The 68,827-nt window shown below is 54.5% G+C and overlaps 1 protein-coding gene across 5 annotated transcripts; it reads left to right on the top strand.

Annotated features, from left to right (window-relative positions):
• The first annotated feature begins 14,030 nt into the window (after window positions 1-14,030).
• Window positions 14,031-41,192, top strand: FAM53A (family with sequence similarity 53 member A). 5 transcript variants are annotated; one of them, XM_055326257.1, is made up of 5 exons: window positions 14,031-14,109; window positions 24,513-24,752; window positions 31,347-31,401; window positions 33,076-33,749; window positions 40,162-41,192. In XM_055326257.1, exons 2-5 carry the CDS (start codon window positions 24,675-24,677, stop codon window positions 40,465-40,467), a joined length of 1,113 nt encoding a protein of 370 aa, XP_055182232.1. In that variant the 5' UTR covers window positions 14,031-14,109; window positions 24,513-24,674; the 3' UTR covers window positions 40,468-41,192. The 5 variants fall into 5 exon arrangements, with proteins under 5 accessions (XP_055182232.1, XP_055182235.1, XP_055182233.1 ...); XM_055326260.1 differs by lacking the exon at window positions 14,031-14,109 and adding an exon at window positions 14,117-14,592; XM_055326258.1 differs by lacking the exon at window positions 14,031-14,109 and adding an exon at window positions 14,117-14,798.
• The last annotated feature ends 27,635 nt before the right edge of the window (window positions 41,193-68,827 follow it).

Below are 68,827 nucleotides of genomic sequence, written 5' to 3'. Positions count from 1 at the left end.
TCACTGCAGAGCCTGGTCACGTTCTGCGTGGGCCCAGACTCATGGAGGAAGTAGGTGGGCCTCAGTTTGATGCTTATTTGGCAGCTGGGGTGGCAGGGCCTTCCCCTGTTTGCTGAGATGGACCAGGGCTGTGCAGTCTGCCCTGGAGCAGGGTGAGCTTCAGACCTGGGTCTCGAGGGGCAGCCCTGACCACTGCTTGTTTTCTCTAGCCATGCTCTCGAACCCTGGAAATTCTGCTGACAGACTTGGCCATGTGCCCGAGGACGGTCCTTCAGAAGTGATGCTGAAGTTGCCTCAAGCAAAGGATGAGTTTTGGCAGCTTTGTTCAAGGTCCTTCAAAAGGGCAGGAACCCTTCCTTGTTCACTTTGTTGAGTCCATGCTGTGTGTCAGGCACAGGTCTAGTAGACATCAGACTTGCAGGAGACTGGGTGCTCCGAAGTCTGTGCCTATGCTCTAATGGGGACAAGACTAAATACAGTGTCAGGTTAAGGGGTAGGAGCGGGGATGGGCAGGGGGGTTTGGGAGGTGGAAAGTTGCCATTTTTTATAGGCTAGTTGATAGATGCTTGATGAGTTGGCATCTGGACAGACATGCTCTCAGAGGAACATCCGCCTCAGAAGACAGCAAGTGCAAAGGCCCTGAGAGTAGGAGTTTGGTGTATAGACTACTGGCAAAATCCTCACATGTGGGAGAGACTCTGTAGCTGGGCCGGAGCTGGTGGGGCTGTGAGGAGGAAAGTGCTGGTGGGTGCCTCTGGGGCTTTGAGGAGACCTGGGAAGGTGTGTGATTATTAGGAACTAGAGCAGAATGGGTCCTGGCCATGTAGCGACAGAGTTCAGCACCATGTGGGGTGGATGTGCAGGATGACAGCCTGGATGGTCTGGGCAGGAATCCCAGGTGGCACTGCAGGCCCCTCTGCGTCCCCCCAAAGCTCAGGCTGAAGGGTAAGGGGAACGAGGGGAACCCCAGGGAGGGCTGGGTGCGAGGGGGTTGCACTCAGGGGGCTCCATTGCCTTCAGCTTTCTGGGGCCTCACAAGGCTCCTGTTTAGATGTGTGCTCGCCAAGGCTGGCCCTATGGGACGGCCGGGGAGGTGTCCTCTGTGATGAAACTGTGGCTCGGGGGACGGGCTTAGCTCAGGGAGGCCTGTGCTGTCAGCTTTTGTTAAAGGAACCGAGCCTGAGGAGGCCTCGTGGGCAGCTCAGAAAACTTTGGAAAGAATTATGTTGTCAGCTGCTGGTGTGTGCTGATGGGGACAGGTAGGGAGTGAACTGGGGCCTCGACCCTCCTGTTCCACCAGGAGGACGAGGCACACATGGCCTGCTTTTCTCTCTTCCCTTGGGAGGGCGGGGAGGGGCAGGGGAAGAATCTCCAGTGGGCTCCATGCTCAGTGCCCAACTGGCCTGTGGCTCCAGTGGGTTGAGATTGTGAGTCCGGCTGCCTAACTGGCTGAGCTATGCAGGCTGCCTTTTGTGGAAAAAGTGACTCAGAGGGTGGACCCAGGAGCCCAGAAGCAGAGCCTGAAGCATGGAGCCCCCTGATGGGGCAGGACCAGGCCCAGTCTAGGGGCTGCATTGCCAGAGGCCCCCATGTGCCTCTACCCACTCTGAACAGCGGGTCCAGACCTGACCCATTGCTGTGACCTGTCTGTGTGTGTGTGTGCATGGTATGTGCATGTGTGCCTCTGTGCACGTACATGCATGTATGCATGTCTATGTGCATGAGTGCACGTGTATGTGTACGTACATGCATGTGTATGTGCATGAGTGCACATGTGTGCGTGTCTGTTGTATGAGTGCATGTGTACCTGTCTGCATGTATGTGCATGTGTGTGCATGTATGTAGGGGGGGCTGGGAACAGCAGATAAGGAAGGTATCGCTCATGCAGAGGTCTTTAGACTGAGGAACTCCAGGCCAGGAGAGCCCCTCTTGAAAAGGAGATTCTGGCCTTCCAGCTGGTATTGAGAAGAGAGACTTGGGGATCTTGGGGCACTTGTCCCTAATTCATGGTCAGAGGGTGGACTGGGGTGGTCTTTGACAAGGGTGAGGCAGCTGGGAGGTCTGAGGCAAGGGTGAGGCAGCTGGAGTCTGGGGGAGAGGGGTGTTGCCCATGTAGACTTGGGCTTTATTGAGTGAGGCGGGCAGGGCAGCAGGGGACATGACATCTGATTTAGGTTCTAGAAGAATCATTCTGGCTACCAGTTTTGCTTCACATTTAAATTCTTGGAATGCTCTTAAGCAACAAGGAAATCAATCTTCAGGCTTTAGTTCTTGCCTTTTAATGCTGTTAACATAATCTAGTATTTTCTATATGAGTTACAAATAACCAATAGGCTAGGATTGAGTCGTCTTTATTCTTGACTCTTGTACATCGAACCAAGAAGTGTCAGAACTAAATTAAGTTTGTCGGGCATGATTAATTCTTCACAATTGCAGGCTGATTGCTATCTTGTTTCCATTGGTGATTCATTTTCCTATCTCCCCGTGCATAGACGTGGTCAGCTTATCAGGGTTGTCATCCTATGTGCCCCAGCTTACCTTTTTTTGTGCACTGGAAAACCATTCTTGTTTCTGGTTGGTCTCTCAGGATCCTTTCCCTTGAGTGGGAAGAGGTCGATGGAGCCTCTAAGGTCTCTGCCTGAACCAAAAGGCTGCACTTTTTGGCTTTCTGGACCCATATGAGTGGTTCTTCGGATCAACAGAGGACTTTTTATTCCATGCAGGTCAATTTGGAAAGCCTGCTAGGAACGTCCTATCACAGTACTTAGCAACTAAAAATGCCTTGCACGTTAACAGCTGGGCTGTTGTCTTTGAAGCTGGGCTGGTGGATTTGATCAGCAGGTCTGCATGTTTTATTTAAAGATGGTTTTAGGGCAGCCCTGGTGGCGCAGTGGTTTAGCGCCGCCTGCAGCCCAGGGCGTGATCCTGGAGACCCTGGATCGAGTCCCACGTCAGGCTCTCTGCATGGAGACTGCTTCTCCCTCTGCCTGTGTCTCTGCCTCTCTCTCTCTCTCTCTCTCTCTCTCTCTGTGTGTCTCCATGAATAAATAAATAAAATTCTTTTAAAAAAAAGATGGTTTTAGCATGTTTTTTCTGTGTGTGTGCACACACGCCTGTGCAGGTGCATGTATGTGTGCGCACATGTGGGTTTTTTGCATTCCAATGTGCAGGCTTTACTTGGATGTAAAGTTTTCCCTCAGTGCAAAAACCAAGTCCCCAGATGTTGGCACTAAGGGTTCTGGTGACTAGTGTTCCAACAAAGGTACCGCTGTGTACGTGTCCTGGACTCTCCGCCGGACCTCGCATGCCAGGGCCGCTCAGAGTGTGCAGAGTGTGGGATGTAGATCTGCTGCGCGGTCTAGCTTCTCCATGGGATGGGGCCTTCATGTTTCCGTCTATAAAACTAGGATGGTAGCGTCTACCTCGTGGGACGTCTGTGAGGGTTCAGGGAGAGAAGGAAGGTCATATAAGCAGCTGTGGTGGCCGAGAGACATACTTGATGCATCACTGCAGCCCTGCAGTGGAGGGGCACGTGGCATATCCCCCAGTGGTCCTGTGTGTGACTGAGCATGCTGTCCAGTGTGAAGCTATCTGCCCCCAGGTCTGCTCGTCAGGGAAAAGGCAAACTGAGTTTCCAGAGAGACTCCTTCCTCTCCTTGGGCAGAATTGCCATGACAGGGGCCTGCAGTTGACATAGGCAGGTGGTGCGAGGCCGTGTGAGTTCTCTCTTGCTGCATAGCAGGTTCCCCAAAGCTTAGTGGCTCACAGGAATGACCTTGTCTCAGTTTCTGTGGCTTCTTGGGTCATCTGATTCAGGCTCTCATGGGACAGTTGAGAAGTTGGCTAGGGCTGGAGTCTTATTGGAAGTCTCACCCACATGGCTGTTGGCCAGAGATGGCCTCTGTTCCTTGGCACATGGGTTTCTCCATCGTCAGGGCACACAGGCGGGAGACTGAGCCGGAGCCAGCCAGACAGAAGGCACAGGCTTGTGTAACTTGATCTTGGCAGTGAGAGTTTGTCACTTATTGATTAGAGATGAGTTACTGGCCAGCCGGTGCCCAAGGAGGGGGGATCACTGGCATCGCCTTAGAAGTCATCCTATGGTAGAGGCACTTGCTGGGCAGGTGGACATCCACAGCTGAGCCATGAGGTAAACCTTACATTTTAGGTGATGTGGACCACAGACTTCAGTGTAAACTATAAAACTCGTAGAAAATCATTAGCCCCTGGGGCTGGGGAGAGTTCCTAGTCTTGACCCCAAAAACGACCCATGAAATGAAGCCTTACTGACATGGACCTCATCACAGTTAAAAGCTTTTGTTCTGTGAGAGAGCCTGTTAGGATGGAAAGACACACCGCAGATGAGAAAACCACACATCTGACGATGGACCTATATCCAGAATGTGCAGAAGCCTAAGACTCTAAAGTAACTCCAATTAGAAAGTGAGTGAAAGGGGGGCACCTGGGGGTCTCAGTGGGTGAAGTGTCTGCCTTTGACTTAGGTCATGATCTTGGGGTCTTCGGGCTCCCTGCTTAGTGGGAAGCCTGCTTCTCCCTTTCCCTCTGCCCCTTCCCCTGCTCATGCTCTCTCTGTCAAATAAATAAAATCTTATAAAAAGTAAAGTGAATGAAAGGGTGTGTGGGGAGTTTTTGTCGGAGTGGCACAGATGGCAGAGAAGCCTGTGGAGGGGACTCTCCACATCGCTGTCCTCAGGAACGTGTGTCTGAAAACTACCTGCTGGAGCGGCTAACCTAGTAGTGTCGACACTAATGCTGCTGAGGACAGGGCGGGGGGCATGGGGGGCAAGGGCCCCCTCCCATGGTGCTGGTGGGATGTGGGAAGGTCAGCTACTCTAGAAGCGAGTTTGACCATTTCTTAAAAAACTGAACATATAGCCACCATGAAAGCCCAGTACTTGTGACCCTGGGTATTAATCGCAGAGGTAAAACCACATGTTCACACAAAAATGTGTATGTGAATGTTCACTGTGCTTGTAATTGTAGCACCCCCAAACAAGACAGCCCAGGTGCCCTTGAGCAGGTGAACAGTGAAACTACGAGTGCTCGGGGCAGCACACAGCATCCCAGCATGGGCCTACATCAGTGCCTGTGTTCCCAGGTCAGAGCGTACTCTGAACTTTCCAGATATGACCCTGGGGGCAAATAACCATCCACGAAGACTTTTCCAAGGTACAAAAGATTCAAAACCATACACTGAAAGCATACCACATTCCTGAAAATATTGGCCCAGAATGACCAACACTAAGACAGAGTCTAGCAAAATTACTGGACTTTATAAACAAACAAACAAAAAAATCCTTTGGACATTTTGGAGAAAAAAGCACGTTATTTATAAGGGAAAGCATTGTTAGGTTGTTAGACTTCTTGACAAAAAGACCTTATGCTAGGACATGATAGAGTAGTAGCGTGTTTTAAGAGATTTGAAGAAAGAAAATGTGCACCAAGGATTTTATATCCAGAAAACTCAACTTATTTTTTTTAAAGATTTTATTTATTTGATAGCACACAAGTAGGGGGAGGGGCAGAGGGAGAGAGTGCCCAATGTGGACTCAGTCTCAGGACCCTGGGATCATGACCTGAGCTGAAGAGCCAAAGGCAGACGTTTGACTGGCTGAGCCATCCAGGCGCCCCCAGAAAAGTCAACTTTACAATATAGATGGTACAGGGCCTTGTTATCCACATGGGAGAACCCCAAATGCTGAGAACCTGCTCTCGGGAGCCCTTCTTGAGGAATCTACTGGAAAACGAGCTCTGACGGCTAGCGTGATCACAACACAATTTTCCTAGCGATCATTGTGCAACACGTGCTATTGGCTGTAGCGCCAAGACACAGTGAGGCTCCGGTGGAGATGGCACGGCACTTGGGTGTTTGCTCTGGCGGCTGTTGGAAAGGGCAGGGGAGGGTAGCAGATGTGAGGATCATGTTTGTAGTGATAACGCTCTGACACTGTTGGGAAAACCCAGGGAGTCGTTACAGGATCTCCCATGTCCTCCATGTAGGGGAAAGGACACACATGCACCCAGCGGACAGGTGCTTCCAGAAGAGCACTGTGATCTTGGATCCTCGTGGAAAGTACCAGGAGGTACCATGGATGTTTAATAGCCAAACCGGGAATGACAATGCAGACACCCTTCAGCAAGTGAGCGCTTGGCCTGGGGTGGTGTCAGCCGGCCTTGGATCCTGCTCAGCCACAGGAAAGGGTGAGCTGTCCACGCATGCAGCCCCAGGGAGTCCCTAGAGGGTCCTGCTGAGCAAAGAAGCCAGTCCAAAGTGATTCCTTTGATATAATGGTAAAAAGGCAAAATTAGAGAAATGGAGAAGAGATGAATGACTACCAGGGATTGTGTGTGTGATGTGTATCTGTGTCTCATTTACATGTAACTGTATCTAGTCTATGGATCGTATCTACATCTGATCTGAATCTTACCTATAATCTATAACTAGCTTATCGTTATCCATATCTAATCTGTGTCATCTTTATCTCCCCTCCCACTCTTTGTGCTGAGAAGCTCTAGAAACAGTGACTAGTCCAGTGTGATGACCATCCTTTGCCCCATCTTGTGGTCTTGAAATACGGTTAATCACTACAAGGGACTCTTGGAAACACAGCTGACCCCAGGCGTGGGGTGTCTGTGATGAACCTGGGCATTGCATCATGGCAATCACCCCTGTGTTGAAAGTCCAGTAGGTCGCACCCCAAGACTCAGCAGTGACCTGAAGAGACCCACCCTCACACTGGCCCAAACTGGGACAGTTTGATCTTCGATGGGGACAAGGATTGCAACGGATTAAAACCCATCAAAATGTTTCAAATTCATAAGTTTCTAACGATACTTTGGAAAAAGCAAGGAATGGACCACTTTTGGAAGATGAGGAGAGCCAGTTCTCTGTTGAAAGCCGGTGAGTGGAGGGCACGTCAGTCTCTGGTCTGACCTGGATGAACCGTGCCACAGGGTCTGCAGGGTTGTTGACAACACTGGCTCCATCTCTGGCCCTTTGTCCTGTTCACTGGTTGAGTGCTCTTGGAGTGAGTGACGTATCTGGGCCCCTTGGAGATGGATAGACATCCTGAGAAATGCCCGCCAAGGCCAGAATGCAAGGAGGCTGGCTGTGCCCCCGGGAATCTGTTAGAGATGACAACCTTCCCCTCCTGGGGTACAGGTCGTGCCCAAAGTCTCCTTACAGTTAGCTGTCAGGCACGTGCAGTTACCCCGACTGCACTGCAGTACCCTTCTGTGTGTCCCCATGCTCTCTGAGGTCCAGGACTAAGGTGTAGATTTTCTTTTTTTATTAAAGATATTTATTTATTTATTTATTTATTTATTTATTTATTTATTTATTTATTTATTCATTCATTCATTCATTTATTCATTCATTCATTTATTCATTCATTCATTCATTCATGAGAGATACAGCAAGAGAGAGAGGCAGAGACATAGGCTGAGGGAGAAGCAGGCTCCCTGCAAGGAGCCTGCTGTGGGACTTGATCCTGGATCCCAGGATCACATCCTGTGCCAAAGGCAGATGCTCAACCGCTGAGCCACCCACGCATACCAGGTGTGGATTTTCTTTTTTTTTTTCTTTTTTTCTTTTTTTATTATTATTTATTTATGATAGTCATACAGAGAGAGAGAGAGAGAGAGGCAGAGACATAGGCAGAGGGAGAAGCAGGCTCCATGCACTGGGAGCCTGACGTGGGATTCGATCCCGGGTCTCCAGGATCGCGCCCTGGGCCAAAGGCAGGTGCCAAACCGCTGCGCCACCCAGGGATCCCTCAGGTGTGGATTTTCAGAGAAAAACTGCAGCTGCCATGGATCATCCTCTGCCCGATGTCCTGTCAGCCAGTTCTCCTGAATAAAACTGGAGACGGTCTGGAGTGGCCTGCGTCATCTGGTCTTAAAGCACCTTCTCAGTGTGGGGGATGCTTTACTTCTCATGGGGGCACCATGTGGGATGGTGTTTATATCAGGATTCTAGCTGATAAGCGCAGAAGGAGGAATTGGAATGTCTGCGCAGCATGTGCAGCCTGACAGGCACCAGGTGCCAGTGGCTGCTCAGATCTCGTGGCACCAGTGGCACTGCCTGGCATCTGAGCCGCCTCGGCCTGGCCCGCCAGCACCGTAGTGTGACCTGTAGAGTCAGAGTGGAGTCCAACCCAGGCCCTGGGAATGACTGCCGGTGGGCAGGAAATGAGACGAAGGAGACTGTGCCAGGCTTGGCCCAGAGAACACAGCCGTGTCCAGGCCGTGGGCCTCTGCAGGGACAGGCCCCTCGGCCCTGTGCTTTCAGCAGTATAGACCAGACAGAGGGCACCTCTGTGGTCCGAGATGCCAAAGGGACATAACGTACGGACACAGGCAGTGTCTGGGTGGTTGCCTCAGGCCATGGAAGCAAGGATTTAAAGTCAGGCTAAGGGCGAGTTCACAAGCTGGGGGCCCTGCCCACACGCTGTGCAGTTTGCTTGTTTAAAGGGCACCGTTCATGGGCAGCCCTGGTGGCTCAGCGGTTTAGCACCGCCTTCAGCCCAGGGCATGATCCCAGAGACCTGGGATCATGTCCCGCGTCAGGCTTCCTGCATGGAGCCTGCTTCTCCCTCTGCCTCTGTTTCTGCCTCTCTCTCTCTGTGTGTGTCTCTCATGAATAAATAAATAAAATCTTAAAAAAAAAATAAAGGGCACTGTTCAGTGGCTTGAGAACCCTCGCCTGCACAGTCTGGCCCCTGCTTGGGCCTGTGTGGCTGGGGTCTCCCATCCCTGCTGCCCAGGATGGCGCAGGCTGCTGGCGGACCTCTCTGGCTGGCCTGCATAGCTCGTTCACCAGGCACAGGGCAACCGGCCAAAATGTCGGGTGCAAAGGAGAGTAGAGATGATGGTGGCGGCTGCCCCACATGAAGGGGCCATGTGCAGGGGTGGGGGGGTGCACAGGGACAGGGCTAGCCCACCCACCCCTGGGGGGCATGGCTGGCCCTAGGTAGCCTTGGATATGTTACGGATTTAAATGTAAACAAGATATCAGAAGAGGATTTTGGAAAAGGTTTGTCACCTTTGGGACAGGGAGAGGAGACTGACCAAAGCCTAACCAGCACCAGGGAAGGCAGGCAGAGGGAGTGGGTTGATTTGAGGACCCTGGAACCCCGAGCCCTGAGGCTGACTAGGGGGAGCTGGTGGATCCAGACCCCAGCTGATGCTCCACAATGCTGGGCGTAACCCAGGCCTTCTGCCCAGGGGCCTGATACACCTTTGTCCCTGAGGCTGATGCCCTAGTACCTTTTGTTTATGATTCGGTAATCATAAGGTGAACAAATAGAGCTAGAAAAAAGAAGCCACATAATTTCTTTATCACATAAATATAAAAAATGAGTGAGTCCAGCTGTGAGGCCTTCTGGAACAGGCAGACCTCCAGGGACAGTGACTGGGTTAGCAGTGGTCGGGGTTGGTGGGAGGGGGTGAACAGGTGGAAGATGGTGGCTTTGGGGGCCGTGACACCACGCTGTGGGATACTGTGGGAGTGGGCACATGTCATGATGCGTTCACCCAAACCCACAGAGGGTGCACCCCCAGGAGGTGACCCTGACGCTGTCTGTGACCTCAGGGTGATGACACGTCTCCATCACAGATGCCCCACTCTGGTGTGGGTGTGGGTTGGGGGGGATGGTGGCACATGGGAGACCTCTGCACCTCCCTCTCAGTGTTACTCTAATCCTAAAACTGCTCTAAAAATAGTCTTAAGGCACCTGGATGGCTCAATGGTTGAGCAACTGCCTTTGGCTCAGGTTGCGGTCCTGGGGTCCTGGGGTCAAGTCCTGCATTGGGCTCCCTGCCCAGTGAGGAACCTGCTTCTCCCTCTCTGTCTCTCCCTTCCCCCACTTGCACCTGCTCTCTCTCAAATGAATAAATAAAATCTTTACACATAGATGTTTTTGCTACTAACTTCCTGTTTACGTCTGTTGTGGTCAGAGGATGGACTCTGAGGGATTTCTTTCTTTCTTTTTTTTTTTTTTTCCTCTGTGGGATTTCTATCCTTCAAGGTGTGTTAAAGAGGTGGTGACCCAGGTTCCCAGTGGGAGGGCAAAGCACTCTGATGAAACTGCTGGCTGGCGGTGGTGGTGAGCAGGGCATCCTTCCTGTTTTATGTCCACTGCTCTATAATTGCTGCCCACAGTCCAGGAGGATGTTGAAATCCCCCTCATGGGACAGGGTCTGCCTCTTCCTTGCTTCACTTCTGCGTGTTTCTGAGCCCCGTGGTTAGGGTCCTTCTATCCCTCTGAAGACCCTCCTCCCCTTAGAGTCTTGCTGCCTGGCAGCTCCCCAGCTCTGCAGCCTCTCAGTCCTGATGGCCCCAGTCCAGCTCCCGCAGGTAAGCAATTTATTTTCCTACCTCTGTTGCTCACAGGGGGAGAGGATGAAAAGTCATTAGGGAGCACAGGCAGCCTCGTGTCAGCGATGGAGATGGCTTCACCCCTGCCACCTGGGCCCCCAGCATCACCTGCTTCAGGGCCTTTGCCTGGCCCTTGTCCAAGGGCTCCCTGTGGGCCTCCAGACAAATCAAGACTACTGCCATTCCCTGGGTGCTCCTGCTCTGGAGGGTGTCCTTATCCCAGAGGGTCACCCCACAGCCCAGCCCCTAAGCTCCTATGTCCACTCCCTGCCAGGACCACAGCTCTAGGGCTGGCAGGTGTGGGAGGGAGGCCCCAGGGTCTGCATGTGGCACAGGTGTGTGCTCGGTGCCCTGGACTTGTGGCCAAGCCCTCTCGTAGCCCAGACAACAGCACACTTCCCTCCCCACTCTGGTGGCCATCCAGCCGGGTGCTGGTTTCCGCATCCTCCTCTGGCACAACTGTTACAACCTCTCTGGGCTTCAGTTTTCTCATCTGTAAAGTGGGAAATGAGCACACGCAGGATTGACTGGATGCAAGGACACTCTGCAAAGGGGTAGCGTCAGTGGCGTCAATGCTGACGGGCACCCAGCCTTGCATCAGCATCGCAGGTTGCTCCATGAATGTTGGGGACAGCAAAGGAGCGAGGGCAGGCCGGGGCATCCCAGGTTCCTCTCTCTCCTGGAGCTTAGCTCCTGAGTCAGGTGAGTTGTTTCTGCTCTCTCTCCTCTATCCCTGTGGCATTTCTAAAACGATTCCCTCAAAGTCAGCATGAGAGATGCTCTGGGATCAGAAATTCACTTAATTCTGGCAAAGCTGCATTCCACATCTCCTTACAGCAGTCCACTGACTGCAGATTGAAGGCTCTGATAAGTCCCGCAACAAGGGAGCCAGTATAACATGGAGTTGCCAAGTGTCCCCCACACTAATGGATGGTAAGACTTCTTTTGTGAACACCTATGGCAGCACAGTGAATGAATGGCTGAAAATACTATATTGTGGCTCCTTTTGGGATAAGATGGGGCAAGTCACTTGAAAGGCACTCTGCCTTCATGTCCCCATTTGCAGCTCCCTCTCTCTGGGTCCCTCCCATACTTGCCAGTTGGAAGCAAGGTGCTCAAAACTAAGTGACCTGACTCTTGCTTGTTTGGTGCTTGGCAGTTTTGGCAGGTGGTGGTCAGGTGATGGCCACCGGCAAGCTGGGACATCTCTCCCTTTGCCTGGCAAGGCCTCAGTGGGCCCACTATGTCCCCCAGTGAAGGGGTAAGGGCTGGTGAGTGGTGGGGGGAGCTGGCAGCTGAATGCCTGGGAGCACTGAGGCCTGAGCAGAGGAAGCAGCAGCGGCAGCAGCAGGGGGTGTGGGGTTTGGGGGCAGCTACAACAAGGCCCCTGGCCCCTCGCCCCCACACTGGGGGTTATGACCCTGACCTGCAGGGCCCTGGCTTCCTCTTTGCAAATGCGGTTTTCATTCCTGTGTCAAAGGTCACATGAGAGGACTGAGCATGGAGAGAGCTAGGAAACCATGTCCCCAGAGAGAGTGGACAGCCTCTCCTTGGAGGGAGGGGTCTATCAAGGACAACTTGGCTTCTCCCTGCCAGGGGCAGAGGCAGGTGGCAAGGAGCCAGGGTGCCTTCCCAGGGGGCCTCAGCCTCAGAGCGCCTATGGTCCAGGTTCAGTCCACTCTGCCAAGCTGTCAAGGCTGTTTTGTTTGTCCCCGGCTGTCCTGGGGAATCCAGGCCCCAAGGTCCAGCCCCATAGGGGTGAGAAGCGGTGCAGCACCTCTGCATTTACCCCTTCAGGGATACATTATTCAAGGTCCCTTCCTCCAAAAACACAACAAAAAATAAAAATTGCATTTTAGCTGGCATTGGTCTAAAGGCAAATAGATTAAATTATGTATTAACACATTTCCTTTGACCTAAGGTCTCATTTTTTTTTTTCTGGCTTCCCTCTGCTCTAAGCTCAGCTGGCTCTCTTGTAATGGGGGGCGGGGCTGGACCCTTCCCATGGCTCTCGCATAGCAGGGGCCTGACACCCAGCCAGGGGTGGGTCCCCTCAACAAAACCATGGCAGGTGGTTTTGCTGAGTCCCCTCAACAAAACCATGGCAGGTGGAACTCGCATCCATCCATTGGGCGGAGCAAGAAACCTGGCCCTGAACCTGAGGCTCCCACTGTGACCTCTGCTCTACTGCTCTGTCCCCACAACATGGGCCCTGGCTGCAGGAGGGCTCTGAAACGCTTCTCAGGTTTATGTGAGATCAAGCCCGATGAAAGAAGTTACTCAAAAGAAAGAAGTTACTCAGCACAGGCTGTCTCTCTTCTTCCACAGTGATCCCAGTAAAAGCTGAGAGGGGCAGGTGGATTGAACCTGATTCATCTCAGGCTTTGGTGACTTGAGGTGTCACTGGTCCAGCTCCCCTGTCCTGGCACAGGTGCTCTCAGGTATGAGTCCTGCTCTGGCCGGGGTCACAGACCCATGCATCCTTGGCTAACCTGGCCAGTACCCATCCACTCTTGGAAGGCCTAGGACAGCAGTGAAGACCTCTGTGGCTTTGCAGGCCTGCCTATGGGAATGGCCGGAGCACCTGCGTCCCAGCAGTTGCCCCCAGGCCCTGAGGTGCTGCTGGCTCTGCCCCTGCACCAGCCCCGCGGGGCCTCCTGCTCTTCCAGAGAACACCAGGCCACATCTTTCCCGCCAGGTCGGGGAGCTGCATCCCTGACACTCTCTAACCCAACCCCAGGATGCTGGGTGCTTCATGCTCGCTCCTCCTCTGGGTCCCTTCCCGAGTGCCACTCCCTTTTCTCCCTAAACATGGCCCTCTGCCTCCAGGTGTCCCGGCGGAGGGGAGCGCAGAGCGGACAGGCAGGGAGCTCTGTCTCCTATCTGGCCCCTCTCTACACCCCCATGCAGAGCTTGGGGCCTCCCCGGAGGAGCCCCGGACCGACCGCACCGTCCCAAAAGGCCCCTCCCGGCCCAGGAAGGTCTGCAGCCCGCCAGGAACGCGCGTGCGCCGTGGAGGGAGACGACCCCCCCACACCGAGACCGGGAGGGGCCCGGGACCACGGCCGGCTCCCACTGCTCTGCCGGTCACTCCAGGCGGATCTGGGGGGAGACCCGAGAGGGCGAGTGCCTTGCCCCAGGTCACACAGCGGGTCGCAGGCAGCTCACCGGCTGCGCGCCGAGCCGCCCCAGCGTACGGTCAGGGGTGGGGAACCCTAAACAACCCTTCGCGCCGGCCGTGGCCGCGCGCCCCCTCCCCGCCGCAGGCCACTGCCGCCAGCCTCCGCCGCCCGGTACCGCAACGTCACTTCCAGCGCAGGCACAGCGCACGGCGGGCGGGGCTTCGGCCCGGGGGTGGGGCCTGGTGGCGCACGCGCAGTCCTGTCGCCCGACGCGGATGCGCGATCCCGAGCTGGCCGACGGCGGGCGGAGCTGCGGGCGGGACGTCGAGAGGCCGCTCCCACGCCCCCGCGCAGGCCCCGCCCCCGTGCGCGGCGCTGAGGGCACGGCCGGGCGCAGGCCGGCTGACGGGCGCGCGGCGGCAGCGGCGGGGGCCAATGAGCGAGGCCCCTGGGGGCGGGGCGCCGGCCCGGTGGCGTTCCGCGCAGCGGAGGCGCTTGGCTTCTCGCCCGGGGAACGCGGCCTCTGGGGCTGGCGCCTCCCGCGCTCCCCGCGTCCGGCCGTGGCCGCCGCCGCTCGGCCGCCCTCAGGTACGCGGCCCGGCCTTGGCCCCGACCGGCGCGCGCCCCCGAGCCCTGCGTGCGCGCCCCCGAGTCCGTGCGCCCGCGCGAGGCCGCGCGTGAGTTTGGGCCGCCGGTTCCCGCGGCTGTCAGGCGCGGAGCGCTTTCGGCCCGGTACCCGGCGTTGGGGCTGCAGGCCGCGCGGGGGCTCCGGTGCCGGGACGCGCGGCCGTAACGCGCCGTAACGAGCGCGGGCGGTACTGCTGGACCGGACAGCCGGCGGCGCCCGGGGCGCGGCCTTCGGTGCCCGCCGGGAGGTGTGCGCCTTTCCTCTGAGGACCGGGCGGGGCCAAGGCCTCGCCGTCCCGGAGCCCCCGCCGCCTGAAGGGACGTGTCCCTCCCCCACCCGGAAGCCCGGGTTTGGAGCGGCGTCCGGCTTCCCGAGCCCGTGGTGGAGACGATCTGGACTCTGCGGCTTCCAGCAGCCGCCCGGCCCCGTCCCTGGTGGAGCAGGTGCAGAGGGAAGTGACCTCCCCGGAGACCGCCGTCAGCCGGAATGCACTAGACGCCCTGGCTGTTCCTCAAGCCGCGCTAGTTTGCAGGAAGTCTAAACAGGGCGCTTTGACACAGTCCTCCCACCTGCGGTCTTCTGTAACCGTCCCTCCGGGGATCCCCTCCTAAGGCTCCCTGAGCTGTGGGCAGTGGCCGTGGCTTCACAGGTGCTTCCCGCGCCCCGCCACGGCCCCAGAGCGCCTTGGTTCGGGGGCGCTGCCCGCCCGAGGGTCACCCTGCTAGGGCGGCAGGGGGCGCTGGTGAAAGGGGGCCTTCAGGACGGCTCTGCCCACTGCGCGGGCTGTATGCTTTCTTGACCTATGTTGGATTGGAAGCCATAGAAGAGATTCTTACTGCTCCTGGAAATAGAGATCAGAGGAAACACCAGAGTTATTGTCACTGTCCCTAGTTACACGCACTGCTTGGGCACACTCACTGCTGGAGCCAAGCGGACACTTAGATGTTTTCACAGGTGCCTTGCAAACATTCCAGACCAACTTTTTTTTTTTTTTTTAAAAAGCAAATGGAGAGTTTTATAGAAAGCCCTTTGGCTTTTTCTGCAGTAATATTTCTTTTTTTTTTTTAATGTTATATATTCATGAGAGACATACAGAGAAAGGCAGAGACAGGCAGAGAGAGAAGCAGGCTCCCTGTGGGGAGCCCATTGCAAGACTCAATCCTGGGACCCTGGGATCACAGCCTGAGCCAAAGGCAGATGCTCAACCACTGAGTCACCCAGGTGTCCCTGCAGTAATCTTTCTTTCTTTCTTCCTTCCTTCCTTTCTTTCTTTCTTTCTTTCTTTCTTTCTTTCTTTCTTTCTTTCTTTTCTTTCTTTCTTTTCTTTCTTTCTTTCTTTCTTTCTTTATAAAGGTTTATTTATTTAGTCATGAGAGACAGAGAGAGAGAGAGGCAGAGACACAGGCAGAGGGAGAAGCAGGCTCCATGCAGGGAGCCTGATGTGGGACTCAATCCTGGGGCCAGGATCACACCCTGAGCCAAAGGCAGATGCTCAACCACTGAGTCACCCAGGTGTCCCTGCAGTAATATTTCTTTCTTTCTTTCTTTCTTTCTTTCTTTCTTTCTTTCTTTCTTTCTTTCTTTCTTTCTTTCTTTTTCTTTCTTTCTTTCTTTCTTTCTTTCTTCTTTCTTTCTTTCTAAAGGTTTTATTTATTTAGTCATGAGAGACAGAGAGAGAGAGAGGCAGAGACACAGGCAGAGGGAGAAGCAGGCTCCCTACAGGGAGCCTGATGTGGGACTCGATCCTGGGGCCAGGATCACGCCCTGAGCCAAAGGCAGATGCCCACCCTCTGAGCCACCCAGGCATCCCAGCAGTGATATTTCTTGAAGGAAAGTTGACTTTCACAGTCTTCTGAGCATTTGTGATGCATAGGCATAATTATAAACATGTCCAAGAGCCTGGGCATTGTCACATGTGTTCAGTCATTTGACTCCTTGTGGCCTCATGAAGTGTGTGGTTCTTTACTGTCTCAGTGGGGAAAGGCAGGCCCAGGGGTGCAGCCCCCATTCGGGAGAGCCCAGCCCGTCGGAACCCTGTTCTCCTAGCCTGCCGGGCCTTCCTTACATCATTCCTCTCAGAACAAAATTGTTGCAGTGTTTTTTCAATTCAGTATGGTCTCCACAGAGCAGTGGAGAGAGAGCAGCGATCATCTCATTTGGGATGCGAGCTTCTCCTCCTTCGTTGACTTGCAAACGAGGTTTCCGTGCCCCTTAAACTTCCATGTGTGGCTGTCCACAGCCTCCAGTTGTGGGTGTTAACGTTAGCACGATGCTGGTTCATCAGGACAGGTGACCTTTGTTTTGAGGTTTTTTCAGAACGACGTCTAGTTTGTCAGCATTACCAGCTTCATGGTAGCTGGGACTAGCATGGGACTTTGCCATAGGCTTTTCCAGGAACAGCTAAACACAGCACCCGAGTGAGCTCTATTAAGAGAAGGTGCTGAGCCACTTAGGCAGAGTTGTACCCCTGGCTCCAGCACCTGAGAATAGCTGAGTGATCTTAGTGGTCCACATTAGCTTCCTCTGTGGCTTATACCCCGCCATGAGTGTGAGGACACGGCCCCTTTCGCTTTACCCCCCTCCTCCATGTTAAGAGGTGGCGATACTTAGGCCTGGCTCCAGCAGTGCCAGAGGGACGTTTGGCTCCATTTGCTTTGTTAAAGTGTCGCTGCTTTAGTTGTTTTGGCAGCATTACCAAAGCCTCCAAAATTGGTGGCTTCAGACAGCAACAATCACTTATTATTGCTTATGGTCTTGGGGGCCCAGGATTCCCAAGCAGCAGACTGGGAGGTCTTGGCTTGGGGTTCTTGTGCTGGTTGGTCAGATGGCAGCTGGGGCTGGAGTGTCTCCTTGTGGGCATTCTCACTTGGCGTCTGGTACCTGGGCTGAGAAGGCTTGAGCAGCAGGGGACCCTGGGCCCTCAGTCTTTCCCAGTGCAGTGGCTTTGAGGTGTGTCCTCCGAGAGAGCCAGGTGGTTGTAGGGTTTCCCCACTTCAGTCTTGGAAGTCGCTGAGCATCTGTCCATATTCAGGGGCAGTTGAAGTCTGCCTTTACGGGAACAGTGCCAGAGGATCTGCAGTCGTGTGCTCAGACCAGCACGTTACTGATGGCTGGCTAATGTCCATGGGGTCCCTGGGGATTCATTGGTGAAGCGTCTGCCTTGGGCTCAGGTCATAATCCCAGGGTCCCAGGATCGAGCCCCACATTGGGCTCCCTGCTCAATGGGGAGCCTGCTTCTCTCTCCGCTGCTCCCCCTGCTTGTGCTCTCCTGCTCTCTGTCAAATACATAAATAAAGTCCTTCTTATTTTATTTTTAAAAATATTTTATTTATTTATTCATGAGAGAGAGAGAGGCAGAAACACAGGCAGAGAGAGAAGCAGGCTTCCTGCAGGGAGCCCAGTGCGGGACTCAATCCCAGGACCCCGGGATTACAACTGGAGCCGAAGGCAGATGCTCAACCACTGAGCCATCCAGGCATACCATAAATCTTAAAAAAAAAAATTAACGTCCAAGCAGACCATGTTGTTGCGTGAGTGCTCTTTGAGAGACGGCTCTGAAAGCTGGACTTGGTTCTAATGTGTTAGCAGTGTGTCATGAATCTGCATGGTACTCATGCAGAATGAATTTGGAAGGTACTTGGTCAGGCAGTGTTGGTGGGCTTCTTGTTGTTTTCTGTGAAAACCCACCCTTGGCACCTGATGGTTCTGGGCTGTGAAATGGGCCTGGCTCTGGCCTTTCATTACTGGGGAGGCTTTCTTTCATTACAGGGACACCTGTTGACTGTGTGCTCTGGGGCAGGCTCTGGGCACAACAGACTGAACGGGTACTTAAAGCTGTTCTCTAGTTTCGTGCTCCGGAAACCAGCATGGAGCTGCTTGGGTAGCTTTTCCAGAGCCCAGATTTCGGCCCAGGTACCTGGCCAGTGGCCAGCGGAGGGGTCCAAGAGGAGTGTAGCCAGGCCTCTGCCTGGGACTCAGGAGGCAGAAAGGCTGTGTATAGAGATGACTTGGTCCATACACCAGTCTCCTGTTATTGTGGCACCTGGCTGTCCATGCACGTTCCTTGATTTATTTATTTTATATATATTTGAAGGTTTCATTTATTTATTTATTTGAGAGAAAGGGAGAGAGTATGAACACGAGTGGCAGAGATGCAGAGAGAGAGGGAGAATCCCAGGCAGACTCCCTCCTGAGCACAGAGCCTGACACGGGGCTTGATCCCACAACCCTGAGGTCCTGCTTTGACCAGAAACCGAGAATTGGATGCTCAACCTATAGGGCTGCCCAGGTGTTCCACAAGTTCCTTTATTCTACGAGTGTTTATGTCAGCCAGTCTGCTGTAGGTGGCTCCCAAAGGGGACATGGCCCCTTGGTCCCTCTGCCAGAAGGTTCCCTCTCAGCTCATGTTAGGGGCCTGGGTGATGGCACAGAGGAAGCCTCCGGCTTGGAAGCGGAGACCACATCAGGCAGAGAGGCCGAGGGAGCAGAGATGCCCCGGGGTGATGTAGCCATAGGCCCGCATGGGCAGCACACAGACTCAGCAGGTCCTGGGCAGGGCGGGGGGGCTTTGGGATAAAGCGTCTCCCCGGAAGGCATGGAATATGATGTTGAAGGCCACTCCTGGAGGTTGATCAGCAGTAGCAGAGCGGGAGGTGGAGGTGAGGGAGGCCAGCCCAGGCGGCATGGCAGACCGGGGCCCTGGGTGGGAAGAACTCCAGAGTGATGCCAGCAGATCTGGGTGGGCACACCCTGCTGCATGTGCCCTTGCCATTTTCTGACACCTGACATGGGAGAAGGAGGACCCCGAGAGCACTGCAGGTGTCCAGGGAGGAGGGACATCTGAGTGGAGGCTGAGGGTCCCCAGTTTGTTTGTCAAGTTCTACCATTCTTGTGGGGAGGAGTTGGTAGGGGGCAGGGACTGCATGTGAGGAAAGGCGGATTGTGAACTTTGGGCAACAGACTCCTCCGTGTGGCTCAGCTGGGAGTGCTATTTATAGGGACATGATACCATCTGATGTGGCCATACAGCCATTTTGGGAAGTTTGGAGGTGGCGAGTGGGGAGGCTCTGACCCTCACTGCATGGCCCTGGTGGGGTTGCAGGACACTGCTTTGCAGGCAGGAGCTACAAGAGGTGTCACGAGGGCCTGTGAGCCCCGATACACATCCTCTGTGGTCCCTGTGGTGCTCGTGTGGGGTGGAGCCTCTGTCCCTGGGGCTGGCCAGTTCTCTCACCAGGCACCAGGCTTCTGGCCTCCATGCCCAGAGTCCTGGCTTTGCTCCCCGTTTCCTGGCACCTCCCACTCAGGCTGAGTCTTGCCTTCCTTCTCTGAGTGCCCCCTAAACAGGCCGCCCTGCTTATTGCTTCCTTGTATCTGCCGCCCGCTGGCATTGTGTTTGTGTCTTGCCTTTCCCAGGGGCAGCGCACATTCCCTCTGGGCCAGGATGCTGTCCTGAGCTGCTCCAGGCCTGGCTCTCCTGCTGACTGTGACTGTGTATTATACTTTGTGACCGTGATGGTCCATCTTGATGGTTCGATTTCTTGTAAAGGGAGCTGGCTGGGCATTGTGGATTGAATTGTGTCCCCTAAAAGGACAGATTTAACAGGACCTGTGAATGTGACCTTGTTTAGAAGTAGGTCTCCGCAGATGTAATTAAGATGTAAATTAAGGGATCCCTGGGTGGTGCAGCGGTTTGGCCCCTGCCTTTGGCCCAGGGCGTGATCCTGGAGACCGGGGATCGAATCCCACGTCGGGCTCCTGGTGCATGGAGCCTGCTTATCCTTCTGCCTGTGTCTCTGCCTCTCTCTCTCTCTGTGTGACTATCATAAATTAAAAAAAAAAAAAAAAGATGTAAATTAAGATGAGGCCATACCGTATTCGGGGGGACCCCCGTCCAATTACCAAGAAGACATACAGAGATTCAGGACGTGCAGGTAGACGGCCATGGGAACACGTGGCTCAGCTGCAAGCTGGGGGGCACAGTGATCACTAGCCGCCACCACGTGCCTGGATAGAGGCAGGGAACCACTGTCCTGAGGCACCCCCAGAGGAGCCGACCCTGCCCACACCTCAACTTCTGACCTCTGGCCTCCGGGTCACGGTGCTTAGAGATGGCAGCACCAGGAAGCTACTGCACTTAGATTTGAATGCATAGCCAGTGATCCCTGAACTTTGGCTTTGCCTTCGTGGTTTCAATCACTCATGGTCAATGTGGTCCAGAAGCTGATGATCCTGCTCCTGACGTGTAGTCAGAAGGTCAGCTGTAGCCTGGTGCTAGGTCACAGCCCCACATCACTCCCCTCCTGCGTCTCACATGGGTGACTTTCTTATCTCTTATTTATTTATTTTTATTTTTAGAGAGTGGGGGAGGGGGAGAGAGAAGCAGACTCCCGCTGAGCAGGGGCTCTAACATGGGGCTGGATCCCATGAACCTGAGATCACAACCTGAGCTGAAACCAAGTGTAGGCTGCTCAACTGACTGAGCCACCTCAGTGCCCCCATGGTAAAATGTGGGCACTTCATCATCTCACATCATAAGAAGGGTGAGGGCAAGACATTTTGAGAGAGAGACCACATTCACTTTTATCACAGTATCCTGTTACACTCGTTCTAGCTTATTGTTATTCTTATTAATCTCTTGCTGTGCCTCACTTGCAAATTAAACTTTATCACATGTTTGTATGCATGAGAGAAAGCATAGTACAGTTGGTCCCTGAACAGCTAGGGGTCATGGGTGCTGGCCCTACCAGAGTAAAAAAAATCCATGTGGAACTTAGGATTCCCCAGAACTTACCTGCTAATGGCCTCCTGTTGGCCAGAAGCCTTACTGATGTCCTAAACAGTTCATTAATAGCCGTTTTGTGTGCTGTATGTATTATTTGCTGTTTTCTTATGATCAAAGAAGGGAGGGAAAAGAAAATGTATTATTCATATCATAAGGAAGAGAAAAGACATTTCTGGTGCTGTCCTGTACTTATGGAAAGAGAGCCCCATGTGAGTGGGCTTGCGTAGTTCAAACAATGTTGTGCAGGGGTTGATAGCATATTTAGGGTTCAGCACTGTCTGTGATTTCAGGTGTTTTGGGGGCTTGGTGTCCCTGCAGTGTGGGGCACTGCTGCATTAACACCTGATGACATGCGTATCTCCTTGAAGGAGATAAAATTGTTGCATGGCTGGGTCTGGGTTCTCTCCTGCCAGGCACTTCTTACCCACCTCGGCTTCTGAAGGGGCTGCACTAGCCGCCCTGTGCAGTCCTTCCACACACTGGTTTTTCTGCTGCTTTTGTGCAGCAGGTGCACACTGCACCGTGCCATGGCCCTCCATTCACCGGGGTCATGCTGGCCAGCCCTCAAAGACATAGCATGCCATGTTTTCTTTGTTCTTCTGACCTTCTATGAGTTGTGATGGAGTGAGTATGCCATGTTTGATGTAGCTGTGCCTGAGTAGGCTGCGGCCCATGCTCCTGCCTGACAGAAGCATGGCCCAAGCAGGAAAGTCTGGGGATCTTGTGCTGTGTGGCATTGCTGTCTGGCCCTTGGGGCTGCTGTCAGCTCTTGGGGCTGCTTTCAGGCCCACAGGGCTGCTATCTGGCCCATGGGGCTGCTGTCCGGCCCTTGGGGGTGCTGTCCTGCCCTTGGGGGTGTTGTCCGGCCCATGGGGCTACTGTCTGGCCCACAGGGCTGCTGTCCGGCCCTCGGAGGTGCTGTCTGGCCTGCGGGGCTGCTCTTTGTCCCTCAAGGCCGCTGTCCGGCCCTTGGGAGTGCTGTCCTGCCCGCGGGGCTGCTGTCCTGCCCTCAGGGGTACTGTACTGGTAGGGCTGCTGTCCAGCCCATGGTGGGGCTGCGCAGCCCTCAGGACTGCTATCTGGCCCTAGGGGCTGCTGTGTGGCCTGTGGGGCTTCTGTCTGCTGTCTAGCCTATGGCGCTTCTTTGGATCACGGTATGCGTGCTCTGGAGCCTGTTCTCTGACCAGCTCAGCAGTTGGGTGAAGTTGTCCCATCTCCTCTGTCCCCTCCCGGCTGGTGCACACCCAATCTCAGGTGGCGTCAGGGAGGACACTTGCCTGAAACCTCACAGGGTGTTTGTCACATGCTGACTTAAGGAAGGAATCTTGTCATTCGTCAGCACTCCTTGGTCTGCACTCTGCCGGGGAGGAGGAACTTCCCCTCCTACTTACCGATCTTTTACAGCTGTTTCCATCAATACAGACTCACGGGTTTGTATTTTATTCTGTGAAGTGGAACATATGCCTCTTGGGAGCTTGGCCCCATTCTCTGCACACGTCCTGGCCTTCTGGTGCCTTTGAGACACTCCCACTGCATCTCGCCCGAGCCCTGGTCCTGGAAATCAACGATGTCCCCAGGGAATGTGTGGCCTGTTTCTCAAGCGAAATGCTAGTCATAGCGTAGGTTGTTCAGGTTTTGTTGTGGCTGCTGTAATCTTTCTAGTGTGGTGCGTGCTATGTGCCACTAGGAGGACTGACAGGGTGGTGGACACAGGAGGCCCATGGCAGGGCCTTTGCAGTTGGGCAAAGGAGGGTGCAGTTGCGGCAAAAGTGGTCAGGTGGAGGGGTCCTTGTAAAGCCTCTGTACTTGGAGAAACGTTGTCAGTTGGGGCTTAGGGTGAATTTATGGGGAGAGGTAGTGAGATCCCGGCCGGTTGCAGGTGGTAGGTCCTGCCTAGGTGACTGGGAGTGAGTGGTATAGGCATGGAGGTGTGGCTGGCTCTATTTGGTTCCCTGGTTCTATACACATTTATGTAGAGCCACTCCCAGGGCAGAGAGATACTTCCCTGGAGAACTAACTGGCCCTGGCCTGGGCTTTGTGGTCCCTGGCTGTGCTGGAGCAGGTGGCTGTCCCTGCCTAGGATGGTGGGAGCCCAGGAGAGTGTTGACAGTGAGTGCCTCGCCTGGCCTGGAGGAAGCCTGAGTGTGCATGATACCTTTGGTTGGGATGAGCTCACGAATTCCAGGGCCCTGGGTGAGCCCGTTGCATGCTCTGCCAAAGGGAGAGCCCCATGCCGTTTCTCGGCTGCCTCAACATGTGCCCAGGTGCCCAATGATGGTGGGCTGTCCTCCCCATGCTTGCTGGATGCCTCTTTGGCCCCACTTTGTGAGGCTGGCTTTAGGTGTGGTGTCAAGGCAGTGTCTGTTAATGCCTGTTGAGTGTGCGCATGTTCAGGGGTGCCCACGGGTGTGAGTCTCTCTGGCCTCTGGCAGCATCTGTGCAAAGGTCCCTTGGTTTTCTCCTTGGTCTGCGGGTGAGCTCTGCTGGCACTTTCCATGAAACCGTGTGCTTCTTGTACTCCCTGCCAGGATGGGTGCTTCTAATATTGTGTGTGTGCTGTTGCTTCCACACGCTGGGCTCTCGGGCAGATGTCCTAAGTGACGCTTAGGACCCCCAGAGGGTCACCTAGTGGGTGTGACATGGGGCCTGGTTGTCTACCCTGTGGCCCTCTGCCTTGTGCATGGTCTGCTGGACCTGAGGAGGCCTCTGGGAAGGGGGGAGGGCTCAGGGTCTGGTGGTGGTTAGGACATTCTGGAGGTTTTGTCGCTGCTCTCATTTTTTAATTTCTGAGAGCTCTTTTCTCTTTCTTTAAATACTTCTTTTTAAGGGTATTCTGATCTTATTTTGTGGGCTGGGCACCTTCTTCTGAGGGCAGGATTGTTTCCTGTGGGTGGCTGAGGCCCTCCTGTCTGACTGGCACTGTCCATGGCTTCCCAGGCAGGCGGCCTTGCTCCTGCTTAGCAGTGGGCCGCTAGGAAGAGTGGGAGCCGTGAATGACGGGTGGGAGGCAGGCTGCACAGCGGCTCAGGGCCCTGTCCCTGCTGGTGTCTGTGGGCAACCAGGTCCTGGGTGCAGCCTGCAATGTCCCCACTGGGCTTCCCCTGCCACCCCTGACCTGAGAGCCTGGGGCCAGGCTCTGGGCCTCCTGTACCCTCCCCTGGGGGCCAGCTGGCTGGACTGAGGTAGGGGTGTGTAGCTGCTGAGGGCAGGGGACAGTGGTGAGTGAGAGTCCAGTGATTCACAGCCAGCTGTTTCTTGTATGTAGAATTTGGCTTCTTGTCGCTGTCTTCCATCTGCTTTGCACTTCGAGGGGTGGGTGGTGAGGTGGCCTCACTGCTACTTTGGTTAGGGCTTCGGGACTACTAGATCTCAGGTAGGCACTTAACCTGCCATCCTTCAACCAGAATGCCACTTTTAGTACCATTTCCAGGAGAGAGCTCACACAGTGGTCTTTAAAGCAGGGAGGTTTTCATCAGGCAGAGGTGACGGAAATATTCTGCACACAGTACTCAGCATATAACAGATACCCGCCCAGTGGTTCTGCATGTAGTCACTTCTTTCTCTTTACCAAAAACACAGACACAGAGTTCTGAAGAGTCCTTGGAAATGGATTGTTCACCTGTAAAGTGGAAATCAACCTTGAGGGTCAGCTCTGACCCAGCAGTGGCCCAGGCCTTCTGAAGCCTGCTGTGCTGAACCCCACTGTCTATTGGTACAGACGGAGGACACAGGGCCCTGACCATGGTCACACTCATCACTGAGAAGCTGCAGAACCAAAGCCTGGATGACCTTGTCTGCAAGAGCTACGATGCTGGCCAGGTAAGCTGGCTGCAGCGGCAATGGGCAGGACCCTGGCCTCCTCCAAGGGTCAGGGGAGATGGCCCAAGCTGGATGGAGGATGTGTGGCCGAGGCCTGGGGGGATCTGGCAGCAGGAGGGCGGAGGGGGCTGTGTCCCAGGGCCGTGCTGTGCACACGCAGCCTCCACATCTCCTTAGCATTCTGATGGGTTTCCAGCATTGTTGAAACAACCCAACTTTTAGTGAGCATCTAGCCTACTCCTAGAAGTATGCAAATCCTAAGTGCATAGCATGCACATTTTCATACCTGTTAAATGTCTTTCTGGGCAAGCAGCACTCAAACCCACCCTGATGCCCCTCATGTAGGCGCCACCCCTCCTGAGAGAGCCTCTGCCTTGAGTTGTCACCACAGGTTAGTCACCTGGGTTTGAACTTTGTGTAGGTGGAACCGTTTTTCTAGGGTCATGTTAATGTGAATCTCAGGACACCAGCCCTGTGCTGGTTCAGTCGTAGGTCCGGACAGAGGAGGCTGAGCGTATAGCCCTTGCGTGATGGTTGGAGGTCTCCTGAGTGGTCCACTGACATAAGGTACCCAAAATGGTCTGCCTGTAGCCCCTTGGCGTGCCAAGGCAAGCAAGGTGGTGGGGAGCTGTGGATCCCAAGCCTCTGTTCTGGGCTTGTGGCCTGTAGTCACAGCAGGTGGTTTTGAGGCTCTGAGGCTCAGCATTAGACACAGGAGCACCAGGGACAGGAGCTGGGCCTGTGTCTACAGCCCAGGGTGGGGGGAGCTCAGGGGCCTTTGCAGAGCGCTGCTTGCTGGCCTTGGGCTCGGAGCCCTGATGGGATCCTAGCAGCACACCATGCACCTGCTCCTGTCTTCACTTGTGCTTGTATGCAGCAACTGTTTTGTGGAGACTCTAACCAAGACCGAGAATGTGGTGCAGCACACGTGTCATCTGATGGCCATGCTCCTTTAGGATGTTTGGCAAAGTGTAGGCAGCCAGGTGCTATGTGGCTTTCCTGGGGAGATGGGCTAAGGATTGTGCCTGCAGGGCCCCCCCTGGTGGTGCAGACATGGCTCCACGTGCTCTGCTTCCTTGAGGCTGGTCCTAACACAACAGAGAAGGGCCCTTGTGAGACCCTGCTTGGGAGGTGCAGCTACACGGTCAGCCTGCTCCCCCTCCCGCCTTTGCTGCCCAGGGACACTTCAAGCTCCGTTCTGTTGCCGTTGGTGGTGGTCTGTTTGTTTTGGCTAGACACGTGCTTTTTAAAAGATGGCCTGTTAACGTGGTAGGTTTCTCTTTCTGAAATGGGAGAGCTGACCTTTCCTCTTCCCAAATCTACGTCTTCTGACTTTTAAGAGCCATTTTACTTTTGGAAGCAGAGTTCTGGTGCATGGCAGAGTGACCTATAGCCCAGGGCAGGCCACCACCAGGGTTGGGATGGTGGTGAAGTCCAGTTGGTCTTTTTTCTTTTGTTCTCCATGCTTTTGGTCTCATATCTAAGAGTCCTTGGCTGAACAAGGTCATGAAGGTTTACTTTCATGTTCTTTGAGAATTTTATATTAGCTCTCACATTTAGGTCTTTGATCCCTATTGAGCTACTTTTGTGTGTGGTGTGAGGTAGGGGTCTAGCTTCGTTCTTTTTTATGTGGATTCCAGTTGTCTCAGTGCCATCTGATGAGAAGACTCTTTTTTTCCCCTTGAATGGTCTTTGGCACCCTTGTCAAAAATTTACATTTTCAAAAACAAAGTCTTTGAAACCTGGTGTATATTTTACACTTAACAGCAGATCTCCATTTGGATACCAGTCTTCCTTCCTTCCAGATTTTATTTATTTATGAGAGAGAGAGAGAGAGAGAGAGAGAGAGAGAGAGAGAGAGAGAGAGAATATGCAAGTAGAGGGGCAGAGGGAGAGACAGATGCCCCGCTGAGCAGCGAATTCTTGGGATGATGACCGGTGCCAAAGGCAGAGGCTCAAGCTACGAAGCCACCCAGGTGCTCCTGGACACCAGTTTTTCATTATAGAAATATTTGATCTGTATTTAGATTTCATGAAATTTATACTTGAAAAAGTAGATTTCACATTCTGCCATTGTTCTATAAGCACACTGAAAAGTTTTCAAAAAATTGGATTATTAGTTTTAAAGCTAAAATTTAAGATAGTTAAATGTAAATAAAGTTGGAAATCACTAAACATTTTCTGCCTTTGTCTCTCTAGCCATGTGCCACCCCGGTCACTCACATGTCCTTCCCTGGGCACTGCCACATGCCAGGTGTCAAGTGAGGAGGTTGTTGGGTCAGGAGGAAGTGCTGGGATTGGGAGGCCCAGGGGGGCTTTTCATCCAGTTCTGAGGTCTGTGCCCTGTTAGTGTCCACTGTGTGGCCATGCTGTACTCAGCGCCTTCTTGTGGATGTTCTGGGCCACCCCATGTCCTCTCTGTCCTCACCCATTCAGTGTGGCTGACTCTTTATTCTCTGTTCCTTTCTCTGGCCTCAAGTGAATTCCCGCTTCCCATCAAGGCCCCTGGTATCTTACAAAGTCTTCTGATTACCAGGGTGAGGTCAGCTCTTCCCATTTTGCCTCTGTGATGCTTGGGGAACATAGGCTAGTCTAGCTGACCACAAAGGCCTGGAAGCACATGGGTTTGTGTCTCCTACCCAAACAGGACAGTGAGTGCCTTGAGAACCAGGGCAGAGCTTCTGGTGTTTTCCATAGCTAGTGCACTGGGTCATGTCAGCAAATGCTGGTTGTCAGCGAGTGTGGATGGGGGACCTGGGGCAGCTCTGTTCAGGAGCATACTCCGCTCTGATAGGAAGGCTCCTTTGTCGCTGTCCAAGCATATAGCTACTTAAAGCATGTGGTTACTGAGTTCTGAGATTGGTTGGGGTGACGGGAGCTGAATTTGTATTTTATATAGTTGAAGTTTAAATTTCAGCAGCAGCCTGTGGCTCTGGCTGTCCCATGGGGCAGCGCAGATGGAGAGCATCATGGGTGTTCAGTGGCCGTAAGCTGTGCCCTCATGTAGCCCCTCTGTAGCCACACCTGGTTTCCTCCAAACAAGCTCTTTCATGTCTATGATTTGTCATTTCCAAAATGATCTGTGCGGAGTTTGTGACAGTTTTTTCACTCAGCACGATGTCCTAGAGATGCATCCAGGTGGTTTTGTGGTTCAGTGGTTCACTCCTTTTGATTGCTGAGGAACACACGTGTAAGGGTGTACCAGTTACCCATTGAAGGATTGTTGCAATTCCGATAAAAATCCCACTACAATATTTGTGGAACTTGGCAGGCTGACCCTAGAGTTCTCAAATGAGCTGTAGTTTCCCTGATTCATTCGTTTATGACTTGAGGCCATGGTGCCACCATGCATGAGTGGACATGCATGCTGTCCCTGAAGGGCTTGTGCTCTCGTGGGAGGATAGACACAGTGGCCCTGGGACCATGGCTAGGGTCTGGTGGAGCTGCAGGGGAGGCAGAGAAGTTGGGAGGTGTGGTGCAGACTGTGCACTGCAGAGGCAGGAGGGGTCTGTCTGTTGGTGGACAGGTGGACGCTTGGGGCCTTGGGAAGAGGACGAGCAGCCATCAGGTGGGCAGCCCCAGATGTCAGGTGGTAGTGTGCTGTCTCAGTAAGCAGGGAGCCAAGGGGCCCCCTAGTCTGTCGCTGGTGGACAGTAGAATAAGAAGGCGGTGTGAGGGTGTTGAGAGTTGTCCTAGGGCGGCTGGGGCCGGACCCGACCCTCAGTGGGTAGAGAGCCGCGTGCACCTGGGGGTGGGAGTGGGTGTGGGGGGCTGAGGGGTGGATTGTGGGATGGAAGTGTGGTGGTGGGGGGTGGATGGTCAGGAGGTTCAGCACCATCTGCTGTGTGTCCAGCTGTACAGGTGCAAGCTTGGGTGGTGGGGAGTTTGGCTTTTAAAAACCTTTGTCAAAATGTGCTCTTTTAGTGAGGTATTGTTTCATACAGTGAATGTGCAGCTTGGGTGATGTTCAGCTGGGTGAGTTCTGCAGGTGGTGTGCACTGCTAGCCTTGTCACCATCACCTGGACAGGTTCTGACCCTTTGGTTGCCCCACATGGTGCACCGTGTCCCAGAACATCACAGAGGCGTGGCTGCGCGGCCTGGGCTCTGGCTTCTTTCCCTGACGAGAACTCTTCAGAGACTCACGATGTAAGTGGTGTGGCTTACTCTGCCATGCAATCTGTGTCCCTGCTGAGGGACATTTGGGCCATTCCCAGGTTTTGGTGGGGGCTGCCCGCAGGCATCTGCCTGCAGCACCCAGGCCTGCAGCTTGGCCTGGCCACTGGTCACACCAGGTGCCATGTCTTCTGGGCTCTGACCTCATTCCCTGGATAACTAGGGAGATCTACACCTTATGTTCTGCTCACTGGCCAGTTGGGAGTGACTTCAGATCTCTGCCATTGGGTCATGTGCCTTTTTCCTTACTGATCTGTAGGAAGTCATTGCTAGGTCCTGTCACGAGTCTCTTCTTGGATACATGTTTTTTTTTTTTTTAAGATTTTATTTATTTATTCATGAGAGACACAGAGAGAGAGAGGCAGAGACACAGGCAGAAGGAGAAGCAGGCTCCATGCAGGGAGCCCGACGTGGGACCCGATCCTGGGTCTCCAGGATCACGCCCTGGGCTGAAGGCAGGCGCTAAACCGCTGAGCCACCGGGGCTGCCCTTGGATACATGTTTTGCAAATATTTTCTGCTGTCCTGTGGTTTGCCTCATTGTGGGTGACTTTCAATGAACAGAAATTCTCATTTCAATGTGGATGGAAGCATCCATGTAAGTTGGTGTGTTTTGTATCTCACTTAAGAAACCTTTGCTACCTTGAGTCTTGAAGATGCTCTTCTGTGTCTTTTTCTAGAAGCATCTGTGTTACTTTAGCTCGAAGACTATACTCTGGAGTGGAGTCTTGTGTGTGGGATGAGACTAGGCCAACAATGGGTTTTCTTTTTTCTTGCACGGATGTGTGGTGAACCCATTGCCCTTTCTGGAAATGGCTGTGCTTGCTGCACCATTCGTCAATGGGTTCCGTCACTGTCACAGAGCTTTGGAGCCATCCCACGTGTGCGTCCCACTCTCACTCCAGCCCCAGGTGGGGAGACCAAGGCTTACACAGAGGAACCAGGCTGCCCCCATCAGGGCTGCTCAGGGCAGTGGATTGCAGGCCGCAGGCTGCACTGGCTGTGCCTGAGCTCCATGCTGGATGGTGTCAGGGTGCATGTGGTGTGACCAGGCCTGCCTGGGGGCCGGCCTGTGGTCTCCACACCCCCTGGTGGCCTCATCTGGTCAGGACTCCTCAGAGTGAGGCAGACTATACAGCCCGTCCCGGGCATGGAGGCCCTCGACTCCACAGCTGTCCTCCCATAGAGAGGCCCGGGCCAGCCCTGCTCTGTGCCCCAGCACGGGTGCTGTCCATAAAACCCATGTCCTCTGGCTGTTCCCCACACCCACTTGTGCACCTTTGCCCTGAGCTGGAACCTGGGCCTCCTATGTGGGAGCCATTGGAGCCTTTCCCTGATGCATAGTGGCTCTGTTCAGGTGTCCTGCTGTGTGTGGGGATCACAGCTCTGGGAGGGTGCTTGTGCCTGCTGCTTACCTGGGGGACAGTGGCTGGCCAACCTGGTCTGGGGGTGGGCAGTGGGGTGGGGTGCTGGGAGGTCTGTGAGGGGCTGTGGGGGGACATGGGAGGTGATGTGGGGGTGTTGTGGGTGCTGGGAAGGCTGTGAGAAACACCATGGGGATACTATGGGCACTGGGAGGGATATGGGGGTGCTGTGGGGCTGCAAGGGGCACTGGGAGGGATGTGGGGAGTGCTGGGGGCACTGGGAGGGCTGTGGTGGCGTTGGAGGTGCTGGGAGCACTGGGATGGCCATGGGGGGCATTGTGGGGGCATTGGGGGTGCCAGGAGGGCTGTGAGGGTCTTTGGGGGTGCTGGGGGTGCTGGAAGGGCTGTGGTGGGGGCTGGGCCATAGTTCTTCAGGGGGATTTATAGCAACAAAGAGGGAGGTAGGATTCCCTGATGGTGTAGATGACCAGCTTGTGTATCAACAATTTCCTGGGAGTTTTGGAGCTGCTTCTTCATTTTGTCACCTGACCGGGTCCTGGGCCTGGGGAACTGCTGGTCACCTGGTCCTCCTGAGCGTGGCCAGGTCTCTCTAGCTCTGTGCAGCTGCTGGGTGATGCAGCCCCAGGGCAGCCATCTGCTGGCTCCAGCCCTCCTAGGCCCCGCTACCCTGGGGAGCCTGACCTTGGGGCTGGCGCATGTGGGGGAGGGCCTGGTGGCGTAGCTGAGTGGTGAGGCTTGTGAGAAGGCCTGGCTGCGGCGAGGGCTGCTTGGGCTGTGGGAGCACAGATGCACATGCACAACACTTGGGTTCCCTTCACTCACTGGAGTATTGTTAGGCTTTTAAGAATCTTGATTAAGAAAAAAAACATATTCTGAGGTCAGTGCTTTTCCTTTTAATCTACAAAAAAGGCAGTGTTGGGGAAGAGCAGAATTGGTTGCAGGGATGAGAATGCAGCGTTATCCTTACCTCTGTGCTGTTTGTGAGCTCAGCATCTGTGTCCACTGTGTTCATGCTGGTTTTTCTTAACATTTTCAGCATTCTGGCAGGACACTGAGCAGCAGTGGCCATGTGTTCCCTTTTGAGAGCAATGGTAAGTGTTGAAAAGTCCCTGCTGGTCTTCCTGGGCTTCTGTGGCCATGGGCCAGGGATGGAACGGAAGGTGCGGGAAGTGGAACTGGCACATGATGCTGACTTCTGCAGGAAAGTCCACCCGCACAGTGAAGGTTGCCCACAGCAGTCTTCCCCATGCTGGGCTGTGGGTCAGGGCATGGCTGGGCCTCTGCCTTAGGACACGGCAGGTGCCGGGCCGCCGGGCCCCTTTGGAAAGGAACCTGGCAGTGTGGAGGTGGAGGCTCGCCCTGGGGGGCCTGTGGGCATTGAAGGCAGAACAGGATGGGGTTGGGCGCAGCACGCGGTGGGTGTGTAGCTCCGGTGTGGCACACTCTGGGCCATTGGTGTGGTTGGGGCTCAGGCCCTGGAGCACAGAGGACACCTCTTGCCAGTGCATGTGTCCTACACATGTGCCTATGACTGGAAAGGCCACCCCACACGAGTGTGTAACTGAACCTGGGTGTGCAGAGCTTGCTGCCCTACATTCTTGGTGACCTTGGCTCCATGTCACGGGTTGTGGTGAACATGTTAGTTGTGGTCTTTAGGGACAGACAGGCCTGACTTGAGTGCCAGTCCTCCCCCGCCGGTCCTGGTCACTGTGGCTGTAGGATGGCACTCACTGTGTTAGATGGCTCTCCAGACTACCAAAGTGAAGGTTTTTAATAAATTCTTTTGTGAACTTGTAGAGGTAGAAACTGTGAGCCCAGCACCGGTCCTTGGTACTGTGTCCTCAGTGGTGGTCCATCTGTACACAGGGCCAGTCCTCAGCAGGATCATCCTTTGCTTGTGCCTTTTACCACAGGGGTCCTGGCCCCATCCCTTGGGTCCCACTGCCTCCATACCCACTGGAGGCTGGGGGATGCTGAAAAGACTTATGGCCAGGCTGGTGGGAGTCAAGACTTTGCCGTCCACCCTGCCTCCACATGAGGAGTCAGAGGAGACCCATTCATACTGCTCTGCCCTCGATGGCAGTTGGGATACAGCAGAGCTTGTGATGGCAGCCCTGATGGGCACGTGTCTGGGCACCCAAGGGCTTTGTGAAGGGTCTGAGGAAGGGCTCGGGTAGGCTACTCTGTGGTGTTGGAGGCAGGTGGGCAGAGGGAGCCCCTTGTGCTGTGCTTGTACAGTGTGTTCTCACATGTGGATGCCAAGTGCTGACCCCTGGACACTCAGTGTCTCCTGTGACCCTCCCGGTGGCTGTGTGGAGTGGGGGAGTGGAAGCTGGAAAGGGGTCCCTGTTTGATGTGTGCTGGGGTCCGTGCCTCACGTTTCAGGAGGACAGGAGGTGAGGGACACCATAGCTGCTGCTCTGCCCAAGTGCTTACTGTGGCACTGGCTTCCTGGAAGAAGCGGCTTGGTGGGGGGCTTGCATACCTATAAGATTACTTGGCCGCAGATAGAGAAGTAGGGGATGTGGGGCCAGTCTTTTCATGAAACTGAATGGGGAACAGCATGCTCTGGTCATTTTCAGGGAATGGCTAGCTGCCTGACCAGGGAATGCCGGTGGGGCCTGTGCTGACCACATCCCCCAGCTCTTGCAAGGCATGAGGCTTTGCGTCAGGCAGTGTCCCCAGCTGGGCAAGTGTCTCAGGGCACAGCAAAGACCGTGCCTTGTCTCCTGTTCACTTGTCTCTTCTCTTTTGTGTCTCCTCAGAAGACAGGTGCCCCTGGAAGGTCTTAAGTGGCGGATGGCCCATTGGAAATCAGATGGCCACAGGGATGTGGGGCCCCAACACAGTCCTGGGTGCGGTGAGCACCATAGACCTGAGGGAAAACTCAGGGCCCCCCTCGGCACCACCTACCAAGCGACACTGCCGCTCCCTGTCGGAGCTGGCGCACTGCCACTCCCTGTGGCGCCCCAGCTGCTCCAGGGTCTGGACACCGGTGTCCAAGAGGTGGTGCCACAGCGGTGGGCGTGCCACGCTGCAGGAAAGCCTGGGTGCCAGCCTGCCCAGGGGTGCTGCACCGCTCGACCACACCCTCCTGGTGGCTGGGCCCACCTCGTCCCCAGCACCCCAGCCACCTTCGGCCAGCGGCGGCTGCGTGGACAGCTGTGAGGGCAGCTCGAGCCTGCCTTGGCGACCCCGCGTCCCATCCTGGAGGCACCGCCTGTCGCTGTCCCAGGAGCACCTGGCAGAAGTGGGAACGGCACTGCCCTCTACCAGCAGCAGCCCCTCGTCTACCCCCGAGCTGGGCCGGCGACTGGGCCTGCTCCGGTGCTGCTCACAGCCGTGCGTGCTCGTCGGGAGGAAGTGGCAACGCAAGCGCAGGCGTGAGGAGGGCACTCACTGGCCGCGCCCATCCTTGGACTTTCTCAAAATGACACGGGTGAGGCTTGTCTTGTGTCCGGTGTCCTCGGCTTGCTGGCACTGCGCACATCCCGGGGCGGTTCTGTGGTGAGACTGGCCTGCAGTGGTCTCGGTGCCTCTGCACCCTGCAGGGGATGGGCTGCGCTCTGGGCCTGGGTGGGCTTGAGGTTGCAGCGTCCCCAGCGCCAGCTCCCATGGCCCGTAACCTGCCTGCCTTGGTGAGGTGTGAGCTGTCCTCAGCCCTGCTTGTGCGTGTGGGTGTGTGTGGGTGCGTGTGGGTGCATGTGGGTGTGCATGTGCAGGTGGACATGTCAGGATCCCAGCCCCCAGGTTCCCATGGTCCTCATGTCCCCTGTGCTCCCTGGGGTGTGGGACGGCTATGACCACCTGTCTGTATGGAAGGCTGTGGAGCAAAGTCGGTGAGCCAGGGTACAGGACAGGGCAAATCTGAATGGGCTTCAGTGGTCAGGTGGGCTGGCCCACTAGAAGCAGACGGACAGGGTGCAGAGTCAGCAGGGTGCTGATATTGGCAGCCCAAAAGAAACAAAGCCCAGTAGATGAGAAGCCTGCATGTCTGTCTGTCTTTTTTTTTTTTAAAGAGTGTGAGTGGTATGGGGTGGGCTGGGGAGGGCCAGAGGCAGGGGACAGAGGGAGTCCCAAGCCAACTCCCTGCTGAGCCAGAGTCCCATGTGGGGCTCCATCTCATGACCCTGAGATCATGACTTGAGCCGAAAGCAACATCGGATGCTCAACTAGCTGAGCCACCTGGGCGGCGCCCCCCCTTCCTGCTTGTCTTTCTAGAACATTTTCCCTCATTGTTGGTATGTTGCTGTGACCCCCTCCCTGGCCCCCGGATCCTTGAGCTCCCCCTGCCCTGCCCCAGGCTTCTGACTGCCTGACTCCTTGGCCTCAGTGGCCTGTTGCCTTGGTTAGCCTGGCACTCGCCAGGATTGCTGCATAACAAACGGCCCACATTTACCAGCTGTAAGTGATGCCCATTTGTTACGACATGGCTTCCACAGGTTAGGTGTCCGGGAGCAGCTCAGCTGGTTGGCTCTGCTCAGGGTGCCCTGCATGCTCGTGCTCTGCAGGGCTGTGTCACCTGCAGGCTCAACAGGCCGGACGAGCCAGTTACTTCCAAGCTATCACATGTGAGATTTGCTGGGGGCTTACCGGGAAGCCATCTGGGCCTGGGGTGTGTGTGGGGATGAACAAACCTGCATGCTCAGTGTCTCTGGGGGAATCTGCTAAGGTTTTCCAAAGTTACACATTTCTGTGGGAAGTGCCTTTGCATTTAAGGTGTTAGTTTGGGGCACAAAGTTGCTTACTGTATCTCTTAGAACTTTTAAAGTCTCTGAGCTGGTGTGTCCCTCACTGTCTCTTATTACTGATGTTGTGAATGATGAACTGTATGCAGATAGAGGCATGGTGAGCAGTCATGATAGCTGGCTGACACTTCTGATCGTGACCTGGGGGATGGAGGCCAGCTTCCAGCCCCGTCCTTCACCAGCTCCTGGCTGCCTCTGGAGACAGAAGGCATCTCATGTGCAGCTATGGTCAGTGGTCACCATAGGGCTTGTTTCTACTCACACCCCTCCTTGTGCACTGTGTATGGCTCTTGCACCCCAAGATCCCGGGCTCTCTACAGACACTGGCAGGTGTCTGACAGTTTGGCACCATTCTGACATGAGCTGCAGAGAATGCAGACCTGTGGGCTAAGAGTTCAGCCTCATAAGACCACCCCTGTTTCAGATGCCTCAGTACCCCACTGGCCAGCAACAAACTGGGGTTCTCACGACCCCCTCCTCAGTTTCTGTACGTGGCTAGAACAGCTTACAGAGTTCTAGAAAGCACCTTACTAATTGCCCATTTATCATGAAGGACACAACTCAGGATCATCCAGAGGGAAGAGACGCACAGGGCAAAGTATGGGCCAGGGGGTGCAGAGCCCCCACACCTCTCTGGGAGCACCTGTGCCCAGTGTCCAGCACCCAGATGTGCTCACCCACCTCCAGATCCCCCAACCCTCTGTGCAGGGATTTTTTTTATTCTTTTTTCTTTTTATTGGAGTTCAACTTGCCAACATATAGCATGTTGACTAGTGCCCATCCCACCAAGTGTGCAGAGATTTTTATGGAAGTTCTAGTGCATGGGTGCAACTGATGAGATCACTGGCCATGGAGATGGACCGAGTCTCCTTCCGTTCTCCATCCTCTGGGCGGGGGACTCACTAAGCCTGGTGTGATCCTTCTGTCCACTGCCCTACCCCAATACTGGCTGGGGACCTACAAGGGGTCATATTCACCTAAACTTTATGAACCACAGAAGATGGTCCTCACCCCATCACTCAGGAAGTTCCAAGGTTTGTAGGGATCAGAACCAGGAATGAACAAAGGCCAGCTATGCACCTCTTACTGTATCACCACAGATCTAGGAAACTTGGTTGTCTTAAACGTACAAGGAGGTAGAAGTGGTAGTCTAGCTGTTAATGGTTAAGTGGCCAGGTTTGGTGACTCTTCATGTTTTGGGCGAGACCCATGAGGTTTCTCTGTGGTGCCACGTGTTCAACTCAATGTCACCTACCAGTAGAATGGGCACTCATGGGTACTTGTGGTTAGCGTGCAAATGGAAGGGAGCAGAAGACTTAAAAATACTTTGGAAGCATGGATGTGACTGTTGAATCCTAGAGGACCAGCCATGTGTAGGCGGCTGTTGTGTGAGTGGGAGGTGGGTGCAGGCCATTGGCTCTGCAGGCAGCAAGGGGTGCAGAGGCCCTGAGCATTGCCAGGTGCCATGTGTGTGCCTAGACGTCCTGTGCACCCTGCCCAGGGGCGTGGTGTCCCCCTGGGAAATGGAGACCCCAACTGTTTCCTCTCAAGGTGATTTCACTTCTGCATGAGACTTCTCAGAGCAGGCACGGGCAAAGCCCTGGGACCTGCCTTCAGGTGTGCCAGGTGTCCATGTGACAGTGTGGCAGTGAGCAATGCCAGGAGATTCTCCGTGGCTCCTGCTTTCTGTGCAAGAACAGTTGGGACTGCATTCATCCTGCGTGTGCACACTCCAGCCTGGTGGTCCTGACATCAGCATACTGGTTTTGTGTCTTAACTTGAAGTGGTGCGGTGGGGACCACAGGATCCTTGACCTCGGGCCTGGATGTGGTGTGCTGGGTGCTGAGCAGTCCACTGCCCTGCCCCCTACAGTGGGCATGTGATGCAGAGTGCCTAGTAGCCCCTGAATCTTGGCTCGAGGGCTGCTCTGTCTTGAGCCAAGCAAGGCCTGAGGGGTGGCTTTGGTCATCAAGGAGGGGACACTGCTGCCACCTGAATCTTCATTCTGGGTGATTATTTCTATGGGAAAACATACAGAATTTTCTATTTTTATTGGCAAAGCTAGGTCTCAAAATTGAAATTAAAATATCATTACTGAAAATGTGCTGATCAGTTATGGTTCCAGTAGGGTATGGGAACAGGTACCAGTTTTCATGAAATTGTGTGTTTTCAGAAGCTTTTATAATGTAGAGGAGATCCTCAGCTGCCTATGATGCTCCAGCCTGTGGTTGGGACATGTAGCTCCCTGCCAGCCCGAGATGCAGCCCTAGCCCCTGGCCTGGTGTCCCAAGGAGGGTGGTTGTAGCCGGGGGTAGAGGAAGGGGTGTGCACTTGTGTTTCCAGCTGCCTGGAGCCACCTGCCTGTCCCGTGTGGCCTGGCAGGCCTGGGGAGGCCTGAGCATTGTTGGTCAGCTGTAGGTTTCTATCACTCTGTCATGTGAGCGTGCTGGTTTTCCTCCAGCTGAGCCCCCCCCCCTCCGCCATCCCTGCTGTGTGAACGACTTCCACTCTTTCAGGATTGCGAGGGCTCTCACCCCAAAGTGAGGGAGGAGGTCTAGTTGCTTGTCAGCTGGCTTCCTTATTACAATTCTCTCGCCCAACACATGCAGACACACTCAGCGCTCCTGTGCGTACACACACCCCCACCTCTGGCTGTCTCTGCCCCCACCTGTGGTGTGGACGTTGCAAGCCCCGCAAGCCACTGTGGCTTGGGCCAGGTCTCCCTCTCCCGCTGCTGGCTGAGGAAGGCGCCTGGGTTTGCCACATCTGCCTTGTGGGGCTTCTGATTTCTCTGGGGCATAGCTGAAGCCCTGGTTGGACACGGCAACCAGATGGGTGCTGGGGTCCAGGCACCTGCAGGCAGTTGGAGACCCCCCAGGGCTCCTGCTCAGCCCTCGCCTTTGGGATGAGTGGGACCTCATGGGCAGGGTCTGCTCTGGTTGAGCAGAGATGCTGTGAGCTGTCTAGGAACGCAGAACCATGTGGTCTGGTTTGGAGATGGCCTGATGCCTCTGCCAGTGCACATGTGGCTGGCCAGGCGCTGGACGTTCCTTGAAAGGAATTTGGGATGGCTCACAGGCACAATTCTGTTTTTCCTGCAGAATCTCATCAGCTTACCTGTAGCTGATGACCTTGGCTTGGGGTGAAGGAGGCACTGGGCATGTGCTCTCAGTGCCCTAGGAATTCGGGGCCTGTCTCTGGGGCTGCTGCAGATGGTACACAAGTTGGTGGACCCTCTAAAATCTAGAGCCCCTGATTTATAATTCAAAGTCTTGACCTTTGATTTTTGAAAAAAATATTTTATGTTCATCTGCTTAGATGCAAGGGAACCTAAAACCAGAATGACAGTAGCAGAAGCAGGACTGTCCAGTGCTGAGGGTCACACATATCAGCATGGCCCCAGGCTGCTCCCAGTGGGCCTCAGACCCTGCTTTCCTGTCATCCCCAGCTTTGTGTGATGGCGCACCTCTATGGGAGGTGGCAGGTGGCAGGTGGCACCCCTTTTGGGGCCAGGTGGTTGCTGCCTAGAGCAGGTTCATATAGCTCTGCATGAGCAGTTTTGTTGAGCAGCCACCACATCTCTTTAACAAGTGGCTGGAGTGGACTGGTTTTACATCTGTGACCTGTAGATGGGCTCATGTCCCAGTGACAGAAGACCTCTCCACAGCAGCTCTCCTGCCATCTGTCCAGTCACTGCCCCATGACATTCCTGCTAGCTCGTGGGTGTGCTGTGGGGTGAGCGCTATCCACATGTGGACCAGGGCAGGGGCGGAGTGAGAGCAGGTGGCGGGGGAGCCTGGTGAGGGGCTGCGTGCTCTGCCTATGTCACTACCAGCCTGCGGGGACATGCTGGGCCAAGTGGTTTGCATAAAGAAGTGACCTTCCCTGTCAAATCCACCTTGATTTGAATAAAGAGGAAGTTATTTCATGAATCCTCATTTTGTGACCAAATTATGTGATCAATTGTACCTTTAAAGATTGAATCATTAGGGCAGCCCAGGTGGCTCAGTGGTTTAGCGCCACCTTCAGCCTGGGGTGTGATCCTGGGGTCCCGGGATGGAGTCAGGCTCCCTGCATGCAGGCTGCTTCTCCCTCGGCCTGTGTCTCTGCCTCTCTCTCTCTCTCTCTCTCTCTCTCTCTCTCTCTCTCTCTGTGACTCCCATGAATAAATAAATAAATAATCTTAAAAAAAAAGATTGAATCATTAGAATTTTACTTCTCAGTCAGTAATTACGCACAAGAGAAGTCAGTGTATTTTATAGAGCCAAATAATTTCCTTAAACGTGCTGATTTCAAAGAGGAGCTCTGCTCCCCTAAGGGAAGTGTTTACTTACTATAATTCACTGTGGGACTGTTTCCAGCACATTTTCTAACCATGGAGACAGATTGTTATGAGGCATGTCCTGGCTCCAGCAGGTTTGGATTTGGGTTGTGTAGCATCAGTCAGCTTGTGTTCTGAGCCCACATTTGTAGGTGCCAGTGTACTGGAGCTGGGTGAGAGTGATGCCCTTTAAAGGCCCTGAACCGTGTGGTGGCACCTGTCTGAGGGCACTGTGTATATGGCCCAGGAGGGGAGCCCGATCCCCGGGTTGCTGAGATCACACCTAGGCCAGGTTGAGAGGCTGCTCCAGCAGAGGTGTGGTTGCACAGTGGGCAACACACAGGTGCTACCCAAAAGTGCAGGACCAGGGGATGGTGGGGATGGTACCAGGGGCCCTGTCTGTGCCAGGGGGGCTGCTGTCATGTGTGGTCTGGAGGTAGGCTGTGGCCAGGAGGTGGAGGGGAGGAGGCCAGTACACACTGCTGGTGTGTAGCCCTGGAGCAGAAGCCTTAATGGGTGGGGTGGCCTGCTGGGTCGTGGGCCCTGGTCGACTAGACAAGGAGAGGTGCCACCTGAGTGGACAGGGCTCTGTTTGCAGCGATTGCCCTGGGAGCCCCCATCTTTAGCAGCATAGGGAAGAACTGGCTGCAGGAGGCAGGAAGTGGCAGTGCTGGCCCAGCTGGGGAGTTGGGTCTCAGCGGGGCAGTACCCTGGGTCAGTAGGATGCTGCCTCCTGCATAACCCCCTGGAAATGCTTTAAGCTGATATCTTTTCTGTTGCAGACTTTAAAAAATTCAAAAAGCCTTTGCTCCCTTGATTATGAAGATGAAGAGGAGGATGACGCCCAAGTGAAGCTGACCCCGTATGACCCACACGGCCTCACGGGCATTGTCACACCTGGCTCCAACCCACTGAGGGTGTCCCCCAGGCCCTGCTGCCCCAGCCCGTGGGCCTCTGGGGAGCCCATGGCCGCTGAGGGGGAGGGTGGGAGTAGCGGAGACCCCAGTGACTGGGATAGTGCTGGGGAGGAGGGCGTCTTCCCTCCCAGCCGGGGTGAGCTGGACCTGGGGCAGATTGAGAACAATTGACCCCAGGCAGGTGGGTTGGGTATCCGGTCTCTTCCCAGCACATGGACAGAAGCGGGGCTGTGCATAACTTTAAACATTAGGTCTCATTTTGATCTAGTCTTCCCTAAAGATGTGTTTTGGATTTTTATGGCTTTTATGCTTTTAGAGAGAGCTCCATTTTGAATGAATTCTTAGAAGGGCATTCTATGAAATGGAGGCCCATGGGCTGATCCCAATGTGGGTTTGTGGGTTTGTGGTTGGGTTTGTGTTCCTTTTGTAAAATGCCTGCCGGGCAGAGTCCAGGAGATCTGGGTGGGAGGTCTGCGCGGGGGGGTCTGGACAGGGGATTCAGGTGGGTGGTCTAGGAGGTCCAGGCAGAGGGTCCAGGCGAGGGGGTCCAGATGGCAGTCTGGGTGAGGTGTCTGGCCCCTCCAGTAGTCTCTGTCCTCCATGTGTGCCTGCCTCCTTCTGTCTGCCCTTTGGGGTGGTAGACACTGGTCTCTGCACCAGGAGCTGTGGGATGGGCCTTGAGGATGGTGGTCCTGGCAGCACCAGATATGACTTCAATAAAAAATGTTTACTTTGCTGTGTTGATTCCTGGTGTAAAGCAGCTGGGCCTCAGGTGTGGGTGCAGCACAGGACAGAGTATGTTGTCTCTGGTGTTTCACTCCTGATTCTAATGACATGGGGATTTCTACCAGAGACTCCAACCCCAGGAGCTTTGGGGTAAGAGGACGCAGGTTGTGGTAGCAAAAGAATACAGTAAGAACCTTTGGGGAGATCTTGATGTTTTTTTCCCCCCGAGAACATTTCCTCACATCATAGCTGTTAATGGTGTCCAACTCCCTGGGTAGACTGTCGGTGGGAGGAGGACAGAGGCAGGAGGTGCCAGATTTTCTCAGGCCTGCTTGCTGGCCCCTTCCCTGCAGGTTGGGGGGTCCTACAGCCTGCCCTGCCCTGCTCTGAACTCCCATCACGTGGGATAAAGCCAGTGGCACCGGGGCTGACATGGGGCTGGCTCCCGCGAATCCCACTGATTCGTGGGAGCCAGGAGTGGCCATGATGGCTTCTTGATGACTGTCGGAGAGAACTTTTTTCCTCTTAAGCTCTAGGCTGTGGTCCGAGGGTCCCTGAGACTTGTGGAGGTGCCCAGTTCCACTTTGTTAGCTTGCTGGCGAGCCTCCTGAGGGAGCAGGCACCTGGCATCTGTATGGAGGGGCAAAAGGTTCAGCAGGTGTGCTGTGGCCAGAGTTCAGTGCAGAAAGCCGCCTGTGCTTTGTTCTAGAATAGTCCCCCTGTCTAGTTAGTGGCTCTCAACTGTGGGGGAGTCTACAAAAATACTGGCATCTGGGCCCCTCTGGGGTGTTGCCTGGCAGGGGAGGGGTGTTGTTTACAGCTGTTTGTGTTTAGCCTGAAGAGGAGAGAGAAATGGTATGGGTGGCTCAGCGTATCCCAGGGCTGGCAGACCTTTGGCTGAGCATGGGTCTGGAGTGGGACCAGAGCCAGAGGGCCACTTGCAATGCAGAGGTGCCTTTGGTGGTTTCTGAGAGGGGACTTTGGGGTCATGCTGGTGCCTTAGAGTGTCACCAGCATCCCCAGAGCCACCACCTGGCTACACATGAGGTGGAGCGGCCCAGAGAGCCCCTGGGACCTGCAGACTGGCTCTTGGTGGGCACAGGACTTGGGCCCTGGGACCCGTGCATTGAATTTCCAGCACAAATGCCAGATTCTCCACTAGGAGGTTGTGTTTTGGGTTGAATTTCTGGAGATAGGCTCTGTATACTTACCTGCATAAAGCCAGTGTCCCAACTCAGAACTTTGCTTTGGGGTTGACCTGTGGATCCGATGGGGTGGGGGGTGGGTGATGCTACCAGATTGTTGGGTGTGGGCAAGGTCCCTGTGCTGACAGAGCCTGGCCACGGGGCTGTGGGGCCTACAGGTCACTGATGCCCTCCGGGATGGGGCAGCCTGGACAGCCACAGGAGCCTTGGGGGGCATCATGGAGGTGGTGTCAGGCTGCAGGAGAGCCTGCCTGGGATGTCTCCTTGGCCGCAGCTGGGTGGGGGTCCTGGCCTGGCTGTGTCTGCTGCAGGTCCCAGGCTGGGAAAGAACAGGAGAGGATCAGACACAGAGGGGCTGTACTATAGGTATGAGGAAGCCCAGCTGCCGCCCTGACCTGGGCACTCTGGGCAGGTGGTAGGTGGGTGGGGGGAGGGCCAGGGCAGGCTGAGTCAGGTCTGGCTGTGTGGTGGCAGGAGTATGGACACTATAAGGCCATGGCAGTCAAGGGGCCCAGAGATCAGTCCCCTTTGAGGGCCCCTCATCCCCTGCAGCATGGAGGAACCCTGCTGTCCCTGGTGGTGACCCTCCAGGGGTCCGCCCAGTGTCCCCTCCTGCTGGATGGAGAGCAGGCTTGGAGAGGCACCCCCAGCTCAGTGCCCCTGGAGCACTGGGGTTAGAGTACTTCCCACCTGTTGTTGTGAATGGAACCCTCCCTCAGCCAGGAGCAGACAGAGGGTATGGTGGGCTTGTTCTGTGTCCCCACCCAGGACAGGACCTGCTGTCCGCATGCAGCTGGCTCTGAGCTCAGCCCTGGGCAGGAGGTAGTGAGGGACAGGGTGCTGAATGTGAACTTGGCCCCGCCTGGCCCCTGGGTCCTGCCTCAGCACCTGTCCAGGGGACTCCTGCTGGGGGGGTGGGGGACTGTGATGCCCCCCACAAGGAGCACTTGAGCTTGTGCCTGACTGCCTCCCCCATTCTGCACATCCTCCTTGTGCATCTCCTCACTTCTCGCTCAGTTTCCCCCCATGCCCTGCTCAGGGGGGCCAGGATAAAGAGCCCCTCCTATCTTAGCCTGGGTCTCACTTCCATTAGCTTTGGCCCTGCAGCCATATGGGATTCAGGTGGCCTCCCTGGGCCCTTACACTGGCCGTGGGATCAGTGGCTGAGGTCCTGCAGTCCTCTCACTGAAGCCACATGAAAAGCCAAGTGGGGGCCTCCATGGGTCTACCTCAGCAGTCATTCCTCAGCAGGCCTTCCAGGTTAAGGCAGACCCTGCCTGGTGGAAGTGACTGCTAGACACCATGGCCCTGGGAAGTGGGCAGGGGTCATCCCGGGCCTTCGGGGACAATCATGTTCTTGGGCTGGGAGTCTCGAAAGGCCCCTCTTCACCTGGTGGCTTGGGCTGCCGACAGTGCCCCCCCCCCCCCAGGACTCTTGCTCTTCCTGGAGGCCCTGTCCCCTCCCCCACTCTAGGCCTCCCAGAGCACAGGGGGCAGAGGCTGGGAGATGGAGATGGGGCCTCTTGCTGAGGAGCTGGACAGCAGCCCCCTTCACTAGCCCTCACTGTCCAGGCTCCCTGTATCCCTGTCTAGGCCTTCATACATCACCCTCAGCACACCCTGGAGGATTGGCCTCACTCCTGGGCTGATCCTGCAGTACCTGTCCCCTCCCTGCTTTGGCCCACTGTGACTCCCTCAGTGTCCTTGGGAAACCAGGCTCAGGGAAGGCAGCCCCCTGGGGATGGGCCAGCCCTGAGACCCCTGCCCACAGCACCAGCCACTTCTTTGCTGGTCTGTGCACTGAACCCTCCACGGCTGTGGTCCTGGCCAAATCTGTGCCTCTATAGGTATAGGTCCCTCCACTAGGTGGCTTGGGGTGGCTCTGAGGGACCGGGGCACAGCCTGGGGCCAGTGGGGACAGTCCACCTCATGTGCGGGCCCTGCCCTCCCACCTCTCGTCCCTCGTCCTGGATTTTCTCTGGCCACCTCTGCCTGAGTGCCAGTGCCCAGATCCTCCACACTGGAGCCAGGCAACACCTTGGAGCAGAGTGTCTGCAGGCATCCCATCCAGCGGGTGACCCCCTGCCTGTCTGGACTCCCTGGAGGACCCTGAACCCTTGCCGGTCCCAGTGGTTGGCTGACACCTGGCCAGAGACGCAGATGCAGACCCCTCTGTAGAAACATCAGAGAGCAGGTCTCAGGAACTCCTGTACTTGCTCTTTGGGTGGATGTTGCTGAATGATGGCTGGGCACTGCAGCAGCTTGGGCAGGTGAGCCAGGGCAGGTATCGGGAATCCTGTTCCATATGTGAACAAGAGCCGTGAGGTGGGAGGCATCTGGGGGCTTGAGTGGAGAGGGGGTGGGTGGGGGAAATAGTTAGCTCAGACACGCTGGTTTGCACACTCTATGAAAAGGAACCAGAGGGACGCCTGGGTGGCTCAGCGGTTGAGCATCTGCCTTTGGCTTGGGGTGTGATCCTGGAGTCCTGGGATGGAGTCCTATGTCGGGCTCCCTGAATGGAAGCTGCTTCTCCCTCTGCCTGTGTCTCTCCCTCTCTTCTCTCTCTCTGTCACGTATAAATAAATTCTTTTTTTTTTTAAATAAATTCTTAAAAAAAAAAAAAAAGAAAGAAAAGGGACCAGAGTTTCCAGGGAGCATAAGGGAAACCTGCAAATATAACTATTTCCAGAAGCTATATGTCCATAGCAAGACCTAACAATTACCAGTAGGAACTCACAAATCTGACATTCTCGTTGGAGAGTTTTATTAATCCCCTCGTAGTAGTTACATAGACCCAAGAGTAAACAATACAGACTTACCAGATTTGGCCCCCCTGTGGGGGTGAACTCCAGCTGCCCATGCACCTGTGGAGCGCACCTGCAAAAAAGGGGAACAGCATGGGCTGAAGCTGCCAAAATTGACTGTGAATAGGCCAGAAAGAAGTCGATGTGATTCAAGGAATTGGTATCACCCAGATCATGTTTTCTTGCCATGCCTCGATAACAAAAAGATTGCAAACAAAACCTCATGTGTTTAGGAAATTTAGAAATGCACTTTATGTAACTCATAGACCAAAGAAGAAACCAGGATACAAGTTAGATGGTATTAGAACTGAATGATCGTGAAAATGGTGCGTATCAAATCTTACCAAATATACCAAGTTGTAAAAAGACATTCAGGGCGCTTGGAGGGCTCCCACTGGTGAAGCATCTGCCTTCAGCTCAGGTCATGATCTCAGGGTCCTGGGATCGAGTTCTGCATCGGGCTCCCTGCTTAGTGGGGAGTCTGCTTCTCCTGCTGCCCCTACCCCCCACCCTTGTGTGCACACATGCATGCACTGTCTCACGCTCTCATGCACTCCCTTTCAAATAAAAATCTTTTTTTTCAAATAAAAATCTTTAAAAGATAAAAATAGAGGACATCTATAACTCTACATGACTAGTTAGAAGAAATAAAAGTCAGAAATCAAGCGAACATCCAACTTAAGAATCAGGCCAAGGTGGGCAGCCCCAGTGGCCCAGTGGTTTAGCGCCACCTTCAGCCCTGGGTGTGATCCTGGAGACCCAGGATTGAGTCCCACGTTGGGGTCCCTGCATGAAGCCTGCTTTTCCCTCTGCCTGTGTGCCTCTCATGAATAAAGATTTTTTATTTATCTTGGGTCTCCAGGATCATACCCCGGGCTGAAGGCGGCACTAAACCCCTTGGGCCACCGGGGCTACCCAATAAATAAAATCTTAAAAAAAAAATGAGGCCGAGGTTAGCAAACTTCCTTGAATGGGCCAGACAGTTGATATTCTGGGTTTTGAGGATGGCAGGTCTATTCTTTCTCCTCCTCCCCCCTCTGATTTCATCCCCACAGTGTCATGTGCTGATCCCCGAATTTGGGGAATGAAAGAGTTAAGGCCAAAGGGAAAAGAAGGAGAAGGATCGTTAAGAGCAGCAGCGAGTGAAGCAGACGAGAAACCAGGGGGAGGGGACCCCGTGCCTGGAACAGATGCGTGGGGTACCACTGCAGCGGGGGCTGCACTGACCAAGGCCAGGGGCCAAGTAGGTTCTCAGGAATGAGGACGGGCCATGAGCACAATGAGGTGTTAGGAGCGACTTGGAAGAGATGGACATGTTTCTGGGAAAGTATTGTCAATAACTCAGCAGAGCAGAGATGCCAGGGCTGGTCCTGGGAACCGTCCTTTGAGGAAGCTGTGGTTTCATGCCTTCCCAGGAGGAAAGCACAACGCCAGCCGACTTTGGAGGCAAGTCCTGCAAAATCCACAAGGGTGATCCCAACTAAATCTGAGCATGGGCCAAGGGGGCGGGGGCTGCTGTGGTGGCTGAGGTCGGGGGGGGGAGCCCCTTGGGCCTGGCCCCTGAGTGCCCCCTCTCCCAGCTCCCCAGATTTCTGGATGGTATGGATGGGACTGGGGGTGGTCGGGAGCCTCAGCAGGGCCTGACCAAGTACTAGGCCCTGAGGCCACCCTTCCCACCTGTTCCACTGCCACCTGCGTGGGGGGCCGGGTGTGTGAAGCAGCTCAGGACACTCCCATGGCACCCCAGGGTCAAGGTCATGGGCAAGCAGGGTCTGGCTCCTGCTGCCTTGGCCCTGCAGTCCTGACAGCTGGGGAGGAGCCCTGGTTCCCCCGCAGGGGTGCCAGTCCCTAGAGCTGAGCCCCTTACACCCTCTCCCTGCCTGCCATCTGTGCCCCCGGGGCCCCCCTGAAGCCTCCCAACCCCGGCCAAGGTGTCCACCTTGGTCAGGAAGCCCGTCCCTATCACCCCATGGCAAGTCCCATGCTTTCTCTGCTTCTGCAGTTGTGGATGTAGCTTCTTTAAGCTTCGTTAAGTTACTTCTGTTAATTTCTGTTGTCCTAGGAAATCGTGCATTTCATCAAGAACGTCAGCCATTAGTGCCTGTCACCACGCCTCTGTGGCTCCTGCTCCCTGTCACGGCCCTGACGGCGCCGGTTCTCTCCCTCTCTGGCCAGCGTTGCTTTATTTTGTTTATTTTGAGGACCGGCTCTTGGATTTACTGATGAGTTCTTCCATTTTTCTTGTTTCCAATTCATTAATTCGCTGTTATCTGTACCCCTTCTGCTCCCGTGGATTTACTTTATTGTTCTGTTTTCCCTCCTTCGTCGAATGTTTAGTGCATTTATTATCAGTCCCTCTTGCTCGGTAATAAAAGCATTTAAGGGTGTGAATTCCCCGCCAGCTCCTCCTGAAGCGGGCTCCGCGGACGTGCAGTCTCCCTTTCTGGACGGTTGTAAATCGTTGCCAGTGTCCTGGCAACTTTTATTTACTCTCTGACCTAGACGAGCACTTTTGAATTTCCAAATCATCTGGCTTCTCTTTTAGATCCTTTTATTAATGTTTAGGTTCTTGTATTGGTTTAAGTAATGAGGCCTATAAATGTTCTACTGTTCAGAAGGTAGTGAGGTACACATACATGTGTGTGCACCTGTGTCTGTGAGCAAGCACATGCATGTGCACACTCTGTGTGTGTGCCAGATGCATGCACGCCCATGCATGCGTCTCCATGCATGTGTGTACAGCTCTGCCCACATGCTTGCACACATATACATGTATGGGCATGTAGCATGTTCTGTGGTTTCTGACCAGGCGAGTGCCACCCTGTCAAGGACTTCCGGGAGAGGACTCCAGTTTTGTTCCCTGATCCTGTGTCTCTGGGGGAAGGCTGACAGGCCTGCCTCCTCATGGTGGAGCTGGCACCCCCCTGTGCTTACAACAGGTATACCTGATTCCATGCACCTGCTTTGGGCTGGATGGCCCAGTCTGCTTGTTGACAGGGCACCAAGGTGTCTGCAGGGCCTGTCACTGAGTGACCCAGGGGAGGTGGTGTCAGGCACAGGCTGCAGCAGAGGGCAGGCTTGTCAGGTGGCTCAGATGGTCCCTCTGACCTGGAGCAGCCTGAGCATGTGAGTGCAGTGCTGGAGAGGACCTGGGCGATTTTCAAACAAAGTTCAATTTAATTCCTAGTTTGCTAATTGTACAAGATGATGAATTAATTTTATTTGTTTTGATGTTAATTTTATTGTCTTTATTGATCTATTGAGATGACCATATGATATTTCCTAGGGCTGCTGTAATAGTGACCATGGCCCAGGGAGCTCCAACAGCAGACATTTATTCTCTCAGAGCCCTGGAGGCTGGGAGGCTGAGATCCAGGTGTGGGTGGGTGGCTTCCTTCTGAGGCCTCTCTCCATGCTGTGTAAACAGCCATCCTCTCTCCATGTCTTTATGCGATCATCCCTCTGTGTGTGTCTTTTCTTATAAGGACACAGGTCAGGTTGGATTAATGCCCACCCCAGTGACCTCATTTTACCCTAACAACTGCTTTAAAGACCCTATCTCCATTTTTTTTATTGTGGTAAAATATATATAACATAACATTTTCCACTGTAACCATCTTTAAACAGGCAGTTCTGTGGCATCAGGCACACTCATGGTGTTGTGGACAGCCCCCCCCCTCCACCCCCAGAACTCTCTCATCTTCCCAAACTACCCCCAAGAAACACAAGCTCCCCACCCCTCCCCCGTCCTCATCCCCAACACCCACCACTCACTGTCCCTCTCTGTGGTCTGACCCCTCCGTGGGCCTCAGAGAAGTGGGATCACACGGTGTCATCCCTGGGTGGCTGGCTCACTTCACTGAGCATAGTGTCCATGGGGTTCATCCAGGTAGTGGCAGGTGGCAGAGTCTCCTCCTGTTTAATGCTGAGTAACACTCCATTGTGTGTATTGTGTGTCCCTTTTGTTTATCCATCCATCCATCCATCCATCCATCCATCCATCCATCCATCCTACTGTCTGTCCATCCATTTGTCCATCCATCCATCCAACCATCCTTTCATCTCTCCATCTATCTGTCTGTCCACCTGTCTGTCCATCTGTCTGTCCATCTGTCCATCTGTCCCTCCATCTGTCCATCCATCCATGGACACGTGGGTGCTTCCATGTCTCAGCTGCTGTGCATAATGGTGCCATGACCGTGGGGACCCTGCCTTCAGTTTTGGGAACCTACCCAGATGTGGAATGGCTGGGCCATGTCATCATCCTGTGCTTCATTTTTTTTTTAATTTTTATTTATTTATGATAGTCACAGAGAGAGAGAGAGGCAGAGACACAGGCAGAGGGAGAAGCAAAGCAGGCTCCATGCACCGGAAGCCCAACGTGGGACTCGATCCCGGGTCTCCAGGATCGTGCCCTGGGCCAAAGGCAGGCTCCAAACCGCTGTGTCACCCAGGGATCCCCTGTGCTTCATTTTTGAGGACCGTCTATGCTGTTTTCCATGCCGGCTGCACCTTGTTACCTGCCCCCACAGTGCTTGGGTCCAGTTTCCCCACATCCTCGCCAAGGCTTGCTGGTGTCTGTGCCTTGGAGAGCAGCTGTCCCACGGGGTGTGAGGTGGGTCTGTGGAGGTTTTTTTGTTGTTGATAGCTAACTTAGCTGCGTTATAGTAGGGAATTTATTGAAACTGTATGGCCTAACATAGCCAATTTTTATAGATACTCCACCTGTGTTTAAAGAGAAAATATATTCTAAAAATATCTACAGCATTCTTTATGTCTGTAAGGTCCAGGTTGATTGTACAGATCTTCTACATCCTTATTGGATTTTTTGTCTAGCTGATCATGGTTAGACTCTGGTGGCTGATTGGTGTATTTTTCCTGGTGGCTTGTGCTTTCCTTCACATTTAGGATTATTATGTATTTCTTTTTTTTAAGATTTTATTTATTATTTATTCATGAGAGACACACACACACACAGAGAGAGAGAGAGAGGCAGAGACACAGGCAGAGGGAGAAGCAGGCTCCATGCAGGGAGCCCGACATGGGACTCGATCCCGGGTCTCCAGGATCAGGCCCTGGGCTGAAGGCAGCGCTAAACTGCTGAGCCCCCCGGGCTGCCCTTATTATGTATTTCTGTTGCATTGAACCTTTTCTAATTATATGCTGACCCTGTCTGTCTCTAGTGATACTTTGCTCATGTTCTATTTTGGCCTCATGTTGATGTAAATGCACTTTCTTTCTTTTGGTTGCCATGTTTGACAGCCCTTCATTCCTTCCAGTGGATCTGAGTTTCCTTCAGGTATCATTTGTCTTCAGCTTGAAATTTTTTGTTTTTTCTTTTTTTTCTTTTAGATTTTGTTTTTAAGTAATCTCTGCACCAGGTGTGGGGCTCAAACTCACAACCCTGAAATCAAGAGTCACACCAGCTGAGCCAGCTGGGTGCCCTTGAAAATTTTTCCTTTATATTTTTTTTTAAGATTTATTTATTTATTTATTTATTTTGAGAGAGCGAGCAAGCAGAGGGAGGGGCAGATGGAGAGGGTGAGAGAGAATCTCAAGCAGGCTCTGTACTCAGCACACAGCCTGACATGTGGCGAGCTGAAACCAAGAGTTGGATGCTTAACCGATGGCGCCACACAGGCGCCCCTGAAAATTTTTCTTTTTTCTTTTTTTTGAAAATTTTTCTTTAACGTTTGTTTTGATCAGGTATACTGTCTCAGCCTTCATTTATCAGAAAATACATTCCTTTTGCCTTAATTTTTGAAGGATAGTTTTGCCAGATACAGAATTTTGACTGGTTCTTCCTTCCTGTGTTTTAAAGAAACAGTTCCATTGCTTTCTGGCTTGGGTAGCTTTCCATGAGAAGTCAGAGTGGGTGGTTTCCTAGTTTTCCCTGTATGTAATGTTTGTTTTGTTTTGCTGTTCCTGGAAGCTTTTAAGATTTTCTACTTTTTTTTTTTTTGTTTGTTTCCAGCAAGTTGGCCATGACATATTTGGGAATGATCTTGCATTAGCTCAGGGTAGCTTTCTTTCTACAGCACCCCTCTCCTCTTCCCCCTGGGCTCCAGCTTCACATATGTGGCTCAAGCCTGGCTGACTCCCCTGGTCTCTGCAGGTGCAGGCCAGCTGGGTGCCTGCCCTGGTATGGATGCTGCTCATGAGACCCTGTCCACTCGCCGGGAAATGCTGCCCTCTCGCTGGAGCCCAGCCCCTCCCCGGCCCTGTGACAAGGCAGGGCTTGACTTGGCAGCGTCTCTCTTGCAGCTACCACAGGACCAAGGGCTCCACCACCTTTCTAAGCAGGAGTGGAACTCAGTAGGTGGACACTTTACATGCTCCTCTGCTGAGTCTTCTGGAGCCTTACATAGTAGGTCTTTGGTGGACTAGAGTGGTTTTCTTAACCTGGCCTTCAACTTCTACTGGCAGGGTTTGCATGTATTACTTCTGTCACCTGAGCTTGTGCCTTATGTTCTTTATTTGTGATGCTATAAATTCTATTTCTGATCTGTAAGTGGGGACGCCAGAAATAGTAACGAGCACCTTCATGTCATAAAGTGTTAAGGTCATCACCTAGGTCTTGACCTTCCTCCTGGACAGAACCAGAACCTGGGTTCACTTGAATTCTGGCCGCTTCCCTCTTGCTTTTACTCTCCCCTTGTGTTTGGGGGAGTTTTGTTCTCAACCCCACAAGATGTTGCCACTCCTGTGCCATCTGGTGTCCCCGTGCGCTCTCTGCTGTGGTCACATCCCCTGCCCTTCCCATGTGCATGTTTCCTTTGGGGCTGCCCTGGGTCCCTGCCACGTCTCTTCAGGGAGAGTAGGCTAGCCAGCAGGGATGGTGCCCCCATGATGGAGGCCATGGTCTGTGCAGCCTGATCTCGGGAGTGACGCCTAGGCCCTACCACACAGTTTGCTTGGACACGAGCTGCTGGATGAGGCCCATGCTCAGTGGGAGCCCCAGGAAGTGGGGTCCTTGGGTGTCTCAGAGGCCACCCAATGTGCCCTAGGTACAGAGCCTTCCTGTCTCTGGTGAACGCTCTCTTAGCTCAGAGGACCTCACTGCCCACCATGTGCTGCATGCTGGGCCCTTCCCGAGGAGTTCCTTGTCTGTCTGGGAAGGCACTCAGGGAACAGAAAGCCATGATGCCAAGTGAGAGGTGAGACCTCGTGAGTCCGGCCCTGCAGAGGGCGAGAGCACATCACAGGTGCCTGGGAGTCAGGTCTGCACCTATGCAGCGGGAACGACGGGGACACTTATTGTGGACTGCAGGGTGCAGCTGTGCGGGGAAGCTCCCACTGCTGCCCCCCCAGGGAGCCCAAGTGATAGGCTGGAGGGCGCTGGAGGGTGCTGGGCCAGGCAAACGCAGCAGCCCCAGGGCAGAAGCCATCCTCTGTCCATTACATTATTGTGATTTTAAAGTGTTGACAATCATTTATTGGAAACATCCTTTTTATAGTTAGCGTGTCAGGGATTTATTGATTTCAGTAATAATTTTACACATCCAAATTAATTGCCTTTTTTTAAAACTTATTTTTGAGGTGAAATTCATGGCATAAAATCAGCTCTGACCACGTTAAGGTGGCATCTCGTGTGCTTACCAGGTTGTGCAGCCACCATCACCATCTGGTTTTGAGGCATGGTCCCCCTGCCCTTGCCTATTCCAGACACTTTACAGGAATGGACGCTGGAGCAGGGCCTGTGTGTCTGGAGAGTGGGTGGCGGTGGGGAGCTCAGGTGTGGTGACCTTGTGCTGGGGGGCGGTTCTGGGCTGAGCATCCAAACCTGTTCCTGTGGTATGTCCCCACACCATCCAGGCTGGCTGGGTCATGGCCCTGAGGCCAATCCCAGCCCACTGGTGTGTTAGCAAGGAGGGCTTTATGGGAATGTGCCCATCAGTCTGCATATGGTCTGTGGCTCTCGGCAGATGCCATGCAGCCCATGAAATGAAAACATGGACTTTGACTCTTGACGCCTAAGTTTGCCAACCCTGGCTCAACGCTGTGCCCTTTCAGGCACCCAGCCTCTGCTGCCAGGAGGCCCAGGTGCCTCCCCAGACATATGACTGCCTTGCTGGCCTAGCTCTTGCCAGATATGGGATCCTGGACCCGGGTCAGCCAGCCCTGACCCTATGGGAGGTGGCCTGGCCGTGTGGGGTGACCCTGGGCAAGCCCCAGTTCCTGCCTGCTGGGGATGGCTCTAACCTCTGGGAGTGAGGCCAGGCTGCACTGTCCCATCATGAGGGCCTTGGGGAACAAGAACTTGCTGTGGTCCCTCATGCAGGCCCTAAGGCCTTACCTCGCTCCTGTTGCAACACCTCCCCTGCCAGAATAGCTCCAGGCTAGCTGCCTTACCCTGGCCCAGGGCCATGCCAGGAGGCTGCGGTTAAAGCCAGAGCTGAGTCCTGACTGGTGTCTGGGCACAGGGGGGGCCACTCAAATGTGCAGACTGTGGCCGTAGGGGTGGCTCAGCCCCAGCATGGGGCTGCAGGCTGTGAATATTGGGCTTTGTCATTTTGTGGGTTGGGTGGGGGGATGCTGGGCCTCATCTTGCCTGCTGGGCATCAGCTGCCACCTTGTGCTTCTTCCCTATCCCCCAGCCTACCAAAGCCCCCCTGAGCTGGGCTGGGGGAGATTTGTCAGCATCTCAGGCTGTGGCCACAAGAGGCTCCCTCACAGCTGGGTTCTGTAGTGAATAAGGTCTATCCCCCCACCCCCAAATGCTCCCCTAGCTGCACATGGATATCCTGGCCCCTCAGGCTGGGAGGCAGGTAAGGCCTGGGTGGCTGGGGTCATGATGGGGGTCCCTCACCATCCTCAGAATGGGGGTGCAGCGGGGGTGATGTCCCTGAGGTGTGTATTCAGGACTAAGGGCCAGGAGACACCCACAAGCTGGGGCATGGGGGCCCCTGTCTCCAAGAACCTGCTGCTCTATCAGGGGCTGTGTGTGTCACAGCATGGATATGCCTGTCACGTGTGAGTGTGTGTGATGCTGAAAGTGCCACAGTGCTGTGGAGTCTGGTGCTCCAGGGGCAGCAAACACTGCAGGAACTGGAGAGTGCACGCCTCGGGCAGCAGGGGGCTTGCCTTCTCTTCCCAGAGGAAGGGGGAGGGGGCGGGGGGGGGGGGGATAGGGCGCAGCACAGCCAAAGCTGAGGAAGGGCGGTGTCCTGTTCTGCCCAGAGCTGGTCTGACCTGCCCCCACCTTGGCCCCAGGTGTCCTCTGACACGGCCTCTAGGGTGCACGGTCCAGGCCAGGGGAGGCCCTGGGAGGCCCCTACCGTCTCCCACCCTGGGGCTGGGTGGTCCTGGGTGGCTGGTGGCCGCAGCTGTGCTGCCCTTGGCAGCCGCTGGGTGGCAGCAAAGATCGCCCCTGGCAGAGCCTTCCCCTTCAGCCTGCCTGGGGTTGGCAGGGCCTGTGGTGTGGCCTGGAGCCCAGGGGCTGGGGGCACAGACCCTCTGGGGACTCCCATCAGTCCCGCCAATCCCAGGACCCCAGCTCTCTGGTGGCTCTTTCTACTCCCTAGGCAAGGCTGATCTGAGGAGGAGAATGTGGCACTGTCCCCAGAGGGGTGTTTGGCATCCTGGGCACATGGATGGGGAAGAGACAGCCCCCTCAGGGAACCCCAGCCGTCCAGGGGATTGTTGAGTGCACCAGCGTGGGGGGGGGTGGGACAGGGTGGGCTGTGGCTATGGTCCCAGGTGGCTGTGGAACTGGTCCCAGGTGGGCTGTGGCTGTGGTCCCAGTTGGCTGTGGAGGTGGTCCCAGGTGAGTATAATTTATGGAGGGGACCCTGAACCCAGAGAGTTGAGATGACTTGCCTGAAGCCACATAGCTCACAGCAGAGCTGGAATCTTCTAGGGATCATTCCATGGTTGTGGGAGCCATATGGGTTCTGGGAAAATTGAGTTTCAAGCCCTAAGTTCCCATTGACCTGCAGCATGACGTCAGGAGGAACCACCCCATTGAGGGGAGACCCTGGGAGGCTCTGCTGCTGGGACCACAGGGGAGGCCTGAGGGGCTTGGGACCTCTGGACGGGGTGCTGCAGAGGGCGGATGCCAGTTGGAGACCTAGGCTCCCTCCCTACTTCAAGCTAGCTTTGGCTGCAGCTTCTGGCCATTGAGCATGGTGTGCACACTGGCTCTTGTCATGGGCAGGAGAGTACAAGTAGGATCAGACCCAGGCCGTATGGAAGTGGGGCTCAGGGCAGCAGGCTAGGCACCCCATAGTCTCCCTCAGTCTGGGGCCCCTGATGCCACTGATCCTGAGGCTATTGGAGAAGAGGCCATGACATGTCAGGGTCCAGGGAAGTGTGCCATCCATAGGTCATCCATGGCTGATCCCAACTGTCACTTGAGGAGTTAGTCAGCGACCAGCTGATCAGCACTTGTGGCTTGGGCAGGATCAGGTCTGGCCAGACCAGACATAGCACTTTGGGGTGGAGTCCCTTCCACCTGCTGGACCAGGTGGGGTCCCACAGCCCCTGTGCAGGGACACTGTGTGAGGGACTCAGGGCCAGGCCAGGCAGGGCTGGGTGGGCACTGGGCAAGGGAGCCACAGCCTCTGCAGGTCTGTCAGGGGCCAAAGGCAATGCCTAGCTTGGGGCCTAATAGTTCATGGGCAGATGTGGCCTCCAACGCCCTACTGACCCAGTACCAGACACCAAGGCCTTCGTGTGTCCTTCAGTGACCCTCTCTGGAACCTGGTCTCCCTCAGGCACTGGGTCTGGCAGAAGCATGGGCCTTTCCCTTGGAAGATTCCTGTGTGTGTGGTGGTGGGGCTACCTGGGGCCCACCTGGGACCCCGGCCTAACCACAGCAGCGGCCCCAGTGCTGACTCCAAACCCCAGCCCACCCCCAGCCCACCCCAACCTATCTTACCCTCTGCTAAACTCACTAGGACTCACTACTCCCGGATCCCGGACCCCCTCTGCTCTCCCCACAGCCTCCCAAATGGGGGCTGCCCACATCCTGACTGTGGCTGCAGCCTGTGGAGATGGAGTGAGACAGGCTGGGGGCACTGGGGGCCTGGGGGCCTGGGGGGAGTCCTAACCCCGGATCCGGTGACCTGCTCTCAGCCGGGGGCCTTGCTCTGCTTTCTGTGGGCCAAGCCTTGGGTGCCCGTCCTGTCCCAGCGCCTGGCTTTGGGGCAGCCTGCCCATGTGGCAGCCTGGGGGACACACACAGAGACCCCATCCCTGCCTTGGGCACTCTGTTAGCCTTTGTTGGATGAATGGCCCCTGGGACCAGGACATTCTCATCTGATGGCTCAGGTTCTTCAACTCCTGGACAGGCCCTCCCGGGAGGCCCCCCAAATCCTGTGGCAGGGTTTTCCTGTTGGGCCCGTGAGCCCAGGAGGTATCTCTGCATCAGTTCCATCAGATTATGTTGTCGAACTGCTGCGTGACAGACAGCTCCACACTGTGGGGCTGGAGGCAGGAGCACTTGTTAGCCTTCCGTGGAAGTGCTGGCCAGGCCCTGTCGTCCCCCCCCCCCCCCCGCCCCGTGGCTCCTGGGCCTGCAGCTCACAGCCAGCTTTTCTCCCGATGGGGCTGGCACAAGAGGCAGGCCCACTGTGCAGCACGTCATGTTCCTTGTGCCCTGTTGGTAGGCCAAGTCTGATGGCTGAACCCCAAACTGGGGTAGGGACAGTCCGGCCAGCCTCTCAGAAGGCTCTGCTGGGCACCTGCAAAGGATGTGGCTATATGATCCTGTACTGGGGGGCAGGGTGGGGAGCGCAGGTCTCTGGCACCCCTGGCAGCCTGGACTCCACCCTCCACCCAGGCCCCTGGTCTGAGGCTCCACCGACCACACAGGCCAGACCCTGGGCTGTGCCGCACCTCACACCATGGGTCATGTCCTCGAGTGAATCCTTCAGGACAGTGTTGAGTGAGAACCCATAGGGAGGAGTGTTCCTGCTGTCACCAAGCCTCAAGGGCAGCACTAGGCAATGCTGGGGCGGCATTCTAGGCTAACTTTCTGGGGAAGATCCAGCAGCCTGGCCCGTGCCCTGCAGGGGTGCTGTTGTCTCTCCCCTTTGGTTCATGTGTAGGATGGTGCTGTTGCTTCTGAGGGCTGAAAACCTCCTGGAGGGTCCAGGGTGGGAATCTGCTGGTGGGCTTGGCTGGGATCCAGTTCCTCCCGAACCCCATCTCTGGCAGCTGGTGGTTTGCCTGCCACCCCTGGGTCGTCGCTGCTTCGAGCTCCGTGTCCTCCTGGGGCAGTGGAGTACCTGGACTTGCCTGGCGCCCTGCCCTCCTGTCACCCAGGGCTCCCATGGGGCTTTTCCCCGCTTGGCTAAGAGGGACGCTGGGTACGCGTGGGCTCCAGCGGCTGCTGCCGTACTGAGGCTGCGTTCTGCGGATCTGCCCCCTCTCTTGGCATGTTGAAGCAATTTACTGACCCTCCCAAGGAGCCCCAGGGGTGTCTGACCTCAGAAGTCACTGTGAGAGCCCTGCCGTGCCCTTCTGCCCTGCACCCTGCAGTGCCCTGGCAGTGGGTGCCCCTATCCCTTTTGTACATGCGGAGGTAAGGCCTGGCAGGGTGGCCAGCTCCCAGGGGTGCTTGACGTGGGGTTGGCTCACCCAGCGTTACTCTGCCCTGGTACTGTGGGCTATGTGGCTTCCCTACTCCTCAGCCCCGGGAGGGGATGTGGCAGGAGGCAGCTGGCTGTCCCTGTGCTGCTGAAGCTGGACAGTCCGACAGGCTGCCTGGAGCCAACCAGGAGCTGCTGGGATGGGAAGGCCCGTCTCAGACCCCTTCCCAGGGTGTGCCGACCCTGGGAACTCGCACCTCCCGGGGAGAGGGGACACCCTGTCTCCCGGGCCGGGGGCTGTGCCCAGCCGGCACCGAGCTTCTCACTGCCCGCCAGAGACGGAGCCCGTCAACGCTGCCCCCTCGACTTTTTTCTCCTCCCCAATTAATTAATTTAAATTGACCATTAAGTCAGCCGAGTTTTTGATTGATATTTTCATTAGCAGCCCTGTCCGACGCCCCAGGAATGTATGGTAATGTCCAATCTGCGGGCGGGCCGCGCTCCTCCTGCCGCGCTGAGTTATGGCTGGCACCGTCGCGCGTCTCCCAGGGTAATTTGAATTCAGATGAGCTGCCGCAGTGTTCCGGAGCCTGGCGGCCGGCCGCTGACGGATGGCACTCGGGTTATCACAAGGTCACTGGCGCAGCCGCCACCCGCCGCGGGAGGGGCTGGCCAGGCCTCCGATGCGCGGGAAGGTGGGCGGCCGAGTGGACTCCTGAAAATTGCCCGGCCAGCGGCCAGAGGAACAGAGCTGTGCCCAGTAAAACCCAGGTGAGCAGACCTCAGGGCCATGTTGCCCAAGGCTACGGCTGCGCCTCACGAGGGATAAGAAGCCCATCTGCGTTTATGCCCACGGCCACCCTCTAGAAGGGGCAGGGGTGCCAGTCTCATCCCTAGAGAAGCACTGACCAGCATGGAGCAGCTGCCTCGTGTCCTGAGAGTCTTGACTGGTTCCCAGTGACCCAGCTGTGATAGGCACAGGCTCTGACAGCCCTTCCGCAGGGGCTCTTGTCCCCTTGGACTCCCAGCCAGGCCCTGGAGGGGTGGCACCCCACTGCCTCATCCCCTGGGCCTCCTCCCCACGCAGATCTCACCCACAGCCATTGTGCCTCATTCTGGCCCAGCTTGGGCACCAGGCCTCAGGGTTCTGTGGCAGACACCACACTTCTAACCCCCCTGAGGATCTTCAGGAGCCCCCTTCAGGCCTGAGGGGCCAGGGTGCTGGATCTTCCCCAGAAAGCTGGCCTAGAATGCCACCCCAGCATTGGCCAGTGCTGCCCTTGGGACCTAGTGACAGCAGGTATGCTCCTCCCCACATGTTCTCACGAGGTACCATCCTGAAGGAGTCACTCAAGGTCATGACCCACAGCGTGAGGTGCAGTGCAGGTGGCCAGTTCTCAGCGTGGGGCCAGACCTGACTGATGACCACCATGGGGATGGTCCAGCCGAGAGACCACATGGGTTACTTTAGCACTCTGTGCCTTGGTTTCCTGTAAAGTGGAAGAGCATGGTGCCTCCCCTTGGTGGTAAGGTGGGCGCGAAGCCCGAGGTTCTCTCTAGACACTCCGAACCCCTGCATGGGGCCTCTCCTCTTGGCTCGTGTTGTCCAGGTCCCTCCTGCTGCCTGCTGATCTGCAGGGGAGGTGGCAGCTTCTGTCCTACTCCTGCCCTGGGACCCTTGGGGGGCCTGTGCACCGCCTGCTGACCTCAAGGGGGGTCCTGGAGATCCTCAGGGGGGTTGGAAGTGTGGTGCCTGCTGCAGAACCCCAAAGGCTGGAGCCCGAGCTGGGCCAGAATGAGGCACAATGGCTGTGGGCAGGATCTGCGTGGGGAAGAGGCCCAGGGGATGAGGCAGTGGGGTGCCACCCCTCCAGGGCCTGACTGGGGACCCGAGGGGCCAAGAGCCCCCTGCAGAAGGGCTGTCAGTCCAGGCATCCAGGCCAGAGCTTTCACCATCACACTGGCTGAGTGGTGTGACCCAAGGGTGGGCCTGTATCCTGAGCTGACCGCAGGGGCCACACTGGAGTTGGTGGGATGTCAGCCTTGTGTGCCTTGATAGGGACTGTGCAAGCCCTGACATCTGCCCCAGTCTGTGGGCCTTTTTGGGACCTGAGTGCTGGAGAGGATGGGGCTGTGAGTTGGTGAGGAAGAGGACATGGGGGTCCCCACCCTTCCTGCAGGAAGGGGCTGGTGTTGGCTCTGTGTCCTTGGCTGGGACCCCGTGGGGGCTCATCCCAACCCTGTGTTTGCTCTCTGCAGCTGGTGGGCAGGCTCATCACAGTCAAGCCAGATACCCTCCCAGGACCGCATTCCTGATTCTTCCTTGCAGCTGGGTGGGGCTGTGTGACTCTTCTGGCACATGGGAGTGTTGGACAGAACTTTAGGGAAAGCTACTTATAAGGTCTGACCCACCTGGGAAAAGCACCCCTACTCTCTGCATTTCTTCTTTCCTGTTTCCCAAACAGAGATTTGATGGCTGGGGCTCTGGCAGCCATTTGCCCCAGGAGGCAACCTTGAGGCAGGAAGCCATGTATGAGGAGATGGAGTAGAAAGACTGAGGCACCTGGCTCTCTGATGACTGTGGGACCCAGGCCAGCTCTTGCCTCCATGAGAAATGAACTCATTACTTACTGAAGCCACTTGGTTGGTGTGTTTCTGGTGTTGATGTTTTTGGTGGGGTATCAAGCCAGCACAGTTCCCGACTGAGGCAGGAAAGCAAAGACACTCCACCCTATGTTGAACACAACTCCCTGGACAGGCTTCCCTTGTCGGCACAGGGTGAGAGGAACACGCACGGGCTGGGTCCTGTGGGAGATTCAGCAGAAGGAGGGATCCTTTCATTCAGTGGCAGTGGCCAAGCACAGGACCACTCTACTGTGAGAAACAAACCACGTGGTAGGAGGCATCACTGGATTTTTAACACAATGTCAGGAAACGTGGAGACAAAACGTGGAGATGAGGTGTCTATGTGAGACATCAGAGGGGAGCCAGCTCGGGTCACAGGGATGCCATGGGCTGCAGGACCTGCGGGGACACTGAAGCCTTAGCCCCCCCCCCCCCCCCCCGCCCCAGCTGGCCTGTCTGCACTCTCCTGGCTCAGGGCCCTCTGCTCCCTCCTGGTCCCCTCTGGACAGGTAGCTTCCCTGGCCTGTGGGAGGTCCCTGGCCCCTCCTGCCTGGGTCCCATTGGTCAGAGACAGAGGTGCAGGTAGGGGGGTGGCTGCTGCAGCAGCAGAAGGAGGTGGCAGGAGGTCTGGAGGAGAACCCGGATGGCTGGCCAGAGAAGCACCATCTCTGTTGTCCCAGAGAAGCACCTGCGTCCCCAGGCCAGAGGTGGCATGAAGGCTGGGAACACTTGGGAAGGGTCAGACAGCCTTGGTGTGGCCCCTGACCTGCACTCAGCCTGGGACCCCAGGATCCAGCCGGTACCTCCCCCTCCTTACCTCCCTACCCTGCCCCGTGGTTTCAGGGCCTTGGCTCTGGGGGGTTGGGTGCAGGCAGAGGCAGCTACATAGCTGCTCTGGGCAATCCCCCACCTCATCCTGTGAGCTCAGGGTGGGGGTGAGGACTGGGCTGTCACCTGGGGAAGGGACCTGCTGGACGGCACCCAGCACACACTGCTCCTCATCTGTCAGGCAGGGGGGACAACACCCCCTCCCCAGTTTGCTGGAACCAGTGAGCTGTTTAGTGTAGAAAGTGCTGGAGTCCAGAGAGTGGCTGAGCGCCTCTGGGGCCTCACAAGAGAATGAGGGGCATGGCCTGGTGCAGCTGCCAGGGTGGCCCTGGGGTCCCCGACGCCTGCCCCCTCCCTCAGCACCACCCACTGTCTTCCTTGCAGCCTCCCCGGGCCCCCACTCAGGCCTGAGTGTCCTGTGTTTGAAGCAGGAAACTGCTTATTTATTGTATCAGTTCAAGGTATGCATCACAGATGCTGCATATCATCCCTGAGCCCTTGGGGTCCCAACAACCTGAGGGGGGTCTCTCCTCTCAGCATGGCCCAGCAAGGGCACTGCTGCTCAGGCACATTGCCAACAGGAGACCCCCAAGGTCATGCCAGGGTCCTCCCAGGGGAGACACCAGAAGGTGTGCACGGCCAGTTCTGGGACTGGGTCAGTGGTTCTGGCACGTTCTCCTGTTCACACCAGACTGTAGGGGTCGCTCCGTGCTGGGGAAAAGGGAGGGATTTGGTGACCACTTGGCAGCCAGTCAGTCTGCCTTGAAGCCACCAAGCAGCCTTTCCTGTCTCCCCACACACCAAGCCCCTCTCCCAGCCGGCACGGCCATGGTCTGGGGTTCACCTGTCGGGGTCTACCTGCTGTGCACATTGAGGGGTGGGCTGTGTTCCTGTGGACATCTGGGGTGCTGAGTTGGGGCTCAAACTGTCAGCAGGTTTGCACCCTGGAGCCCAGCCTCAGCTCAGGTGCCTCCTTGCCACCAGCTTCGTGTCTTCGAGTCAGGCGGGAGTCAGGCGGGAGGCACAGGAGGTGTGGCAGCTGTAAGCCTGTAGGGCTTGCCCCCCCCTGCCCCCCCGCTGGCCCTTGATCCTGACCCTGAGGCCTGCATTCCCTCCCATGGCTGCAGCCCAACCACAGCACAGGTGTGATTCTCTATGAGCACTCTGGCCCACTGTAGACACGCACAAACTGACGAGCCACTTCTAAATAACAACCTAAAGAGCTCTCTATAAAGTGTTCCACCCAAAATCATTCTAGATCACCCATATGTGATCCCCAAAGTCATGGAGATAACCTCCTGTGGCTTTAGGTTTGGATCTTCAGTCTGTCTTGACGTAATCAGGGGTGTGTTATGAGGGAGGTGACACACTTGTGTGTTGTCCCAACACCATTTTTGGAAAAGACTTTTCTTTGCCCTGTTGACGAGCACTGGTGTCTTGTCTGAAGTACATGGGCCGTGTGTGTACCTGTGCCCGTGTTCGTGGCCTTGATCTCTTGGCCGTGCCTGCCCTGTCGCCCTGCCTGGACTCCTGTGGTGTTATAGTGACACCTAGAATTGATAGTGGAGTCCTTCAGTCTTTTCCTTTCTTTCAAACGTGTAGGCTTTTCTAGTCTTTCTGGATTTCCCTGTGACTCAGCAAGTTTTACCGTTTAAAAAGGCTGTGCATATTTTGATTGGGATTATGCTAAATCTACATACTAGTTTAGGGGAGAACTTCTGTCCTAACGTGATTGAGTTTTCCAACATATGGAAACGGTTTGTATCTCTGCTTATTTTTGTCTTCTGTGATTTCAGTCATCCATGTGAGGTCTTACACATGTTTTGTTGGATTGATTCCCATGCATTTTATTTTTGGTGCTGACTTAAGGAGGTTTTTTTTTTTTAAGATTTATTTATTTTAGAGAGTGAGCACAGATAGGGGAGGGGCAAAGGGAGAGGGAATCTCAAGCAGACTCCCCATGAGTCCAGAGCCCAACATGGGGCTTGATCTCATGACCCTGAGGTCATGACCTCAGCTGAAATCAAGAGTCACAGGCTTAGGATGCTTGGGTGGCTCAGTGGTTGAGCATCTTCCTTTGGCTCAGGGCATGATCACTCGATCCTGGAATCGAGTCCTCCCTGCAGGGAGCCCTCTTCTTCCTCTGTCTATGTCTCTGCCCCTCTCTGTGTGTCTCTCATGAATAAATAAATAAAAGAAATCTTAAAAAGTCACAGGCTTAACTGACTGAGCCACCCAGGTGCCCTTCAATAGATTTAAAAAAATTCATTTTTCTAATTGTTAACACCGCTTATGTAAATAAAACTAGGTGGCTTAGTTGGTGAAGCCTCTGCCTTTGGCTCAGTCATGACCTCAGGGTCATGAGATCAAGCCCTATGTTGGGCTCCACACTCATGGGGAGTCTGCCTGAGATTCTCTCTCCCTTTGCCTATTCCCCCACTTGTGTGCACTCTCTCTCTTTTTCTCAAATGAATATATGAAATCTTTATTTTTTATTTTTATTTTTATAAAGATTTTATTTATTCATGACAGAGAGAGAGACAGAGACAGAGACAGAGACAGAGACACAGGCAGAGTGAGAAGCAGGCTCCATGCAGGGAGCCTGATGTGGGACTCAATCACGGGTCTCCAGGATCACACCCCAGGCGGAAGGTGGCGCTAAACCGCTGGGCCACCGGGGCTGCCCTCTTTATTTTTTTTTAAATTAAATCTTAAAAAAAAAATAATTTTATGTATTGACCTTGTATCTTGTGATCTCACTAGAGGCATTTGTCAGTTCTATTCATTGTTTTGTGGATTACCCATTATATTAGTTATTTATAGTTGTTTGTCAAATCATTCCCAGAAGTTATTTGCTTAAAACAATAGCTATTTGTGATATCAATTTCTAAGGGTCAGTAGCAGGTATGGCCTGACTGGGGGCCTTTGGTTCAAGGTCTCACAAAACAGGCTGTGGGCTGGGCCATGGTCTCATCTGATGGCTTCCCCTGGGGTGGATGGGGATCCACTTCCAAACCCACCCGCCTGAGACCCCCCCTGGAGCCCTCCTTTGAACGTGGCTGCTACTCCCCAGCTGAGTGGCCAAAGGGGGGGTTCTCAGGAAGGAAGCCACAGTCTTTTGTGGCTGAATCCCAGAAGTGACGCCTGTCACCTGCATGATTCTGTCTGTTAGATGCTAGTCACTAGATCCAGTGCACACTGAGGGAGAGCATGTCAGGTGTGAGCACTGCAGTGTCTTATCGTCTTCTTCACAGGCTGTGGTATTCCACGGGAACGGGAATGTCCTCAGTGAATAAATGATAAGATCTTGAAACAAGATTATGATCTAATCATTTCCATGTTGTGTATAGGTGTTGAAATATGCTCTTAGATATGAAAGGGCTCTGAGAATATCCCTCTGTGTACCCTTCCCTTAAAAATCACTTAAAGATGTTCTCCTGAATGATGAATCCAAATCAGGATAACAGATAAACAGAGAAATGGAGTTCAAGGTCATGTTCTTTTTGTTTTTTAAGGTCACGTTCTTAATGCAAGTGTAACCACACATAAATTCTAAAACACAGGATGCATGTTTACTTTTATTTTTTTTCTTTTTAAATTTGTTCTCATTAGTGAATGAGAAAAAAACAAGAACATCATAACTCTTAGGCCAATGGCAGAAGTGGAGAGAATGGGGAGTGCGAAGGACCAGGCGTGCAAGAATCCTGTGGGATAGGACAAGTGTGGGTGAGTTAAGTGTGCCTGTGACATAATGGCTGTGTCTGTGCCCAGGTGGTGAGCATCTGCCACTGTGCTGGCGTTGGCTCCAGCAATTGTGCAGATGCCCCTCTAGCACATGCTCCTGCTGGGATCCCCACCTCTGCACCCCAGACAGAGTTATATCCCACCAAGTGTGGAGGAAGCAAGGGAGGGACAAATGTCACCAAACTGAAGTAGTTATTCTTTGCTGTGCCATAAATTAACCCCAAAACTCAGCTGCTCAAATAGTAAGCTTTGATTCCCTCACAGTTTCTGCAGGTCAGGAATTGGGGAGACACAGAATTGTGGGGTTCTGGTTGAGGGTCTCTTGCTGGGTGATGGGTAAGCTGTCAGTTGTGTTATCCGAAGGCTCAGCTGGGGCTGGGGTCTGCTCCCAAGATGCCTTGCTCACCTTGTCATCCCTTGGCTTGAGGCCTCCTGGAGGGGATGCCCACATGATCTCTGAAGTCACATGCGATCACTTGTCCTTTGCTCTGTGAGAAGCAGGTCACTGTGTCCAGTCCACACTCAGGGGACAGGAATTAGATGCCTTGTCCTGAAAGCAAGAGTTCTGAAGCATCTGTAGGTGTTTAAGAATGTCCACAGACCAAGTGTAATTAAAGGTAGGAAGCAGTAAAATGGAGAAAAAGTCAGTTTATATTGATAAGAGGTAAAATCCACAATGAAGAAATTAGAGATATAAATTTTGATGTGATGGGCAATATAGCATCAGAGTATTCTATTTTAATATTTTATTTTTAAAAAGATTTTATTTATTCATGAGAGACACAGAGAAAGGCAGAGACACAGGCAGAGGGAGAAGCAGGCTCCCTGTGGGGAGCCCCATGCTGGACTCAATTCCAGGACCCTGGGATCATGACCTGAGCCGAAGGCAGACGCTCAACCACTGAGCCACCCAGGTGCCCCAGCATCAAAGTATTTTAAAGAACAGCTCTTATAACAGCAGAGGAAACTCTAGTGAGGACACTGTAGTGAGAGGCTCTGGCCAGATGAGGTGCATGAAGATGCGTCAAATCTTGTACTGTACACTTGGAATACCTTTACTTTAAGCATTTAAGGAACATTATTAATTGAAAAGATGTATCTAGGGGCATCTGGGTGGCTCAGTTGGTTAAGCCTCTGATTCTTGGTTTTGGCTCAGGTCTTGATCTCATGGTCTTCTCTCAGTGGGAGCCTGCTGGGGGTTCTTTCTCCCTCTCCTCCTGCCCTTCCCTCCCTTCACACCTGCACTTTCTCTCTCTCTCTCAAATAAATAAAATCTTTTAAATAACAAAAAAATAAAAAGAGGTATCTAATGGTCCACAAAGAAAATCTCAGTAAATTCCTCAAACAGAAGTAACACCATTTATATTCTTTGGCCACAATATAATAATGCTAAGAATCAATAACGAAAGCCGAACCAACTAAACATCCTCACAGCCAGCTAAAAATTTAATCTCTTTCTTTATTCCTTAAATAACCATTGATTCAAAGAGGAAACAAAAGCCCAGCCATTAAAGGCAATTTAGACACTAGTGATATTGAGAACATTACACATCAAAACTCACGCGCTCTGGGATTAAATCTGGATATTAAATGAAACAAACATGGAAAATAATGAATGGCCTTCGAACCACTCCCTGGGGCAGTGCCCTCATTGCCCCAGGACCCTGGCACTTGCACCTGCTGGGTCGCCTGCCATACCTGGCGGTGTTTCTGGGCTCAGAGGTGAGAGCCGAGCAAATCACACTTGTGGTTCTTCCCCAACCAGTTGGCGAGGGGCCCGTCTCCCACTTCTTGTTTCGTGTTATATTTCATTTGACTGTGGTTCACAGTCCTCTGGGAATCCGCCCTCTCCTTGCTTTTCAAAACAGAGCCCCTGAAGTTGGCCTGTGGTCCATCTCATGGCCACTTGACCGAGTTTGGGGAGTGTGTGTGGCTGAGGTTCTCCTCGCCACCTCCCTGTGCTCTGCATGCTGCTCTTTGAAATAGTACGTGTTGTTTCTGTGGCTGATACTCAATATTCATGGGTCCTGGAATCGCGAACTCGCCCACTCACGAACACTTGTCTTTAAGTCCACAGTCCACACTCCCCGCACTTCCATGGTCATTTGAGGACATGCACCTGGCAGCGAGAAATGAGAGTGACCTGGTGTCTCCGGCGGAAGCAGAACGAGACGAAGCCGAGCTCACGCTGGAAACGAGTGTCCTTTTTGTGGTCTATCTAGTGCCACTTTTACTGCATTTTCATGCTTTTGGTTGGTGACTCCATGGTTTTACCTGCCCCCTGCGTGGTGCTGAAGATCCACCAAGGCCCCAAGCACGGGAGGCCGTGATGGACCTGCGGAGAAAACCATGAGCTAGGTGGGTTTCGTTTAGGCCTGAGGTCGGTGATGCTGGTGCAAGGGTTCCTTATGCATCTTCAGTGTCTTTGATGAGGCGATTTTAAATGGAAGCCACATGAAACAGGGCTCTGTGTTGACCCGTTGGTAAGAGCATTGTGACCAGAGGCTCCCAGGAGGCTGACCCTGCATTTCCCCAGGAGCCCTGGTTCTGTGTTTGCCTTATTCCCAGTTCTGGGCTGTGACCACGTGTGTGGTGAGAATGGACAGGACTCCTGTGTTCCCAGTTCTGGAGTGTGACCGTTTTGGGGTGTGAGCATGGACTGCACCATCTGAACTCATGTGTGGTGTGGGGCCACCCTTTGCTACCTTCCACGTGACCTTCGAGTGAAGATCCCTGGTGTGGATGCATCTTATGCACTCTCTCTTTCCTCCGGTGATGGCGGATACCAGGCAGCCAGTGACCCCACACATGATGGGCCTGGCATGGGGAGTGTACCCAGCGTGAGGAGTGCACACACCCCATTGCCCAGGCCTCAAGGCTCTGCCAGTGTTACCATTTGGGCACTGGTATGGCTGATGTTGCATGAATCTGACTCCCGTCAGGGTCAACCTCTTCACAAAGGGGTCTGCCTCCCCCTGTGAGTTACCTGCTCATTTATTCTGCTCAGTTTTCCAGCTTTTTCATATCAGTTCCAAAGCTTGCTGATGTGGCCTTAGTCCTACATCTTCACCTAAGGTCTGAGTTTGGAAGTCAGCTCTGTTGTTCTCCATATAATGATCCAATCACCCTTCATTCCTAGTGTTTGAAAGGTTAAAAAAAAAAACAGAAAGAGATGTCTACCAAGTACACTTTTTGTATTTTTTGAGATGATCATGTGGTTTTTCTGCCTTAGGCTCCTGGCGGAGCTGAGTCACACGGACCACATATTTCCTGAGGCACCTCCTACGCGGTCATGAGGTGCCCCTTGGGACACCTGCTGGTCAGAAGGTAGAAGTTAGAAGCATTTCACTTAAAACGTGAACATCTGTAATTGTGAAACATATGTGTGTACCTGTATGCACACATATCTGTACATGTGCATGCATCTCCACACACACACACACACACGTGTGCACACAGGTATCTGTGTACTTCGGATTTTCTGTTCTGTGCTGTCTGCAGGTGCTTTATTTTGGCAGTGGGGTCATCCCTACCCTGTGAACTCAGGTGGGAATTTCCCTTTTCTGTTTTCTGGAGCCACTTGTAGTAGGCAGGGAGATCTGAGCCACCGGAGAAGCCTGGGGGCAGGCCGGCTTGGGGCCTTGCAAAGAGGAGGGTGGACTTTTCAAAACACCCACTTTGATGCATTTTCTGGATGGCCTTTTAAGTACTTGCTCTGGGGGCCATGCACTGGAAGGCCACCTGGGCGAGGGGCCATGGTGAGCTGTGAGAAGTGTGAGTATAGCTCTGGGTGTGAGGACACCAGGACTGGGCTCTGCCAAGTAGGCTTGGGGCATAGAATCAGCCTGGCCGGGTGCAGTGGTTGGGGTGCTGGCTGGACACAGTGGGGGTTCTGGGGCCACTGGGGGCATGCACCTGAGGTCTTTAGCACTGGTGGTGAGGGCCCAGGAGTAGAAGGCCCGGGCGCTGGGGGGATACTAATTCTGCATTGGTGTCTGGCTAGAGAAGCTCAGGAGAGAGGAAAGGCATGCCTGCTGGACTGGAGTCCTTCTCTGCCCCTGAACCA

The sequence above is a fragment of the Nyctereutes procyonoides genome, unplaced genomic scaffold (assembly GCF_905146905.1).
Source record: "Nyctereutes procyonoides isolate TBG_1078 unplaced genomic scaffold, NYPRO_anot_genome, whole genome shotgun sequence".
Lineage (NCBI taxonomy): Eukaryota > Metazoa > Chordata > Mammalia > Carnivora > Canidae > Nyctereutes > Nyctereutes procyonoides.
This window is presented reverse-complemented; position numbering and strand designations above follow the sequence as displayed.

What these genes read in the sequence shown, in the direction of transcription:
- FAM53A (XM_055326257.1), top strand. Translation starts at nt 24,675, where the DNA reads ATGGTCACACTCATCACTGAGAAGCTGCAGAACCAAAGCCTGGATGAC. An exon ending in AGAGCTACGATGCTGGCCAG is followed by an intron (nt 24,753 to 31,346) that starts GTAAGCTGGCTG and finishes TAACATTTTCAG; the next exon opens with CATTCTGGCAGGACACTGAG. An exon ending in GTTCCCTTTTGAGAGCAATG is followed by an intron (nt 31,402 to 33,075) that starts GTAAGTGTTGAA and finishes GTGTCTCCTCAG; the next exon opens with AAGACAGGTGCCCCTGGAAG.